The sequence below is a fragment of the Ranitomeya imitator genome, chromosome 2, assembly GCF_032444005.1.
Source record: "Ranitomeya imitator isolate aRanImi1 chromosome 2, aRanImi1.pri, whole genome shotgun sequence".
Lineage (NCBI taxonomy): Eukaryota > Metazoa > Chordata > Amphibia > Anura > Dendrobatidae > Ranitomeya > Ranitomeya imitator.
Window position 1 is genome coordinate 157,609,572 of NC_091283.1, and position 64,638 is coordinate 157,674,209.

At 48.1% G+C, this 64,638-nt stretch overlaps 1 protein-coding gene across 1 annotated transcript; it reads right to left on the minus strand.

Annotated features, from left to right (window-relative positions):
- Window positions 1–6,605: 6,605 nt before the first annotated feature.
- On the minus strand, window positions 6,606–46,116 carry TSC1 (TSC complex subunit 1). The gene is made up of 22 exons (XM_069747590.1): window positions 46,015–46,116; window positions 37,957–38,145; window positions 37,729–37,832; window positions 34,265–34,417; window positions 23,616–23,760; window positions 22,362–22,516; window positions 22,153–22,226; window positions 21,878–22,044; window positions 21,660–21,766; window positions 21,312–21,435; window positions 20,330–20,442; window positions 20,173–20,233; window positions 19,971–20,063; window positions 16,909–17,467; window positions 16,642–16,685; window positions 16,369–16,535; window positions 16,008–16,190; window positions 15,760–15,870; window positions 10,464–10,586; window positions 10,184–10,371; window positions 9,938–10,099; window positions 6,606–8,827 (listed from the first exon to the last, which is right to left on the minus strand). Exons 2-22 carry the CDS (start codon window positions 38,060–38,062, stop codon window positions 8,386–8,388), a joined length of 3,381 nt encoding a protein of 1,126 aa, XP_069603691.1. The 5' UTR covers window positions 38,063–38,145; window positions 46,015–46,116; the 3' UTR covers window positions 6,606–8,385.
- Window positions 46,117–64,638: the final 18,522 nt, after the last annotated feature.

A 64,638-nucleotide genomic window follows, 5' to 3' on the forward strand; every position in this document is an offset into this window, starting at 1 on the left:
TCATTCCCCACTTCTCAACACTGGTAGCTCCCTTGGTGGCCCTCACCAAGAAGGGAGCGAATCCCAAATTGTGGTCGGAAGAGGTCTCCAAGGCCTTCACTTCTGTTAAGTCTCATTTTGCTAGCGCTCCCATCTTACATCGCCCCGATGTGGATAAGCCATTCCTAATGGAGGTGGATGCCTCATCCGTTGGTGCTGGAGCAGTCCTCTATCAAAAGGACGCTCAAGGTCGGAAGCATCCATGCTTCTTCTTCTCTAAGACCTTCACATCAGCGGAGAGAAATTACTCCATCGGGGATAGGGAGTTGCTAGCAATGAAGTTGGCCTTTTCTGAGTGGAGACATCTTCTGGAAGGTGCACGGTTTCCCTTCCAGGTTTTCACGGACCACAAAAATTTGGTGTATTTACACACAGCCCAGCGGCTGAATTCTCGTCAGGCCAGATGGTCCTTATTTTTCTCCCGATTCCATTTTACTCTGCATTATCTCGCCGGGGAGAAGAATGTTCGTGCCGACGCTCTCTTTCGCTCCCTTATGTCAACTGAGGAGGAGGAGGAGGAAGAGGAGCCTCGGCTTATTGTCCCTTCTGAGAGCCTGAGAACCATCGCGCCGGTTTCGCTAGAGACTGTGCCTCCGGGCAAGACTTTTGTGCCCATTAATTTGCGACCGGAGGTTCTCTCTTGGGCTCATTCGTCCAGGGTGGGTGGACACTTTGGGACAAAAAGGACATCTGAGCTACTGGCGAGGACGTACTGGTGGCCGCATATGGTCCGGGATGTCAGGGATTATATTCTGGCGTGTGTCTCCTGCGCCAAAAATAAATCTCCGCGTCAAAGGCCAGCTGGGTTGCTCTATCCCTTGCCGGTGGCAGATAGGCCCTGGGAGATGGTCGGGATGAACTTTGTCGTGGGTTTACCCAAATCTCACGGCTGTACCATCATTTGGGTCATCACCGATCATTTCTCAAAAATGGTGCATTTGGTGCCGCTACCACGGTTACCTTCTGCACGGGCCTTGGCAGCGTTGTTCATTAAACACATCTTCCGCCTACATGGTATGACTGACAAAATTGTCAGTGACCGGGGTCCCCAGTTTGCATCTCGGTTCTGGAGAGAGCTTTGTCGTCTTCTCAGTATCGAGTTGAATCTCTCTTCCGCTTATCATCCCGAGACGAATGGGTTGGTAGAGAGGGCCAACCAGACCTTGGTCACATACCTGCGACATTTTGTTTCAGCCAGGCAGGATGACTGGGCATCCTTGCTATCATGGGCAGAGTTTGCGCTGAACAACGCTGTAGCCGACTCCACTGGACAAACCCCATTCCTTCTCAACTATGGTCAGCATCCACGGGTACCTGTGCCTATGCCCGTGTCTTCCGCAGACTCCAGGGTGGCAGACTGGGCTGTGGAGGCACGGGATATTTGGGACCGCACTCAGGATGCCATTCGGGCCTCTAAGGAGAGAATGAGGTCCTCCGCCGATGCTCATCGGCGCCCCGCTCCGACCTTTGCTCCTGGCGACTTGGTGTGGCTCTCCGCCCGTAACATCAGGCTGCGAGTTGAGTCCACTAAGTTTGCTCCTCGCTACTTGGGCCCCTTCAAGGTCCTCAAACAGGTTAATCCTGTGGTCTACCGTCTGGCTCTTCCTCCACGCCTTGGTATCACCGACACCTTTCATGTGTCCCTCCTTAAGCCCGTATACATGTCCCGCTTTTCTGAGTCATCTGCCGAGACATTGGGTTCGTCTACGGACGATTTCGAGGTGAACGCTATTTTGGGGTGCAAGGTGGTACGTGGCAAAAAATTTTTTTTGGGTGGACTGGAAGGGTTACGGTCCTGAGGATAGGTCCTGGGAGCCTGCTGAGCACATTCGGGCTCCGCAGCTTATTGCTGCCTTCGAGCGTAGCGGGGCCCAAGGAGGGGGGGCCCTAGGAGGGGGGGTAATGTTAGGAGTCGAGTTTCCTCTGCTGCACAGGGGGAATCTCGATCCGTGTCTGCTGCGGTCTCCCATTCTGCTTCGGCCGCAGTGGGCTCTGCTCAGCGGAGGCGTCGCTCCCAGCGTCTTGCTGGGACTGATTCTGTGCAAAGGGTTACTGCTGCCTTTTCTGGCTCTCCTGTTGTACCCTGCACTGATCTGCGGCGAGCGGGCTTCTCTGGGACTAAGTCCTTATTTGCACACACTGAGCATGCCCAGGGCAAGATCTCCCGTTGGAGATCGAGGGTCACATGCTCAGGTACTGCAGCACATCCCATTGGTCCTTTTGGCAGGTCCTGAAAGGGCAAAACTTCTGTAGCTGTTTCCTGTGCTGCAGCTATATAAACTGCGCATGACCGCACGGCCATGCGCTAGTATTGTCTTGATATTATGTGTGTGTGTAGATGGATGTATGTCGATGGATGAAAGCTCCTAAGTATCCCTCCCTAGAGTTGTTGTCTGCTCGCGGATTATGGTAGCTATCTAGCGCCCGACTAGCCATCTGCACGTAACACACATCACAGCGTCCTGTTGCTGTGCCCGCCAGTACGGCGCCGTGCGCTTCCTCTGCGCTTTCCTTACCCAAGCCTGGGTGGTTAGTGGCGTCCGTCAGTGCGGCACCGCACGCACTCTCGTGCCTATAGATTCTATTTTATAAGTTTCCTTACACACCCAGTTGTGGTGTTGTGCCAGCAAGTGTCTAATCAGACTTCAATCCTGTGTAGGGGTTGAGTTCGCTGACTTCTTGCTCGCGCTCTATGTGCGGTACTGCGGTCCTGTGACGCAACAGGATCGCTTCCTTCACGCAGGGTGAAGTTAAAGGGAACCTGTCACCTGAATTTGGCGGGACTGGTTTTGGGTCATATGGGCGGAGTTTTCGGGTGTTTGATTCACCCTTTCCTTACCCGCTGGCTGCATGCTGGCCGCAATATTGGACTGAAGTTCATTCTCTGTCCTCCGTAGTACATGCCTGCACAGTGTAATCTTGCCTTGTGCAGGCGTGTACTATGGAGGACAGAGAATGAACTTCAATCCAATATTGCAGCCAGCATGCAGTCAGCGGGTAAGGAAAGGGTGAATCAAACACCCGAAAACTCCGCCCATATGACCCAAAACCAGTCCCGCCAAATTCAGGTGACAGGTTCCCTTTAACCCATGTGTGTATACTTAGTACCGCCATATAGTCCGTCTTACTAGCAGCAGGGTCTTTTACCTGCACGGTGGACCTCGGATTGCGAACGCACCTAGTTTCATATCTATACTTGGTGCGTTCCGCCGGTCCTTAACAGTCTCCTATCAAGTCTATACATTTAGTCCATCTCTTTTCTAAACTTAGAATTCCCTTAGAAAAAAATTCTTGATCTTGACCCTCAAAAAAAATCCTCAACAGCGGTTATCACGTCGCTATTGTCATCAAATTTCTTGCCCCGGAGGTGTTCCTTGAGTCGAGGAAAGAGAAAGAAGTCACTGGGGGCTAGATCTGGCCAATGGGGGGGGGGGGTGTTCCACCAGTTCAAAGCCCGCCTCTTGAATGGTAGCCATGGCAACTGCAGCTTTGTGAGCCGGCGCGTTATCTTGGTGAAACAGCACTCCAGCCCGCAGTTTGCCATGCCTTTTCTCCTTGATAGCATCCCACAATCTTCTTATTTGTTCTGCATAGTAGGAGCCCGTAATAGTGGCTCCCTTCTCCAAATAGTCCACCATAATAATTCCTTCATCGTCCCAAAAAACGGACGCCATAACCTTCCCTGCTGAGCTTGACACTTTGAATTTCTTCGGCGTTGGTTCGTCGGCTCGTTTCCACGTCATCGATTGTTGTTTAGTTTCGGGATCAAAGTGGTGGATCCAGGTCTTGGCCATGGTCAAAAAACGTGAAAAAAATTTTTCCTTGTCTGCTTGGAACTTTGAGATTTGATATTGAAATGTCAACTCGTTTCTTCTTTTGCTCGTCGGTTAACATTTTTGGCACCCAACACGCGGAGACCTTTCTCATATGCAATTCTTTTGCAAGGATTCTTTGAATACTGCCATATGAGATCCCTGGGACCTCAGCTACATGCCTGATAGTCACTCTTCGATCTGCCAATACTTCTTCAACTTTTTTCACGTTTTCTTCATTGAGGGATGTGGATGGGCGTCCTTGACGATGTTCATCTTCCGTCGATGTTCTTCCCAGCTTAAATTCCTTGGCCCAGCATGCAACTGTGGAATATGGAGAAGAGTCCCCCAATGTTTCCACCAAGTCGCTGTGTATGTCTTTGGTAGTCATTTTTTTCAAGCAGAGGTATTTGATGACAGCTCTGAGCTCGTTTTTTTCCATTTTGATGTTCACTCCTCGGCAGTTCATATTCAAATGAATGTAGCTCCCGGGAATCGTGGTCTATTTAAGTGATTTTTTTTTCCTGGACTAGTGGGTACCTAAGAGAGAAGAAAACATTTTATTTTAATTTCTGTGTGCAATAGAAATAACCGATCATCATTACTTTTGGATCGCCCCTCGTATTAAATGGCCGTCTCCTAAACGCTCTCCTATAAGAAGGAAGAAACTGTTTAGGGAATCCCTTCCTCCTTTCTCCTGCTTTATTAAGGAGGTCATCAAGAACCTTCCCAAATAGGAACTCACCCTGGCATGGGATTGTACATAATCTTGCTTTAGATTGTGCATCGCCTTTCCATCCCTTTAACCAAAGGGCACGCCGGGCTGCATTGACAAGGCCTGCTGATCTTGCTGCCAGCCGCAAGGAGTCCACTGAAGCATCTGTTAAGAATGCTGTAGCGCTCTTAAAGGAATTTTTTGCAAGATCTTTTCTCTTGCCACTTTACCCTTAATTTGCTGCTCCAGCTGGTCAATCCATACCAATAGTGACCTAGCTGTGCAAGTACCCGATATGGCGGGTTTAAAGGCCCCTGTGTTTGTCTCCCATGATCTTTTAAGAAGAGCTTCAGTCTTGAGGTCCAATGGGTCGAGTAAGATTCCTGCATCCTCCACAGGGAGGGACAATTGTTTTAAGGTGGATGCCACTGCTGCGTCCACTTTTGGCACCTTGGACCAGATCTCTAACTCTTCGTCACTGAAGGGGTAACGCCTTTTTGAAGAGGAGGGAAGGAACCCTTTCCCCTGCTTGTCCCATTCTCTTTTTACAAGATCTTTCACGGCGGAGACCACTGGGAAAGTTCGGCGTTTTTTGTGACCTAGGTCTGCGAACATAATCTCCTGGGCCGATTTAACCTCCTTAGTGCCTGGACAACCCATGGTATTCCTTACTGATTTAATAAGGTTATTTATGCTGTCCAGCGGAAAACATGCTCCGCTCTCATCCTCAGAAGAACCAGATGATGATTCCGAGGTGTTAGAGGACTGGATTAACCCCTCTTCTGACTCTGAACTAGAAGGAAGGGGACAGCTTTTACTCCCATGTTTTTTCTGGGATTTCGAACCTAGAGATTGAATCTCTTGACTAATTATGGCCCTGATGTTAGTGGTGGTTACTGCAGCCTCATCCTTTAGGGTTTGCTGTATGCAATCTTGACACAACCTCTTTGGATATGAATCCGGCAAGGGTTGTATACACAGGGAACATTCTTTATGTTTTGTTTTACTTGTCCTTTTAGCCTATGGGGAGAGGGTAGAGAAGGAAGGGATCAGCTTATAGGTAGAGGATTAAATACACTCACCCAGTGAAGCATTCATTGTACCGGTCTTGGAGGAGGGGACGCTGTGCGGCTTCTAAGTAGATCTGATTCTCTACTCCTTCTTACATGAGTGTCAGACTCCATAACAGGGCGACCACTCTTCTTTCCAGCTGTGAACTTTGCAGTTTTAGCGCTGCTGTCTCTTCCAGCGCTCACCTGCTCCACCGCTGGTGGATGCTCCTCATGCGTTGGGGACGACATTCTGAGCACAATCGCTCTGTGTCCCGGCTCCATTTTAAAAAGGGCGGTGATCTCCGCGCTCTAGGCCGCGAACCGGAAGTGCTTTCACTACTTCCGGTTCAAGCAGGGCCGAGCGCGCTTACCCGGAGACGCTGCCGCCGCCGGCCTCTACAAGTACCGCTCCTGCGTCCTCCTCTCCATAGGCCGGGCTTAGCACCCGGAACGTAATCAGACGAGGGGGGAGGCTGGATACAGTGGCTCCCCGACGCTGCTACTGACGCCGCAGCCCCTGCCACTCACCAGGAGACCGAACAGGCGGGTGCATGGGTCAGGTAAGATGGAGGTGCTCCAACCACCTCGTGCTGCAGGTTATCCAGGGATTTCCGATAGGAGAAGAGGGGGACCACCCTTTTATCTCTGTAGGTTCCCTGTTCCTATGGGCGGATCCCTCTCTCATTGTGGGTGCTGTCGTGGCGAAGGGTAAAAATAAAGTTATGGCTCTAGGAAAAAGGGGAGCAAAAAAAAAAAAAAAAAAAAAAAAAATACTTCCAGGGGCTAAAACCTGCAACTTAATGGAAGTTGCAGAACTACAACTCCCAGCAGACCTTGACCTCTTGAGAGCTACAGGTTGGAGACCACCACTGCACGAGTATGTAAAATAAAATGTCCGTGACCCCTAGAAGATCCTTTATTCCCATTACCTCATCCTGTCCACATCACAGAAAATCTCATTAAAGCCATAAAATGACAAGACAGAAATAGTGCAAAAAGAATAATCTGTTTATTTGTTCACAGTTATACACAAGCAAATCGTCTGACAGTCCTGGACATCCTGGGGTATAGTCTGCTCAGGACTAATGCTCTTTCTGCAGCCTGTCTGTACCTCTGCTTGCAGGATGGGAACCGTAGTCCGCAGGTCAAAATAAAGTAAAAGTAAAAAAAAAAAAAAAAAAAAAAAAAAAAGTGGCAAGAACATGACATGGATTAGACTGAGCAGGGGAGGGGAAAGAAAAAAAATTCATTACTCTTTGCTGGGTCACAGTCTTTGACCACAAAGGATTTTATGGCTTTATAGGAAAGAATGGCAAATGTTTCCCTTCCAGCCACCAAAATCAACACCACTCTGGCTGAACAGGCCAGGTCTGGAATTGCAGTACCTAAATGTGTCAGAGCTGCAAAATCAGACGCCACCTACTGGATAGGGGTGCAGGAAACAATATAGCAATTTAATATAACCCCTTTTCAAATATTTATTATCCATTTTAACAGGAGGCTACATTATTTACTAGTAATGATTACGAGTTCACAACCAATATGGGGCAAGCCTACAAAATTGCAGCCAAACGGGCACTTGCCAATATCTGGCCAATATAAGGAGAATTCATATTTTGCTCCCATATTAGGAGAAATCAGGTAATTGTTTGCATTTTACGACACGCTGCAATTACCCACAATGTAAACTTTATGATCTTACCATTACAAGGAACAAAAGTTCAGATTTGCCCAAAATTTAAAAAAGGTAAAAAAAATAATATTCCAGCAATGATTTGTAGTCAGATTTGGGAGCCAATTTTTCTCTGGGGTTTTCAAGCTATAAACTAGGAACTAGGGTGTAATACAAAGAGTGAAGGCGAGTTAATGCTTAAAAGCAGTTCTCTGCGACCTGTGCACTTCCAATTGCAACTCCCATCATGCTGGGAGTAGTTTTCCAGTAACTGGCACGTTACAGGTCAAGGAGGACTGTCATGAAAGGGTGACTTAGGTGGTCTGATCCGCCAACGTACTGGTGCAACATGTAGTGTATAATTTGAGGTCAGGGTTTTCCCTGTTGTTAAAGTGCAATTATTTATAGACTTATAAAAAAAAAAAAAAAACTGCGAAATTCGTGTTTAGGCCAAAATACAGATTTGTACATGGATGATTATGGCTGTCCCAATGGATGGCAGACTGAAATGATGAAGGAACTGGCGGTGAGCTCTGTATTGGGGCTGTGCAGAAAATTGGGGGACAGATCAGATGAGCCCAGGTAAATGATTGGTCCCTTACGTCATTTGGCATCCAACTAACATATAAGGCCACTTCTAGAAAGCAATGTACTGGACTGAGCTGCCGTATTCCAGCGCCATGTGGGAACAAGACGCTGACGATATGTCCTAAGTTATCAGTTACAGGATGGCTTACGGGCTTCAGGCTGAACCTACTTGGGGGGAGGTCAATACTTAAACAAAAAAAAAGTTTATTTCCAGTATTTAAATGCTCAGGGTGCACCAATGATAAATTTGTTAATCGCTTCAGACTCAGCAAGTACGAATAGTGCCAGTGATCAGAAGGGTTGATGGTCTTTCTGAACCATGTAATGGCTTACATGAAGGGGTTAAATAAAGCAGGAGATGACGTACAGATTCCTTGATCCCCACCAGTTCCAGTGGTTGGCTACTAATGCACTGCAGGAGTAGCACAACAACAAGGAGTGAAGCCAGGAGCCAGAAGGAAGTAACACTGATTGCTCGCCTCCCAACTGTGTTTGTGATGTGTCTGGTTAATCGTAATCCATGATTTGAAGATCCGGCACACGCTGGCTTCCCACGTTACTCGCTGATGAGACCCCGGCCTCAGAGCCCTCTCCCTGGCAGAGCTCGTTTTTCAGGATCTCAGAGAGGCTGCTTATTCCTTCCTCGTCACAATGGCTCTCGCTCTTGTTACGGAACAGCTCGCGGGCACGGATACCAAGAAAACTCTTAGCATTCGGGTACGAGCCAATAGTCAGACGGCCGCTGGGAGGCAACTCCAGCACTTCTCTAATGGCATGGGGCAAGTTAGTAGCTTTCTCTGGAGTGGAGTCTCCGCTACTACTACTGCTGCTGCTTCCACTACTAGACTGAGGGCTTGTGTGCACGATTGCTTTGCTACTGTTACCAACATTCAGTTCTTCCTTATTGAAGTCATCCGGACTGGAAACCTCCGCGTCATCGCTACCAAACCTGCAAAATAAAAGAATGTAAGAACTTAGAGCACCAGTGCAATCCTCCTTCCCAGTCAGCGGAGTTGAAAATATTTTCATAATCTGGGAAAGTTATGAACTGTCCTTGAAATGTCTGTTCCTGATCTAAGGATCTCAGCTTTTAGCCGAGATGAATCTGTGCTGCACTTTATGCACATGCTCAGTAGTGACCTGGGCTGTGGAGTCAGTAAATGAGAAGTCAGCGGTTTGGCTTACCGACATCACGGCTGGAATGGCACACAGTAGAGGAGCCAGTGCAACAGTCAGTTTAATTGCTGTGGGTTCAACACTGAGACCCCCCACCCACAAGCCATGAAAAGTACACATATTCCTTGCACTGGCCGTGTAGAGTAAGGGTGAGTAACCAGACTGATGAAGCTACCTGTCGGAGCATGCTGGGAGTTGTAGGATCACAGCAGCTGATGTAGAGGTAGCCGGACCGAGCACACGAGGTTTGCGTCTCTCCACCTGTGAGGCCCTAATAAGTCATATTGACAGGGTTTGCATTGCTGAATTACTGCAAGCCCTTTAATGTACCCATTATGTTATCTCACCAAGTACCGAAATCCTCCTACAATTTTTTGGACGACGTCTACAGATCACAATCGAGAGTGGCAAACCCAAAGAAGGGGTTCATCTTTGCAGACCCTTTCTCCTTTTTTTTCCTATAAAGGCATCTAATTGGGGCTAGAATAATTTTTGTAATTGGATTTGATTCAAAATTTTGTGCCGTTTGCCTTCTACAGTTTTGGAGATACTTTGGCCACTGTTGACTGGAGAATGAGACAACAGAGAATCTGTCACTATGATGAAGAGTTGCTTACGTGTCTTTCTGTGTGACAACAAATCACATCATAAAATGTGCAGGGAAACGTGCTATTACGATCACTGTCCAACTCTAGCGGCTCACTGACAGATTCTCAGCTTAATCATTCGGCATCCAGTAATGGCCAGTGCAACATGGGCTATAGAAGAGATTGAAGTTTTTTCTTTTTTCTTTATAAAATCCAATTACAACAATGAATTTAAAGTATTAAAAGAGTAAAGCTTGCTCATCTTTGGGAAAAATCAATCTTTTTAACCATCTCACCTCTCCTCCGCAACCTCTGCAGTTTCAGCTTTTTCTTCCTTTCGGTTCTTTAACAAGCCCTCCTTCTCGAGCTGGCTATACAGGCTGAGGATCTCCACTTCGAAGACCTGACTTATCCTTTTCTGAGCGTTGTACTTGCTCTGTGCCGCCTTGAGCTGCGCACTTAATACACAGACAGGACATTAATAAAAGGCCTTGGAGTTTCCTTTCCACAGGAAGACTTGTATGATGTCACTTGGTGAATACCTCTGCTTCTGTTTCACATCTTCAAGGAATCTCTTCTGCTCCTGGAACAGCAGCTCCTTTTTGGCCAGCTGCGCCTCCAGCTCCGCGATCTTCTTCTGGATGCTCTCTAGTCTCTGACTCTGCTGCACCCCCAGACAGCGGGCTTTCTCCAGATCCTTTTTAAAAGACCCCTGCAGCATCTCCACTTCCTAAAGAAACAAAAAGCAACATCTGAGTAAAATCAATAGTCATTGCTGCAAAAGTATTGCACTGCAGCATCCAGACTCGCATCTGCTCGCACCTTATCAGCATTGGTGTTTTTGTGCTGAAGTTGCTCCACATAAAGCTCATTCACCTCCCCGAGAATCAACAGCTGCCGGTTCAGAAACTCCATCTGATGCTGTAAGGACTCACTATTTGAAAGCTGCAGATAAAAGTAAAAAAACTAGTAAATTTTGATTTTAGCAAAACTATGCCACACTCCCTCACTACGTGGCTGGACCAAGACTCACTGACCCCATGGGCCTGTAGAAGGGGCTATCCCCAGACGACCCCAGCCACCTAATGGGACCTTACACTTACCTGCCTAGGACTCATACCTATACCCAGGAGGTTTCTCCTGCCTTCCAGCCAATCCATTTATCCATATACCACAGCTTGGTCATTGTGCTCTGTTTGTAGAGCCGAGCTCCAATTGTGGTGGTTTTACCCCTTAAATGCCACGTTCAATCTCTGACAGTGGGATTCGTAACGCATCGTCTGGAAAGCACAGTGTCATACAACAGGGTTGCAGGGTACCAGTAGGATGACATGGGAAGCTGGGGTCTGTTGTGGTCCTCTATGACTGCCGTGCTTGCACACAAGCTGGGTTTTACTGGAGACAATCAAATCCCCTATATTGCAATATCGGGGAATATAAAGCAAGCGATCAGACAACTGCAGGAATAAAAAATAAAAATGTTCCCCTTTTTACTTTTTGTTGCCAGAATCAGTTGTCACCGCACTATTACCCCAGGAGCAACAGCGTAGGTATATCTGTAATTTTCTGCAATATTCAATTAAGAGATTCATGCAAATTTGGTCTTCCTACTGAACTCACTTAGAAAAATTTGCAACAAACAGAGTCCAGACAAATTGAACAAGCCGCGGATTTAACCATCACCACAGCTAGTCAATTTCCATAGATTTGTATAACTCATCCACTTTTCTACTCCTGTCTTTCATTAAGTATTTTGAGTCTGGACAGAGAACCGGCAGCATTTCTGTACTGAGAAAATCACAGCCTAGGAGTTTACGGTCTATGGGCTCGCTCTCACTTGAAATTAAATTGAATGAATGCAATCCGATTAAAAATTGGATTGCATTTAGACCAATTTAACCCTATGATTCTCCATGAACAGAAAAAATAGAAGTGCACTCACCAGTCCTTATAAGTTTTGAGCCTTTATTGAAAATGCATGCAGGTAAATTTAACCCCTTTACCCCCAAGGGTGGTTTGCACGTCAATGACCAGGCCAATTTTTACAACTCTGACCACTGTCCCTTTATGAGGTTATAACTCTGAAACGCTTCAACGGATCCTGGTGATTCTGACATTGTTTTCTCGTGACATATTGTACTTCATGATAGTGGTAAAATTTCTTTGATAGTACCTGCGTTTATTTGTGAAAAAAACGGAAATTTGGCGAAAATTTTGAAAATTTCGCAATTTTCAAACTTTGAATTTTTATGCAATTAAATCACAGATATGTCACACAAAATACTTAATAAGTAACATTTCCCACATGTCTCCTTTACATCAGCATAATTTTGGAACCAATTTTTTTTTTGTTAGGGAGTTAAGGGTTAAAAGTTGACCAGCAATTTCTCATTTTTACAACACCATTTTTTTTTAGGGACCACGTCTCATTTGAAGTCATTTTGAGGGGTCTATATGATAGAAAATGCCCAAGTGTGACACCATTCTAAAAACTGCACCCCTCAAGGTGCTCAAAACCACATTCAAGAAGTTTATTAACCCTTCAGGTGTTTAATAGGAATTTTTGGAATGTTTAAATAAAAATGAACATTTAACTTTTTTTACACAAAAAAATTTACTTCAGCTCCAATTTGTTTTATTTTACCAAGGGTAACAGGAGAAATTGGACCCAAAAAGTTGTTGTCCAATTTGTCCTGAGTACGCTGATACCCCATATGTGGCAGTAAACCACTGTTTGGGCGCATGGGAGAGCTCGGAAGGGAAGGAGCGCTATTTGACTTTTCAATGCAAAATTGACAGGAATTGAGATGGGACGCCATGTTGCGTTTGGAGAGCCACTGATGTGCCTAAACATTGAAACCCCCCACAAGTGACACCATTTTGGAAAGTAGACCCCCTAAGGAACTTATCTGGATGTGTGGTGAGCACTTTGACCCACCAAGGGCTTCACAGAAGTTTATAATGCAGAGCCATAAAAATAAAACAATTTTTTTCCCACAAAAATTATTTTTTAGCCCCCAGTTTTGTATTTTCCCTAGGGTAACAGGAGAAATTGGACCCCAAAAGTTGTTGTCCAATTTGTCCTGAGTACGCTGATACCCCATATGTGGGGGGGAACCACCGTTTGGGCGCATGGGAGGGCTCGGAAGGGAAGGAGCGCCATTTGGAATGCAGACTTAGATGGAATGGTCTGCAGGCGTCACATTGCGTTTGCAGAGCCCCTAATGTACCTAAACAGTAGAAACCCCCCACAAGTGACACCATTTTGGAAAGTAGACCCCCTAAGGAACTCATCTTGATGTGTTGTGAGAGCTTTGAACCCCCAAGTATTTCACTACAGTTTATAACGCAGAGCCATGCAAATAAAAAATATTTTTTTTTTCCCACAAAAATTATTTTTTAGCCCCCAGTTTTGTATTTTCCCAAGGGTAACAGGAGAAATTGGTCCACAAAAGTTGTTGTCCAATTTGTCCTGAGTACGCTGATACCCCATATGTTGGGGTAAACCCCTGTTTGGGCACACAGGAGAGCTCGGAAGGGAAGGAGCACTGTTTTACTTTTTCAACGCAGAATTGGCTGGAATGGAGATCGGACGCCATGTCGTGTTTGGAGAGCCCCTGATGTGCCGAAACAGTGGAAACCCCCCAATTATAACTGAAACCCTAATCTAAACACACCCCTAACCCTAATTCCAACGGTAACCCTAACCACACCTCTAACCCTGACACACCCCTAACCCTAATCCCAACCCTATTCCCAACTGTAAATGTAATCTAAACCCTAACCCTAACTTTAGCCCCAACCCTAACTTTAGCCCCAACCCTAACTTTAGCCCCAACCCTAACTTTAGCCCCAACCCTAACTTTAGCCCCAACCCTAACTTTAGCCCCAACCCTAACTTTAGCCCCAACCCTAACCCTAGCCCTAACCCTAACCCTAGCCCTAACCCTAGCGGGAAAATGGAAATAAATACATTTTTTTTTATTTTTCCATAACTAAGGGGGTGATGAAGGGGGGTTTGATTTACTTTTATAGCGAGTTTTTTAGCGGATTTTTATGATTGGCAGCCGTCACACACTGAAAGACCCTTTTTATTGCAAAAAATATTTTTTGCAATACCACATTTTGAGAGCTATAATTTTTCCATATTTTGGTCCACAGAGTCATGTGAGGTCTTGTTTTTTGCGGGACGAGTTGACGTTTTTATTGAAAACATTTTTGGGCACGTGACATTTTTTGATCGCTTTTTATTCCGATTTTTGTGAGGAAGAATGACCAAAAGCCAGCTATTCATGAATTTCTATTGGGGGAGGCGTTTATACCGTTCCGCGTTTGGTAAAATTGATAAATCAGTTTTATTCTTCGGGTCAGTACGATTACAGCGATACCTCATTTATATCATTTTTTTATGGTTTGGCGCTTTTATACGATAAAAACTATTTTACAGAAAAAATAATTATTTTTGCATCGCTTTATTCTCAGGACTATAACTTTTTTATTTTTTTGCTGATTATGCTCTATGGCGGCTCTTTTTTTGCGGGACAATATGACGCTTTCAGCGGTACCATGGTTATTTATATCTGTCCTTTTGATCGCGTGTTATTCCACTTTTTGTTCGGCGGTATGATAAAGCGTTGTTTTTTGCCTCTTTTTTTTTCTTACGGTGTTTACTGAAGGGGTTAACTAGTGGGACAGTTTTATAGGTCGGGTCGTTACGGACGCGGCGATACTAAATATGTGTACTTTTGTTTTTTTTTTTTTTATTTAGATGAAGAAATGTATTTATGGGAATAATATTTTTTTTTTTTTTTCATTATTTTGGAATATTTTTTTTTATTTTTTTTACACATTTGGAAATTTTTTTTTTTTACTTTTTTACTTTGTCCCAGGGGGGGACATCACAGATCAGTGATCTGACAGTTTGCACAGCACTCTGTCAGATCACTGATCTGACATGCAGCGCTGCAGGCTTCACAGTGCCTGCTCTGAGCAGGCTCTGTGAAGCCACCTCCCTCCCTGCAGGACCCGGATCCGCGGCCATCTTGGATCCGGGGCTGGAGGGAGGTGAGACCCTCGCAGCAACGCGATCACATCGCGTTGCTCCGGGGGTCTCAGGGAAGCCCGCAGGGAGCCCCCTCCCTGCGCGGTGCTTCCCTGCACCGCCGGCACATCGCGATCATCTTTGATCGCGGTGTGCCAGGGGTTAATGTGCCGGGGGCGGTCCGTGACCGCTCCTGGCACATAGTGCCGGATGTCAGCAGCGATAAGCAGCTGACACCCGGCCGCGCTCCCCCCGTGAGCGCGGCCGATCGGCTATGACGTACTATCCCGTCCAGGGTCAGATAAGCCCAGGGCACCTCGACGGGATAGTACGTCTAAGGTCACAGAGGGGTTAAGGGAGAACGTGGAATGGACGGCCGTTTCATGCTGCTGCACTTCTACGGGTCCGAATTTGGACCCGTAGAAGTGCAGCAGCACGAAACGGCCGTCGTCCGTCCATTCCACGTTCTCCCTTAAAATTTACCTGCATGCATTTTCAATAAAGGCTCATAACTTATAAGGACTGGTGAGTGCACTTCTGTTTTTTCTGTTCATGGATGTTCGTATTTGAATCTTTATGGTGCACCCGAATGTCCGTTTTGGTGTCTCACGGACTCTGCAGCGGCACATAGCAGTAGGCATTCCGGGGAAGTACAGGCAGCGGTGCCGTGTTATTTTTTCTTGCTACACTAACCCTATGATTATGTTCACAATTGCATTTTCCTTTTCTGCTTTGATTGGACAGGGGAATTAAAAAACAAAAACGGAACATGATGAATTCAGATCACACGCACCCATACAAGTCTATCACACTTAACTCCGCTATAACCTGAGTGCAGTGCGATTCCCACCGACGCCAACAGCAGAGGAGATGGACAAATTACTTACCCCATCTCCTCTGCAGCTGTGCTGTGCTCCTCTCACGCGAGGCAATCTGAGCACATAGCACTGACATTCGGCTCCGGCTCACAGCAGAGCTTGAGCTAAGTAATTCGCATAGCTCATCGGATGCAATTTGCTAGTGGGACCCCAGCCTGCAGATGGGCACACAAGCATTTTAAAAGAAATGGATCCTCACCTTCTGAGACACCTGGCTGAGCCTCAGCTCCGTGTTGCACACCTTGTTGTTGGATAGCTTCAGCTCAGACCGCAGGTTCGCTATCGTACTGCGGCTATCCTCCAGCTTAGTCTAAAAACGCAGAGGCAACAATTAGTAAATGAGGCAAATGCAAGTGAAGGCTAACTGGAAGCTGGTCACTTATCGCAGGCAGCCAAGACATCAAGATGGCATATGCCAACTTGAAAGTCTCTCTTTTGGGGTCTGACCTGCAGCTCCTGACTCTGATTGTAAAACTCCTCCCGGTCGTGTTGGAGTTGTCGGATCTGGCTGTGAAGCTGAGTGAGCACAGTGTCCTTCTCGTCCTGCAGCCTGTTGTAACGCACCTGCTCTTGGATAAGGCTTTGCCTTGCAGTCTGTATGTCTGCGTCTTGCATCTTTAACTGGGTTTTCTAGAAAAAGAAAAATTGAAGATGCACAGTAGTAGAATGATTACAATTATTGAGAGCAAGGAATGCGCAGGCTGCCCGTGGTGGTACTGAGCAAGGGGCGTGCTCAGCATGGAAAATGCCTATTACGCTACACTATCTTTTCAGCCCCTTTCCATCAGACTAAATGATGTCCACTCACCATAGCAGCATTCTGTTCCTCAAGGGCGGTCACTTTGATCACCTTGCGCAGCAGCCGTCTATTGCGCAGGGCGTGTTGCTGTCTCTTAAATCGCTCGTACAAAAGCTGGTTATGAAGAAGCACCAACTGGTTCCTCAAGATGTGGATCTCATCAGTGGGGGGTGAACCTGACAGATCAAAACAATCACATCTGAGACTGCAGGTTTGCAGAGTGGTGGAATTTATGGGGCAACAGCTTTGGAAGTCCTTTGGTGACTAATAAGTGTAGCGTACCTCCAAAGTGGGTCCAGTCAGCTGATTTGCTGGGTAAAGGCAATCTACAGAATAAAGCAAAGGAGAGTGGATCAGCCAACATTTAGTTACAGCAGCACAGGGTTCAGAGAGGCTTGGAGGCCTAGATGTCAGGATCAGGAATAATACACTTAGGAAGTGTTCGTGTAATGGCTGTACAGATGCATTAGGAGGATATGTACCCAAGTGGGTATTCTTATCATAAGGATACGCCACAATACTGCAGGACTTATGCAAGTCAGTACTTACTTGTTCAGCTCTTTGGTGTGTGCGTCAGCCCCTAAATGTATAAGCCTGTCGAGCACCTCTGCCGGAGACACTGAAGGGCTGTTTTCTTCTACTTCTTCGTTGCTCCCTTTCAATTTTTTGTACAGTTCCTCTGTCTTTTTGGAGATGAAGAAGCTCGCCGTTTTAGGAAAAGCCAGCTCGAAAAGGTGCTCGTAAGGGGCAGGATTGAAGCAGTATCTACAGCGGGCCTGAGTTTTGCAAGGGCTGGGGGTAAGGATGTTCCTGGATTCGGGCAAAGAGTTAGTAGTCTGTGTCTTCCCTGAGTTGTCATTCTCCGCTCCACTGGGGGGCTCAATGGGGGTGAATGCCTGTTTTAAAGAGTCTTGGGAGCCAGTGAAGGGCGGCTTGTTAGCGGCTGAGTTATCGGGGGTCTGGGGGACGTTACCAGTGTTGTTCCTCCTCTGAGAGTTGGGCTGGCTTTCAGACTGAGGACAGAACGGTGAATCAAAGCCCCCGCGGCGAACACTTGGCTCATGATCAGAATGGGTGGCGATCTGCGACAGCTCCTGGGATATAGCAGCTGGTGTACAAAGAGTTAAAGGTGATAAATCAGTCATACATTCAATAAATAGGCATTTAAAGCTGCACCCAATGAGCACAGCACACTTGTGGCATTTTCTTAAGTGTTGAATACTAATGGTAGAGACCCCCCCAAAGAAGCATGCACATGTAAACCAGTGTGTAACTGAACTACCGAAAATGAACACTAGTACCGTACATCCAGTGCTGTATTTACCGCATTCGGTCACACATTTTGGGACACACCACACGTGTTACCCAAATATCTGGAGACACCAATATGTGCCAAAGTTCATTAAAAAAAAACAAAAAAAAAAACACCAAAAGCCCCCCACAATAGTTGGCCGTCACCGTGCTTGCTTTGTAAAGTTACCTGATTAACACAACCTACCTTGTTTCTGTGGTCCTGAGAGATGAAACATTTACATAGACAAAGTATTAATATGAAGGCCGCAAACATGGAGCACAAAACTGTTACAGACGCAACGGACCAGGGAGACTAGCAAAGCAACATGGCCACACAACTGCGAGAATAGAAACACATGCCTGCACCAATTCTGGCATATCTCAGTGAAAGGCAACCAAGCCTAAAGTGACAGCCAGCTTATCACATTGCTCCCGCACTGGCCATTATGGAAGTCTCCGAGTTGTGAGACCTCCCCTCCTATCTTTACAGAGGAGATTCGCTTGACCCCTTCTTTACCCCCTCTTTGGTGCATCTTTTCCAGCACATGATAGCGGATTTGATCAGGGAATCACAATCCACCCATCGGCTCCCTTGTTACGTGACCACAGGGCACAGATGTGTTAGCACGATAGCACGACAACCAGGGGTCTGCAAGAGACCCTCACGCTTTTCACTGCAGATCTGCTGTGAGTGCTGTCCCGGGCTGGAGTTCATAGCAGATCATTTCTGCTACACATAGAAGGAAGCCCTGCTATGTGTAGCACAAGCGATCAGAAGATCACAGCTTCAAGTCTCATAAGGTGACTGTTTAAGCTAGTAAAAAGCAAAATAAATAAATAAAATTATATATATTTATTGAAGTTCAAATCACCCCCACTTTTGCTCCATTCAAAATCAAACATGTACATATTTGGTATTGCTGAGCTCAGAAGCGCCAGATCAAGATATAAAAAGAATTAATCCGATCAGTAAATGGCATAGCAAAAAAAAAAAATTTAAACAAAAAAAAAAAAAAACACCTGAATGGCTTTTTTTTTTTTTTTGGTGGCTGCAGCATTCCAATAAAATGCAAAAACAGGAGATCAACACATTGCATCTACCCCGAAATGGTATCAATAAAAAGGTCAGCTCATTGTGCACAAAGTAATCCCTTACCCCGCCTCAGATCCCCAAAAAACAGAGGAGTTACTTGTCACGGAAAATGGAGCTTTTTCCTCTTACAAACTTTGGAATTTTTCACCAAGTATAAAAAAAAAGAACCTAGACATGTTTGGTGTCTGCGAAGTCCTAATGACCTGGAGAATCATAACGGCAGGTCAGTTTTAGCATTTAGTGAACTTTTTTTATGAAAAAAAAAAAGAAACAAAACACATGTGAAAATGTACTTTTGTGCAATTTGACAGTACTTGGGCAGCACGGCGGCTCAGTGGTTGACATTGCAGCGCTGGAGTCTTGGGTTCAAGTCCCACATCTGCAAGGAGTTTGTATGTTCTCCCCGTGTTTGCGCGGGTTTTCTCCCACATTCCAAAGAAATACTGATAGGGAATTTAGATTGTGAGCCCCATTGGGGACAGCGATGATAATGTGTGCAAACTGTAAAGCGCTGCGGAATATGTTAGCGCTATATAAAAAGATTATTACTTGGATTTCCCCCCCCCCCCCCCCCAATTTTCCAGTACATGATATGGTAAAACCAATGGTGTTTAATGCGGGACGAGTTTTACTTTTGAATAAGTCCTCACATGGTCATAATGATGGAAAAATAAAGTTATGGCTCTGGGAAGAAGGGAGCAAAAAACAAAAACGCAAAAACTAAGAATCACAAGGTTGTGAAGGGGTTAAGGATATGCAATACAGTACGTTTGAACATGACCACCTATCTATGGATGGAAGAGGGTGAAAAGCTCCCAACAGCTGATGCCCCCCCCCCATTGATCCCAAAAGCACCCCGGCTGAATTGAGTAAAGGCCGAGCATGCACACCTCCAGTGATCCCAGCGAGAATGTAGGACACCTTTGAGATTCAATCTGACGGGGCTCTCAGGATTGGTGGAAGTCCCAGAGATCAGCAGCTTATCCCTTCTCCTCTGGATAGGAGGTAACTTCAGAATCTGGCACAACCTCTTTACTCTTTATATATTATAAGCTCATGAGCAGGGCACTCACTCCTTCAGCAACTGGTGAAATGTGCTATATTGTATTGTTTTTGTCTGTTCATGTCCCTGCTTAGTTGGAAAGTGCTGCGGGTAAATGTTAGCGCTATATATAGTATAATTTAATCTCCAGGTCACCAAGCAGCTCTAACCACACGTACTCACCTTCCTCTGCGTTACTCTGGTCTGCTGTAAACTCTTCTATCACCTCAGGGAGGTCGCTCAGTGACACAAACTTCTGAACTTTGGACGTTTTATCTATATATAAATAAAAAAATAATATTGCAGCTTAGAAACAAGACCATAGCACCCTCAAGTGCACAAAGTCAGGGTAACCCCCTAACACATGCTCCCTCCAGCACCTTACCGGAGCCCATTTCTCCCATGCCGATCTGTTGCTTGAGCTTCTCCTGACTGGGCGATTCGTTCTGTTAGGGGGTAAAAAAAATAAAAAAAAAATAAAAAAAAATTATATATATATGGGAGGCAGAGAACACATCAAGGCCTGTCTTTATACAACTTGCCTTTCTGGGGGTCAATATGGTGTATGAGACATTCATGGCCTGCATGGGGTCATCAGAGCGGAGACTGGGTGGAGGGGAGGTTGCTGGTGTACCCATAGGGGTTCCTTTACCGCCTACAAAAGTGACCATAGCAAAGTACAAATTAATTTATCCAACATTTCTCCGGTATCTGATAGTCCAGAAAAGCATCAGCCCAAACACAGAACTCCAAGTCTGGTAGAGGGAATCCTTCCTAGTAATGATTTATGGTTCCTGGTTGCCCAACCACACTATCGATAAGATCTGGGAAGGCCTGGCTAATATCCGACTGGTGGGAATAACTTATTGATCTGTGGAGGTCCGTCCTCTGCAGCACTAGGCTGAATGGGGCACTTATCCTGGTAAGTTCGGCGCAGCAGTACAGAATCTGGACCACCATGCCACTCATTCTCAACTGAACTAGATGCCTTATATATTTTTTTTTTTTTTCAACATTTTTCATTAATCCCTTTAAGGAACTGAACCTGCTGTCACTTGGTTTAATGAAATATTAAACTACAGCAGTTTATCATATAATTGATGACCTATGAAATACCACCATAGGCTGTTCCTCTGAGGTGGACTAACACGGCTGACAAGGTTCCCGGAAGCCATGATCGCATTGCAAATAGGGCTATTGCTGTCAGGACAGCTGCCATATTTGTTACCATCCAAATACTGACATTATGCTTTACAGAGGCATTTAAAAGGTTAAACCATCTCCATCTGAGCCAGCTCTGATCATGCTGTGTAATGCAGTCCTATCCAGACAATTGCCAGCCTTCACACCTCAGAGTGCAAATCTGCCCCAAGTGTTTGGTGTAAGTCGCTAAGGGGTAAGCTAATAGGTGAACGAATCTAGGAGACAAAGCAATTGGCCGAGGAGGATATTCACTGGGTCAAGAGGTCTTCATCCTGAAAAACCACCAGACACTACAATGCCTAGGACGTGTCCATCACTTACTCTGTGTGCTCACGGCTTTGCCAGGAGGACGGGAAGCAAATAGAGAGACGTCTGGCTGCGCACTGACTGGAGAGCTGGGGGGAGTAGTCATCCCACACAGGGTGGAAGGGCTCCATAAAGAGTCCTAGAAAAAAAGAAACATAATATATAAAACTATTGAATGTGGACGTAAGCAATAGCATCGTGCAATACTGTAATTGTTTATGACATGGGGGGGGGGGGAAGTACAATAAACAAAACAAACCCCAAAACCTGGAAAGGCAAGATCGAACTACAAGATAATTTGATCAAAGAACAGTGATCCTACCTGTACTCCGACAACATCATGGTTTGCCTGGTATAACCTACCTGTGCCATCTCTGCTGGCAGGCGGAAAGCCTGGGTTCCAATGTGCTGCATTAAGGGCTCCTGTGTGCAAAGCCGAGGAGTGGAAAAGGGTGTGGAGGAGTTGCTTCCTAGCCAGGAGGAGATTTAGCATAAATCAGTCACAATATAGCAGTTACACTGCCCACAGCTTGGAGGTGTCCACGCCGCCCCACCTTACTGAACGTATACCAGTTACCCACCAAGGTTACTGCAGGTGTCAGGGTGGGGGCTGGAGACTCTGTCATGTTGCCTATATCGAAGCCGCGCAGAAAGGGGAGAATATCCTTCTTCATAGGAAGCTTCGTTAGGGTCCAGAGAAATTTTGGCACATTCAACAACTATGTCGTGAGTTTCCAATCTTTTCCACCTGCAAAACAAAAGCAAGTAAAATGGAAGGAATAGTTAATGCGCTGGACAAAGGCCCAGGTGACATGGCATCGAGGGAGATTTTAAGAGGTCAGTGAGTGCTGTGTACCTGCCAGGGTCCAATTCATGGTCTTTGGAGCCTGTGACCAGCTCTGGATGAATTCGCACATGTTCCATCATCGGCTGAGGAGAAACAGACATACATTAAACAAAATGGCATGAAGAAATCAGAGCCGCTACGTGCAGGGAGAAATTGAGGTCGTTTTACCAACCATTACTAACTCTAAAAGGCTGTAATCCACATCGTGCACCTTTTACCTTCACTATCTCTTCGAACGTCTCGAGGTTCTCCTTCATACTGTAATGTGAGCGCAGGAAGGACACAAAATTACATGGATACATCCCGTAGAGGCGGTGGAAGAGTGCATACACGCTGGCATGTAGATGGACGAGGCAAGTCTCCGCTACATGACCTGGCATGAGCAGAAATAGCAGATGTGTCATTAATCGACATGTATGTCCCTGGAAATCCAAGCTGGAGGTCCAGCCCAGAACAGCATGTAACCAATATTGTATTTTGACCAAAATAGAAACTAGCTCATTTTAGTATTTTGCAGGATACTGCCTGGCCTGGCGGTGCAGGGGGACTAGGTGGTGTTAATGCTTCGTGTTCCACGTGGCCCTCCTTATAAGATGGGAGTCACTAACTAGTTGCAAGCTGGTGTGGCGCACTACACACACCAGACTGCACCCTATAGATACAATATCCATTAGCATTTCTAATGCTACGCACCAACTGTCCCATTAAAAAGGGATTGTTCACTACATGATAACCCATTTCTTAAATGATGTCCTTCATCTAAAATTAACAAAAAGACCCAAATAAACTCACCTGGTGGACCGGCACCATTCCAGGAATTTCTGTGCCATGTCTGGCGGTGTTCCCATGAACGCTTCAGCACATAAGTGGCCACTGATTGGCAGCAGATTGTGCACTTCTTGAAGGAAATTGTGTGAAGGCTGCAGCCCATCAATAGCTGCTCAGACTGCAGGTTGACACTCAGTGACAGTGTCACACGAGGTCCTGGCATACAACACCAATATTTCTTAAACAGCGCCGGGATGGGAGGCAAGAATGCATTTTTCTTTTTTTACATGGGGGAATATAGAATGTAAGAAGAGGTTGTCCAAGTTGTGGACCACCCTCGCAAGGATAGGTGGGCAAGTTTTTACTAAGAATTAGCAGGGGACCAACGTTCCCCCTCATGCCTTGTTACAGGCCACTTGTTGCTCATGCTGATATGCTTTCACAGCAGAAGGGCCGGCATCCCGCAGTCTGCCACTGGCCACACACAGGACACAAATGGCACATCCTTCTGCTGTTCACTCATTTACTACAGGAGCCAAAGCTACGGATACCAATTGTTTGTCAGATGCCAAACCCCAGTGTACATATAGCACCAGAATGCATCCTTCGTGCTGGGCATGTTAAAACCTGGAGAACAAAGATGTACCCTAGTGTATACACAGTGGCAACCTGGGGAAAGAAGAAAGCGTCTTTACACTCCTCACCTGGGTTCTTCAAGCACCAGGCTGACAGGCGGCCAAAAATGTCAAAGAACTCATGCAGATACTGTTTCCCAGACTGCGGGATCATTGGCAGCACTGTGATTAACACTAGGACAGCGGTGGTGAGAATGACGACATCTGTGTCCGTCTGTAAAACACAACGAGTTGTTGTTAGCACAGGGATCACCACGAACTCCCAGCAGCATAATGGGGTCACTGCTGCCTACAGCCTGGGCAGACACCAGAACCGATCAAGTTCAAGACAGGGCTGGCAGCTGCAGTTACAGGATATAGTCATCATCTTGGGCTGATCTGGGTCTACTAAAGGTCAACTAGAAAGAAATATATAGGGAGAAAGGGTACAATTAGATTTACCTACAACACAAAAACACCTTTAAAAATAACTTATTAAATATACTTTAAGAGCCAAAAGGACACCAAGTCTACTACTTGAGGGGTGCCCGTCAGGCGGGACGAAAAAAAAAAAAAGTAAGGACCACAAAGATCAGGACAATTTGTTCATTTACCCTAAGCATCCCTAGGTTGTCCCTACCTACTAGCGATGCAAAAGCATTAAGCTACTTACTGGTAGCGGCATTTTTCGGAGGCCCATGACAGCACTACGAGAGAGGATCCGCCCTTCAGGAACAGGAAACCTACAGATACAAAAGGGCGGCACCTCTCCCCATGCATCAGTTGTATTTCAGAGCTTGAGAGGACTACCGCGGTTAGTGGTACACAAATATACATTATATACAGTTTATATACAAAACAATCCATTGTATCGAACTAGATACCACTCGTGAGATCTATCATTATATACACTATAGGAAGTGCTACCCCCACGTGAATAGGGAGGGAACTAAGGGTGCTGTCATGGGCCTCCGAAAAATGCCGCTACCAGTAAGTAGCTTAATGCTTTATTCGGACTCCCATGACAGCACTACGAGAGATTTACAGAGATGTAAGCTACCTTAGGGAGGGACTATAGTCTGTAGCACCCTTAACCCAAAGGAGAGATCAGAGGAGGACCCCAAATCCAACCGATAGTGTTTAAAGAAAGTGGAAGGAGATGACCAAGTGGCCGCCTTACATATTTGCTCCACTGACACTCCAGATCTCTCTGCCCAGGATGACGCCATGGCCCGGGTGGAATGTGCCTTTAGATTCTGCGGAGCTGGCCCTCCGCCTGCTGTATAAGCTAGAGAGATAGTTTCCCTAATCCATTTGGCTAGTGAATATTTTGACACTCTAAATCCTTTCCTTGGACCTTGGAAGGAAAGAAACAGTGCTCCATCTTTCTTCCAATTATCAGTAGCTGAGATATACTGAAGGAGAGATCTCCTAACGTCTAACGTATGAAGCTCCTGCTCTTTAGGATTAGAGGGATTAGGAATAAAGGATGGCAAAACTATCTCCTGTGATCTATGGAAACGTGTCGCTACCTTCGGCAGATATGCCGGGTCTGGTCTAAGGACTACTCTGTCAGAAATCTTATCAGTGTATGGAGGAGCTCTGGAAAGCGCCTGGATATCCCCTATCCTGCGAGCTGAGGTTATGGCAATCAGGAAGGCTGTCTTAAGTGTCAACATTTTGATCGAGGCCTCTTGCAGAGGTTCAAAGGGGGGTTTTGTTAGAGAGGACAGAACTAAATTTAAATCCCATGGAACTGTTCTATCCTTATATACCGGTCTAGATCTACTAACTGCCTTCATAAACCTCGCTATCCAATAATTGTTAGCTATATTGCATGAAAACAGGGCACCCAGAGCTGAGACCTGTACTCTAAGGGTACTAGTAGAGTTTTAACTCGAAACCCCTCTGTAGGAACTCTAAGATTTGTTGTATTGGTACCCCGTCTCGGATGTCAAATCTTGAACAAGACAAGAACTTCCTTCAAGTTCTAGAGTAGATTTTTGTAGTTATTTGCTGTCTACTCTTTAGGAGCGTCTCGACTAAATTTGGAGAGAAGCCTTTCCCCACTAATAGTGACCGTTCAAACTCCACGCCGTTAAATGGAGCGCTGCCACTTGTGGATGGGAGATTGGTCCCTGAGAAAGCAGGTTCGGGATCTCTGGTAGCACCCAGGGAACTGATACAGACATTGTCTTGAGCCAGGCAAACCAGGTTCTTCTGGGCCAAAAGGGGGCGATAAGGATGACTTTCGCTCGATCCTCCCTGATTTTCCTCACCACTAGAGGTATCCGGTTCAGTGGTGGGAAAGCATAGGCCAGTGGAAAATCCCATTTTAATCAGAAACGCGTCCACCGCCAAGGGATTCTCCCTGGGATTTAGCGAGCAAAAAAGTTTTACTTTTCTGTTTCTGGTGGCGAACAGGTCTACCACTGGTTGACCCCATCTGCAGACGATCAGATTGAAAATTTCTTCATTGAGAGACCACTCCTTGTCTTAACACGTTTCGGCTGAGGAAATCTGCTGCCACATTTTCCTTTCCTTTGATGTGGAGAGCCGTCAAAGATAGAAAATTGTGCTCTGCCACCTGGAACAATCGATCCGTGATTTGCATCAATGTCTCGGAACGAGTTCCCCCTTGCCGGTTTATGTAAGCGACTGCAACTCTGTTGTCCGACAGAATTCTGACGTGCTGGCCCTGCAGATATATGAGGAATTTTTTAACAGCCAATTCAACCGCCAACAACTCCCTTTGGTTGGATGAGAATGTTGTGAAGGGTTCCCATTGTCCCTGGACCACCATGTCCCCCATGTAGGCTCCCCACCCTGAAGAGCTGGCATCTGTGGTTATCACCTGGGACACATTTACTATCCAGGGAACCCCCGCTGATAAATTTTTTATCTGACCACCACCTAAGGGAATCTAGCGTGGTTGGCCCTAACGTTATTTTCCCATTTAACGCGCCTCCCAAGGCTCTGTCATGGAACAAGACTTCTCTCTGTAGGGATCTGGTGTGGAACTAAGCCCACTTAACTGCTGGAATGCAAGATGTGAGTGACCCAAGTAGAGACATTGCTTGCCTAAGTGTCATGGAAGGTGTATTGATTGTTTTTAACACATAAATTTGAATTAGATCTATTTTTTCTATAGGGAGGAGACACTGTTGTGTCACTGAATCCAACATTAGACCCAGGAACTTTTGAATATTTAGGGGCTGTAACTTTGATTTTTCCAAGTTTATGATCCAACCCAGGTGTTCTAGCTTGGCTTTAGTAACCTCCCATTGTGACAGACAGTGATCTACCGAGTTCCCTACAATGAGGAAATCATCCAAGTAGGGAATTATAAGGACATTTGATTCTCTTAAATGTGCCATGACTTCAGCGATTATTTTAGTGAACACTCTAGGAGCAGAAGTTATCCCGAAGGGGAGTGCCCTGAACTGAAAATGTTGAATCCTACCCCCCATTAGTACTGCTACCCTTAGGTATCGTTGGAAATCAGCGTGAATGGGTACATGATAGTAGGCATCTTTCAAATCCAGTACTACCATAAAAATTGTTGAAAAGCATTTTTATTGTCGAATTGATGGACTCCATTTTGAAGGTATGTTTCACCAAAAACTTATTGAGACCCTTAAGGTTTATAATGGTCCTGTAAGACATATCCGGCTTTTGAATTAGGAAAAGGGGAGAGAAGAACCCTTTCCCTGCCTGAGAATACGGCACTTCAATCAAAACATTTTTGGAGCAAAGAGTCCTCACTTCCTCTTCTAAGGCAAATTGTTCAGTGGGAGATGAGCGCCAGGGTGTTAACTGGAATTTGTCCCGTGGGGTATGGACAAACTCAAGTCTGAGACCATGGGAAACAGTGTCTTTTATCCAAACACTGTTTGTGATTTTTCACCACTCTGCCGAGAAATGCAACAGTCTCCCTCCCACCGGGATTGCCAGTCATTGGTCTTGTTTTTTTGTTTTCCGTCGGGTTACGGCGAAACATGAGACCTGTGCCTCTTTTTCGCTTATCATCCCATCTGGAACGATCCCTACCCGGTGAGAAGGTGCGCCTTCCTCCCCGATTGAACCTTCTTTTGTTGAAGGGACGGCGATATGGAGTGAAAAGATTGGGAAACTTTTTCTTATCATCCCCTGCCTTCTCCAGGAGCTCATCCAGGGTAGGCCCAAATAGATACTCGCCTTTACAAGAGATAGCGCAGAGCTTTGCTTTCGCCTGCATATCCCCTGGCCAGCATTTCAACCATAGGGCTCTCCTTGCAGCATTAGCAAGTCCTGCTGCCCTAGCTGCCAACTTAACAGTCAATAGAGGCGCCCGATAAAAAAGCCGCCCCCTCCTGGATTATTGGTATCGCTGAGAGCAGGGCCGTATTTGCCACTAGGCACTTGAGGGCACGTGCCTAGGGCGGCGGGATGCGGGGGGGCGCCCTTGAGCTAGGTTTTTTCCTTTTTTTTTTTTTTTATTTTTATAAAACTCCGGGGTCAAGTTTCCGCCCCCCCTCCTCCCTCCCCCCTTCCCGCCCCCCCCTCCTCCCTCCCTGAAGACGTAATACTCACCTTCCTCCAGCGGTGGCTGCAACTGCGTCTCAGCGCCGTCCTGTCTTCAGCGGTCACATGGTACCGATCATTAAGGGTGATGAATATGCGCATATTCACCACCCTTAATTAGCGCTACCATGTGACCGCTGAAGACAGGAAGGAAGACGCTGAGATGCCAGGAAGTTCTGTGCTGCGCGCCGGTGAGAGGTAAGTATGACAGGGAAAAAAGTGGGGTGCCGTGCACACAGGGGAGGAGGATGGGGAGCCATGCATACAGGGGAGAAGGATGGGGAGCCGTGCATACAGGGGAGAAGGATGGGGAGTCGTGCACACAGGGGAGAATGATGGGGAGCCGTGCACACAGGGGAGAAGGATGGGGAGCCGTGCATACAGGGGAGAAGGATGGGGAGCCGTGCATACAGGGGAGAAGGATGGGGAGCCGTGCATACAGGGGAGGATGGGGAGTCGTGCATACAGGGGAGAAGGATGGGGAGCCGTGCACACAGGGGAGAAGGATGGGGAGCCATGTACACAGGGGAGAAGGATGGGGAGCCGTGCACACAGGGGAGAAGGTTGGGGAGCCGTGCACACAGGGGAGAAGGATGGGGAGCCGTGCACACAGGGGAGAAGGATGGGGAGCCATGTACACAGGGGAGAAGGATGGGGAGCCGTGCACACAGGGGAGAAGGATGGGGAGCCGTGCACACAGGGGAGAAGGATGGGGAGCCGTGCACACAGGGGAGAAGGATGGGGAGCCGTGCATACAGGGGAGAAGGATGGGGAGCCGTGCATACAGGGGAGAAGGATGGGGAGCCGTGCATACAGGGGAGAAGGATGGGGAGCCATGAACGCAGGGGAGAAGGATGGGGAGCCATGAACGCAGAGTGGGAGGATGGGGGAGCCATGAACGCAGAGTGGGAGGATGGGGGAGCCATGAACGCAGAGTGGGAGGATGGGGGAGCCATGAACGCAGGGGAGAAGGATGGGGGAGCCATGAACGCAGGGGAGAAGGATGGGGAGCCATGAACGCAGAGTGGGAGGATGGGGGAGCCATGCTTGCAGGGGAGAAGGATGGGGGAGCCATGAACGCAGGGTGGGAGGATGGGGGAGGCATGAACGCAGTGTGGGAGGATGGAGTATAAATATGGAGTATAAATACTGGGCCCTATAAGGGGGACACAGTGTGAGAGGACAGTGTGAAGAGGGGACTGGTATAGAAAGGAGAGGACAGTGTGAAGAGCATGTACCATAAGAGGGACAGTGTGGGGGTCATACTTTGTGCAGACAATATAGTGAGGGGCAATTTTTTATTTAGGAGCATTATAATGACACTTGTATCTTTAAGGGCGTCATGTGGAGACTTTCTGCAAAAGAGCGGCGAAGATGGAAGTCTGCAGAGACGGCTGTGGATGAGAAAACTCATCATGGGATCTGGACAAGATGAAGAAAAGGAGAACGGCTCCAGAGGCGACGTCATCTATCAGGTACCTGGATGTAAATGTTATTTGTGATGCTAACTCTCATGTTTTTATATATGTTAGGAGATTTAAAGGGACACTGTCACCTGAATTTGGAGGGAACAATTTTCAGCCATAGGGGTGGGGTTTTCGGGTGTTTGATTCACCCTTTCCATACCCGCTGGCTGCATGCTGGCTGCAATATTGGATTGAAGCTCATTCTCTGTCCTCCGTAGTACATACTGTACCTGCACAATCTGCAATCTTGCCTTGCGCAGGCGTGTACTATGGAGGACAGAGAATGAGCTTCAATCCAATATTGCAGCCAGCATGCAGCCAGCGGGTAAGGAAAGGGTGAATCAAACACCCGAAAGCCCCGCCCCTATGGCTGAAAATTGTTCCCTCCAAATTCAGGTGACAGAGTCCCTTTTAAAGGGGATGTCCAGGCTTGTGATGAGTCTGCAGTCATTCTTTGTGACTGCAGACTTCTGAATTCTCACAGTGCACACTGCACGCTGTCAGGATTCTCTCATGCTGGGGATTTACATTAATGCGATCACGTGCTGACTAGACATGCGTGACCTCCGTCAATGAAAATGAACTGAGCGAGGCCGGGCACATCTAGTCAGAATGTGGTCAGAAGTCTACAAATCACATACTTGTGCTGACATGACCGTCCACCGGCAAGGGAGAATCCTAAAAGTGCAGTGCATGCGTTGTGAGAATTCAGAAGCTGCGATGTCAGGATTCAGCTCTGCAAGTTCCAGTAGTCGTCACATGGACACGTCACTCATATGCGATTTTTCAGACTTAGGGTGTGTGTCCACGTTCAGGATTGCATCAGGATTTGGTCAGTATTTTACATCAGTATTTGTAGCCAAAACCAGGAGTGGGTGATAAATACAGAAGTGGAGCATATGGTTCTATTATAGTTTTCCTCTAATTGTTCCACTCCTGGTTTTGGCTACAAATACTGATGAAAAATCCTGACCAAATCCTGATGCAATCCTGAACGTGGACACATACTCTTATGGTCCTGTGACATCGAGCTTCTCTTCTGCTTCTCTTAGTTTTTCACTGAACATTGAGAGCATTAGGGAGAGGAGCTCGTGGGCACATGACTGAGTGTGCAAATCACATATGTCCTTGGCGGAGGGGGGGCACCAAAATGAATTCTTTCCCCGGGTGCCAGAAACCCTAGATACACCTCTGCTGGTATGCTACTGCGAGCGGTGATTACCGGGTGCGGTGGAGGGAGGTCTGTGCACAGGCAGTGAGGCAGGGACTGAGGGTGTGCACAGAGAGGATGGAGACCCGGAGACTGCCCGTCCCAGTCTACGCCGTAGCCTAGAGCCCTCATTATCATAGGAATATGGCAGTTAATAAATTGCTTTTCTGAAGCTTTATAGTGTAGTTATAGGTCAGGGAGGGTTGGATAGGGATGAGCTAGCAAGGTGCAGGGACAGGTAATGATGGCTACTTGCGAACATGTGCGGCAATTGCGGTTTTGCACTTACGATGATACATAAAACACTGCTAGTAGTGTTTTTTCTCATTGCTGCAAGTACCGCATTTGCCGGATGGCGGCAAAACCGCAAGAGCCGCACATGTCTGTAAGTCCCATAGGGAATGAATGAGGCCGAACGCAGTGTTGCCCTAAGTGATCCATTACGCGGCAGATGCGGAAAAACTGTCGGATCTGCTGCAAAAGGCGACTTTCACATCAGCGATTTTTGCCAAAGTCACTGCCGATAGTGTCATACTCACCAAAGGGGGAGGCAGCACTAAAAGTGCCTAGGGCAGCAGAAACTCTAAATACGGCCCTGGCTGAGAGTATGGAATCTCTAGAGGCCCCCTGTTTTAATTGGGTCTCCAACTGGTCCAGCCAGACCATCATTGACCTTGCCGTGCACGTTGACGCCACCGCAGGTCTTAAGGAGCCGGCTGCCATTTCCCAGGTCCCCTTTAGGAAGGTATCCACTTTCCTATCCAGGGGGGTCTTTAAGCGTCCCCATATCCTCAAACGGGAGAGAGGATCGCTTCGCTACCTTGGCAATTGCTGCATCCAGCTTTGGGGCCTTCTCCCAGCTACCCACTGCTGGGTCATCAAAAGGGTACCGACGTTTCTGCGCAGGTGGTAAGGCCTGTTGATAAGTTCCTGTATTTTCTCATTCAAAGGAAGGACTCTGCGCTTTTTCTGTTCTAACCCGCTGAACATCATTTGTTCTTTAGATAGTTGAGGCTTGGGTTCTGTTATACCCATTGTGCCTCTGACCGCCTTTATCAATTTGTCTATCCTCTCTATGGGTAGGCAAAACCGAGCAGCGTCTTCTTCCGAAGAGGAGGATGAAGCTGCTGAATCGTCCGATTCCTCGCTCCTGTCCTTATCCACAGACGAATCAGATGCCCACTGAGTTTTTTTGCTTAGAGCCTCCTGTCTGTGAAAGGTTCTTAATGGACTGCTTGACCTCCATTCTAACCATTTCCTTTAGACTGGCCGCAATAGAAGAGGACTCTTCTGCTACCTAAGGGGATAAGTAAGGTAGACTAGAATGTAAGATCTACATGCTATACCCCCTCCCCTCCTTCCAGGACCTCACCGTCTGCTGGATACAGGGGTCACAGTTTTTTAGGGTGTGAGTCAGGCAAGGGGACCCCGCAGATGGCACACTCCCTATGCTTCGCCTTACTGACGCTTTTCCTTCCCTGCACAAAACATATGAGGGGACACTAGTCACTAAGTGAACTTTCTCGAAGGTCACTTACCAGTGGCTGCTCACACCCAGAAGATACCGAAGTACGAGGGGGATCTTTTCTGGCTGACGCTCCAGACCCCTGTCTGGAGGAGCTTCTGCGGCCAGACCCATCGCTTTTTCTCACGATCCTTCTCCATGGATTTCTGAGGCACTTCATCAAGCAGCAGAGGCTGCTGATCCTGATCAGACTCCATCTTCAGTTTGGAGACCAGGAGCAAGGATCGCGCACCTGGAGCCGATATATAGCCCCTCCTTCGGCCAGCGTAATTATGCCGCGCTTGTAGCCACTTTCCACCCTCCCCCCCCCCCCGCAGCTGCAGGGGATCAGCCGACACCTGAGGGTGATCGGCGCACATTTACCGGTGGGCGCCGCCATCTTGGAGCCCCTGCGCATGCGCAGAAGCTCCGCGACCCGGAAGTCACCGCCGGCTCCGCCGTCAACCCTAGTCCACAGCGCTTCCTATCAGCGCTGTGAACAGCGTGGGACGCCGAGACCATGCCGGGAGACTCCGAGGGCGCCCCCACAATGCCACCGACCCCCCAGAGCCTCAAGGGAGGAGGACCTTTATACATACCACGCGCCGGCTTCCGGAGACAGGACACCCCCTGGCGACCGCTCCACACTGATCAGACAGTGTCGTGCAGCCCTGCCAGAGCCACCGTGTCTGCTTCAGGTACCCCGCATCGGCCGAGGTAGGAGACCCCCTCGCTACCCGAATCGGTCCGGCCGGCCTGGAATCCCTGCTAGCAATCTTCTTGTAGGATCCAGTCCCTCCAGGAACAGGAAACCAACTAATGCATGGGGAGAGGTGCCGCCCTTTTGTATCTGTAGGTTTCCTGTTCCTGAAGGGCGGATCCTCTCTCGTAGTGCTGTCATGGGAGTCCGAATAAATCTAGCTTCTATCGCATCGCTGGTACTTCTCTCGTGTTTGGCTCCATGATGGAGTTAGTCTTCTGATGACCCCCGAGAATCAGTGGGGGAAAACGAGTCGGGACATGGAATTAGAATTATGCATCCTGATAAGTAAGAATGGCGTTTACAGCGCAATTTCACGTTTATTTTTGTTTATGTGTCCATGTAAGTATCCATTGGATCGCTTAAAAGGAAGATCTCAATATTTACTTTGGCTATTGATGTATTTCTTTACTATATTCCTAGGGGGAAGAAAAAAAAAAAAAAAGTCAGCGCTGGCGTCACTGTGCCCACCTTTGTACGAATTGAACATGAAGTCAGATCAGCTGCAGCCTGGACTTTATGTTCAATTCGTACAAAGGCGGGGACAGTGGCGTCAGTGCTGATTGGGCACCACGTCTCAACCGCCGGCGAGCCCCAGGACTGCGAATGATGACACCATGGGAATAGCGCCGGTACAGGAGACGAGTATAAGCTTTATTTTATCGGGGTCAAACATTTAGATCAAGAAGTGGGGAATGTTCTAGTAGTGGACAACCCCTTTAAGGTTTTTTTTGTTTTTTTCTTTCTTCTGTCTACTAAAGACCCGTCAGCTCCTGCCCCCTCCCAGCACCTGGCAGTCACAATTGCTGGGACGGGAGGAAAAAAAGCTCTTCTTATACTCGTTAACTACTATGCATAGAGTGATCAAAAAGCAGAGAGGGTCATAAACCTCTTCTATGGGGGATCCGACTGCCATGTAATGCTTGGCTTTCCCCTGCAGTGGCGGCTCACCGTAGGTCGGCTCCTCTAACCTCCTGCGATCAGCTGATCTCCCAGAAACACTCAATAACCATTTCTGTGTCCAGGAAAGTTGTGTGAGGACCCCCAATGATTGAGGCGGTCATCTCCCAGCATTGCTAGTCTTGGAGACTGCAGATCTGTTCACATCGGCAGATCTGCCATTAATGTATCTTGTAGCAGCCATAGTGGTGGTGGTCGCTAAGCTTTTTCCCACCCAAGTATCACTAATAACCCAGGGGTTAATTAAACTCCTCCTATCAATGGATATTACTTTACCTTAAGACACTTTAATAAGGACTGTAGGACGGCGGCTTGTGACAACTTGTGCTTCCAAGATGGCTGACGGCGGATCACATGGCCCAGTAGTGTCAGGGTTGGCAGACGGGTGACGGCTTTACCCAAATATTCATTTATCTTATCCAATAAGTGCTGCAAAAGAGAAGACAGTAATCTGCAAGAACCTGTAACACTTAGAAATTGTGGTGGATCAGACAACTGAGACCACTATTGATCCTGATAATAAAGGGTACACAGCCCTGATGTAGTATTCACTCAACTTTACCTTTCTCCCCCTGCATAGCAGGGCTCTGGACCACCCGGGGTGTTAAGGGAACTACAGCTGGCCCAATTCGATCAATTAAGGTACAGCACTGACCTGGGAATAAACTTTTAAAAGGTGCTATCCGCTCGTTTAACAGAGGGAAACCATCCTTTCAAAAGTAGCCACGCTTGCCAATAGAAACCCCTTCCCCTGCAAAACGGAAAAGACCTTGGTCCATTTCTTGGCTCACAACTTCATGGAAGGGGAACAACTGAACATTGCGGGGTATCAGGACAAAACAGGGAAAAAACTAAGTGGAAATTTGCATTATCAGCTTTAGAAGCTAGACCCTCTAGAGAAAATGACCCAACTTGCCCACCTTAAATATGACATACAAAGTTGGGGATAGAGGTAAAAATATTTTGATCTCAGGACATACATTATTCTCCTCTGTAGCATAACCCCAAATTATCTGACTCCACGAATTAGAAGGTTTTAACAAGCGGGAAGACAAAGGGATTCCCTTAGGGTACCGTCACACAGTGCCATTTTGATCGCTATGACGGTACGATTCGTGACGTTCCAGCGATATCTACACGATATCGCTGTGTCTGACACGCAGCAGCGATCAGGGATCCTGCTGAGAATCGTACATCGTATCAGATCGTTTGGAACATTCTTTCGTCGCTGGATCTCCCGCTGTCATCGCTAGATCGGTGTGTGTGACACCGATCTAGCAATGCGTTCGCTTGTAACCAGGGTAAACATCGGGTTACTAAGCGCGGGGCCGCGCTTAGTAACCCGATGTTTACCCTGGTTACCAGCGTAAATGTAAAAAAAACAAACAGTACATACTTACATTCCGGTGTCCGTCAGGTCCCTTGCCGTCTGCTTCCCGCACTCACTGACTGCCGGCCGTAAAGTGAAAGCAGAGCACAGCGCGCTGTGCTGTGCTTTCACTTTACGGCCGGCAGTCAGTGAGTGCGGGAAGCAGATGGCAAGGGACAGACACCGGAATGTAACTATGTACTGTTTGTTTTTGTTTTTTTTACGCTGGTAACCAGGGTAAACATCGGGTTACTAAGCGCGGCCCTGCGCTTTAGTAACCCGATGTTTACCCTGGTTACCTGGGGACCTCGGCATCGTTGGTCGCTGGAGAGCTGTCTGTGTGACAGCTCTCCAGCGACCACACTACGACTTACCAACGATCACGGCCAGGTCGTATCGCTGGTCGTGATCGTTGGTAAATCGTATAGTGTGACGGTACCCTTATTGTCAAGTGTTGCGTAATGGATCATTCAAACAAATTCCTTCTGCGTTCAATCTTCCACGTGAAACTTTATCAATATCTGCAACTTTGTCATGCATTTAACCCCTTAACCACTGGAGGTATCGGTTTTGCGTTTTCATTTTTTTGCTCCCTTTCTTCTCAAGAGCCAGAACTTTTTTTTATTTTTCTGTCAATATGGCCATGTTAGGGCTTGTTTTTTTGCGGGATGAGTTGTACTTTTGAACGACATCATTGGTTTTACCATGTGCACTAGAAAACGGGAAAAAAAAATTCCAAGTGAGGTGAAATTGCAAATAAAGTGCAATTCCGCACTTGTTTTTTGTTTGGCTTTTTTGCTAGGTTCACTAAATGCTAAAACTGACATTATGATTCTCCAGGTCATTACAAGTTCATGGACACCAAACATATCTAGGTTCTTTTTTATCTAAGTGGTGAAAAAAAAAAAATAAATTGCACCATTTTCCGATACTGGTAGCATCTCCATTTTTCGTGATCTCGGGTTAGGTGAGGGCTTATTATCTGGCGTGGCGAGCTGATGTTTTTATTGAACCCATTTTGTTTCAGAGATGACCTTTTGATAGCCGGTTACTGCATTTTAATCAAATGTCACGGCGACCAAAAAAACGTAATTCTGGCGTTTTTACTTTTTTTCCTCACTGCGCCGTTTAGCAATCAGGTTAATTTTTTCTTCGTTATTGATAGATCGGGCAATTCTGAACTCAGCGATACCAAATATCTGTACATTTGATTTTTTTTCCTTTTTTGAATGGGGAGAAAGGAGGGTGATTTGAAATATATATATTTTGGGGGTGGCAGGTTCCCTTTAAGATTAATACCATTAACATTGATAAACACTACATAAGGGCTCTTTCACACGTCCCTGGCTCTGGTACGTGTGGTGACAGTTTTCACACGTACCAGAGACAATGGCACACGGTAAACCCATTCAAGTGAATGGGTCTGTGCACATAGTGTGTTTCCACGGTCCATGTGTAAAACACGCTGACATGTCCGTTTTTTTTTTTACAGTCACCATGTGACACAATGTCTTGCACACAGAACCATGTGACACCAGCGCCAAGGAAAAAGCCCCACAGTAATTGCTGACACTCAGTCTCCCCTGCTCTGCCGGCAATCAGCGCGAGCAGGGGAGAATGATGAGAGTTATATTCAATTGATAACAGGGGCAGCTGAAGGACTCTTACTCCCCATCAGCCTACGCCTGCTGCCGCTAATAACAGTGACAGCAGGAGCGGACGATGGGAGTATTCATCAGCTGGCTCCTGCGCTATAATAATAAAAAAAAAAATCCGGCTTTAGTTCCCCTCTATTTTCAAAACCAGCCAGGCAAAACGGACAGCTGGCAGTTATGGCCCTCAGCTGTCAGCAAGGCTGGTTATCAAGAATAGAGGTACCCATGCTGTTTTTTTTTTCTTTTAAACGGCGTGGGGTACCACCCCATTTTTTGACAACCAGCCTTGGTAAAGCAGACAGCTGGGAGCTGTTGAAGGGCCATTGATATAGGGCCCTCCCAGCCTGAAAATAGCAGCCCGCAGCTGCCCAGAAAAGGCACAGTTGCCACTTCTCATCTCAGCCAAAAACATTGGAGCTGATGGACATTCAAATGGAGTTTTTTTTTCAAGAAAATGAAATGCCCCTTTAAGTCAGCATGACATATCTATGCATGGGCAATTAAAGGGGCAGTCTGGGAAGAGTAATATATTGTGCTTTCTTCTGCAGTGCCACACCTATCCACAGGTTGTGTCTGGTCTTGTAGTTTGGCTCCACTTAGATGAATACGCTGAGATGCAATACCACATGGTGCCTGATGGGCGGTGCAGCTGGAAAAAGCAACCCACTTTTCTAATCTAGGGCTGCGACATCATGCAAAATGGATTCATCCCTCACCTTGTCATGAGGCTCTTGTACCATGGAGAGGATCAGCATCGCTTGTTCAGAATTACTTTCCAGATAATGATCTACCAGATTGTTCACAAGGACCGGTGAGCGATCTGCAGGACACAAGATAAGGAGGGTCACATGCACTATATGGCGGCACACGGAGCACACAGTGGTCAGTAACACAGGCTCCGGACATCTCAATAAGGGGTCACTATGGATTGTACTCCCCAGTACCTGAGCTGAGCTGCTCCCGAATCTGCTTGTGTATGTCGTCCAGTTGCTGCAGATCAGTGGACTCCAGCAGGCTGAGGTTCTCCCACACGGTCATTGGGTGGGCCATGCTGCTGTCCAGGTGGGTGTGCTGGTGTTAGGACACGGGAGGTTCTAGGTCACAGCAGGGTCCTCATCTGTGCCTCCTCCAAACTGCAGAGACATTACAGGATGAATGGCTGTTCCTCAGGTGACAGCCAACTGCATAGATAATATGGAATTATCGAAGAGACCACTGGGTTCTCCGGCTATTAGCCCACCATGATGGCCCAACATGAGGGCATCAAAGGGAGGCCTGGCAATACCACCTCCATAATAACAGCTGCCTGGAGGGACCCCAGTCACAGGGGGACGACCCAAAAGCTTGGGCTTTGTCAGCCATAGAGGAGTGCCGTGAAAAATGAGTGGACGCTCCTCGGTCTCTGAGAACCCATGACAACACTGCCTGTCTGTGCTTGAACCTTCTACTTAAAAATGATATCCAGGACATTAGGAAAAAAAAAAAAAGCCATATAGTGGCCAGAAGCAACTGCTGCCAGAAATTCAGCTGCTCCCTGTCAACTGAGCTGCAGTTTCTCTTCCTGTTGACAGGGCAGGACTACTGGTGTCATGGGGGAAGATAGCTGTCAATCATCAACTGTGCAGCACAAGTCACCTGTCAGTCAGCAACTTATCACCAATCCTGTGGAGCTGGGAAAGTTTGCAGTGTCAGGAACCGCCCTTTAAAGTAGCTCACCCTTAACCCTCCGTCACATACAACTGATCTGACAGGCGCTTCTCTTTTACTTTCATTTCTCCTTCCTCACCAGATTGTGAGGAAACCCCCTCCCTCCAGGTAGTCTCCTGTCTCTTGAAGGTCTGTGAAACCTGATATCACAGTTGGATTTCAGAGCTTCAGGGGAGAGGATATAGCTGCATAGATCTCTCAGGCTCATTGTATGTGAATACGTCACATTCAGTAAGGTTGGTATTTTATGTTTTTATTCATCACAATAGTTTATTTAGCTTGTTTTATGAATGTATAGCACAAAATGTGAGGATATTTCAAAGAAATAAGGGAGATTTTATAAAAGAAAGTGTGCTGCTCAGGCGGCATATACAGTAGTTCCCTAACATATTCCTTCTCTTGCTTCAGATTATCTGCTGAAATGGAGAGGAAAATGTACAATTTATCCAAACAACTTGATGTTGAGGAAGTAACAAACATGCTGTTAGATGATAGAGACCTCACACTGAATGAGGATTTAGGGGAGGAAAGTGAGATTGATTCTCATGATGAGGTGGAAGAATGTGTCCTGGATTCTGAAACAGAGCAAGATGGTGACAGTGGTGAGGATGAAGAAGTTGGATCATATTATATTGGAAAAGATAAAAATACTAAATGGAACAAGAAGCCATTCCAGAAAAAATGTAGGGAACCTTTAAACATTATTACTCACCTTCCTGCAGTAATAGGAACTGCACGTAATGCAAAAACTGCAGTTGAATGCTGGAACAGTATATTTACAGATGACATTCTGGACTCTATTGTCACATATACCAACCAATATATAGACATTATAAAGGACAAGTACATCTGCAACAGAACCATCAAGCCCACAGATGAAATAGAACTGCGTGCTTTTTTTGGATTACTGTACCTTGCAGGATCTTATAGGGCAAATAGACAAAGTTTGGAGGAACTTTGGGGTAAAGATGGGGATGGAGTTGAAAAATTTAGCCTTGTTATGTCCATAAACAGATTCAAGATTCTAATTCGTTGCCTTCGGTTTGACGACAGAACTACCCGAACCGAACGCAAAACACATGACCGACTTGCTCCAATTCGTGATATATTTCAAAGATTTGTTGTAAACTGTAAACAAAGTTATTACCCTGGAGAGAATCTCACTATTGACGAAATGCTCCCTGGTTTTCGTGGTAGATGTGCCTTTCGTCAATATATTCCATCAAAGCCAAACAAATATGGAATAAAAATGTATGCCCTTGTTGATGCCAGTAAGACCTACACTTACAACCTGGAAGTTTATGCAGGAAAACAACCAGAAGGTCCTTACTGTGTGAGCAACAAACCCATTGATGTTGTAAAAAGACTGGCTGAACCCTTATTTGGATCAGGTCGCAATATTACAGCTGACAATTGGTTTACAAGTTGTGATCTAATTGATTATCTGAAAATTCAGAAGCTGTCATATGTGGGAACTGTAAGAAAAAGCAAAAGGGAATTGCCGCCACAGTTTGTAAGTGTGAAAGAGAGACAACAGTACAGCAGTATGTTTGCATTCCATAATGGAAAGGCTTTAGTTTCCTATGTACCACATGCCAAAAAAATCGTACTTCTTCTATCAACACTTCATGATGATGCTGCCATCCATCCTGGGACTGGGGCAGAAAAAAAACCGGAGATAATTACATTTTACAATGCCACCAAAGGGGGTGTGGATACAGCAGATCAGATGTGCTCCACTTTCAACGTCAGCAGAAACATCAAATGCTGGCCAATGGTCATATTTTTTGCTATGTTGAATTTGGGTGGTATAAATTCACAAGTAATTTATCTTGAAAACAAGCTTGAACCACTCCGTAGATGATTGTATCTGAAAAAATTGGCCCATGAACTAGTACTTGGAGAGCTACGCAGGAGAAGCGTGAAAACAATCGGTATCCCCTCTCGCCTTCAAGTTCAGCTCAAAAGGTTCCGCCCAGAAGATGATGGTGAAAAGTCACCATCTGCACCACCTCACAAAAGAAGGAGATGCACCACCTGCCAAACGGAAAGCGGAACCAGAAGGCTTTCAAATTATGAATGTCTCAAATGTCATAAAGCAATTTGCCTGACACATGCAAAAATGGTGTGTAATTCTTGCTATTTGCTCTGCAAGTGTGACTTTTCTGGGGAAACCTCAGCATCTACTTCTGATTGAATATGTTTTTAATAGTACTTAAGGTACCTTAAAATTAAGTTTGTGTTCAAAAATTTTCTTTGTACATTTTTTTGAGAGAGTCGAACTGGGGACTATTTGGCGGGAGTTTTGAAAAGTTTGTATTTCATAGTTATTAGTTTTATGTTAAGTAAATGTTTTTTTTTGCAACTGATTATGTGTAGTCTCTTTTATTACATCCCTATGAAGGTCACTGATCACTTTTAGAGCACTGAAATTGCAAACATTAGATATTATAGGTATTTTTCCAGCAGGCGCCTGACAGGCACATTGTATGTGAACTCGTTAGTCCGAATATTGTATGTGACGGAGGGTTAAAAAAGATCATTACCACAACACCGCCTATCTGCAACAAACAGATCCATACGTGCACTTATATAAAGCATTTAAAGGGGAAGATCACTTCCTGGCAAGGTTTTAACAATGGCCAATATTAAAGACCCCCATGGCTACCCCTGAGTCAGGTGTAAACAATAGCTGCGTCCATACCAATCAAGGTGACAGTGGTTACAAGAGCAAATTGAGTTCCCGAAGGCAAGGACAACTGGCAACTGCACAGAAGAGGATGGAGCTAGGGAGGCGATCACACAATTACCTATATGACTTGACTGCCGCCATCATTATTGCTGTGGATGTAGCGTTATCACCTGCTAAGGCTACACTCACATTTGCGTTGATGGGCGCAGCGTCGTCGACGCATGTGTCATGCGCCCCTATCCTTAACATGGGGGGCGCATGGACATGCGCCGGTATGCATTGTATTGCGTTTTACGACGCATGCGTCATTGACGCATAGACAGGGCGCAGAGGACGCTACTTGTAGCGTTTTCCCTGCGCCGAAATTCCTGCTCTGTACGATCTTATGACAACGCATGCGTTGCAAAACGCTGCGTTGTGTACATGCGTTGTTGGTTGCGTCGCCGACGCTGCGCCCAACAACGCAAATGTGAACGTAGCCTAACACTGTGGGGGTAAAGGGTCTTCACTGCTGATGTGTAGCAACAAAATTAGTTTAAAAATTGGAAATTGGCATTGATTTAAACTAGAAGGGGGGGGGGGGGGGTCTCCCATTAGTAATAAGGTATGGGTAGGTATAGTCTGTGGGTGTCTGAACGATGGGCCCGCAGTGCTGTGTCACCTTACTGGCACCAAACCAACTGCTGTGTAGGGATTTTAAGTGTAAATATTGCCAACTTTTATTCCCTGCACAGCCAGGTGGTCGGGGGGCGCCACATCGCAGGAGAAAATAGGGAAGACATTTTAAAACCATCCCTGTGTTCACTACATTATTGGGAACAGGTAGCATTGTTAAAGGGAATTATTCTATGACCGATTGTTGGTTATGTGCCGCATCAGTGACAAAAATGGAGGGGGTCTCATAGCACACAGTCACCCTGCCGGGCTCAGGCATCGTCTGTAGTCACAGGAGCACATCAGATCCACTATCTATAGGTTTCCTGGAATCAGACAGCTAAAATAGAGCAAGAGATGAGATCAGGGCCTGTCCACATACTACAGAGCCCCTGCTGCCAAGGAGGGATGGGGCCAGAACAAATGCCTGCAGACCACCACAATCACAGCCTCTCCCAACGGCAGGAGGTCCTGCTGCAAATGGACAAAGCTCATCAATCTCCTACAACAACTACCTCAGCCTGCTGTCAATGAATGGAAGCGCCCACCCATCACGTCTGACAGCCAAGAGCTTACAATAATAAAACATCATTAGCCCCAACATCTTCAGGGCTGAAGGCTTGTGACAATGTATCAGAGCAGGCAACGAGCCGATCAGCTACTTCACAGGCGATAAATGCAACATCCTCAGATGACACCGAGAGCAAGAAACAAAGAAGGGTACAAAGGAAAGATCCAAAAAGGTGAAGATTCAGAAGTCTTCTACCAGAAGACAGAACGTGAGCGAAAAAGATACAAATTATGCACATAACAGGACATCAGCTATTCCTAGCCTGTGCTGCTAATCCCAGCCTGCACGGCACCTACCGCCGAGAAGCTAAACTAATCCCAACCTGCACGGTACCAACTGAGCCAATCCCAACCTGCACGGCCACAACTGAGCCGCGGAGCTAATCCCAGCCTGCACGGCCACAACTGAGCCGCGGAGCTAATCCCAGCCTGCACGGCCACAACTGAGCCGCGGAGCTAATCCCAGCCTGCACGGCCACAACTGAGCCGCGGAGCTAATCCCAACCTGCACGGCCACAACTGAGCCGCGGAGCTAATCCCAACCTGCACGGTACCAACTGAGCCGCGGAGCTAATCCCAGCCTGCACGGCCACAACTGAGCCGCGGAGCTAATCCCAGCCTGCATGGCCACAACTGAGCCGCGGAGCTAATCCCAGCCTGCACGGTACCAACTGAGCCGCGGAACTAATCCCAACCTGCACGGTACCAACTGAGCCGCGGAGCTAATCCCAACCTGCGCGGTACCAACTGAGCCGCGGGACTAATCCCAGCCTGCGCGGTACCAACTGAGCCGCAGAACTAATCCCAACCTGCACGGTCCCAACTAAGCCGCGCAGCTAATCCCAACCTGCACGGTCCCAACTGAGCCGCGGAGCTAATCCCAACCTCCACGGTACCAACTGAGCCGCGGAGCTAATCCCAACCTCCACGGTACCAACTGAGCCGCGGAGCTAATCCCAACCTCCACGGTACCAACTGAGCCGCGGAGCTAATCCCAACCTCCACGGTCCCAACTGAGCCGCGCAGCTAATCCCAACCTGCACGGCCACAACTGAGCCGCGGAGCTAATCCCAGCCTGCACGGCCACAACTGAGCCGCGGAGCTAATCCCAGCCTGCACGGTACCAACTGAGCCGCGGAACTAATCCCAACCTGCACGGTACCAACTGAGCCGCGGAGCTAATCCCAACCTGCGCGGTACCAACTGAGCCGCGGGACTAATCCCAGCCTGCGCGGTACCAACTGAGCCGCAGAACTAATCCCAACCTGCACGGTCCCAACTGAGCCGCGCAGCTAATCCCAACCTGCACGGTCCCAACTGAGCCGCGGAGCTAATCCCAACCTCCACGGTACCAACTGAGCCGCGGAGCTAATCCCAACCTCCACGGTACCAACTGAGCCGCGGAGCTAATCCCAACCTCCACGGTACCAACTGAGCCGCGGAGCTAATCCCAACCTCCACGGTACCAACTGAGCCGCGGAGCTAATCCCAACCTCCACGGTACCAACTGAGCCGCGGAGCTAATCCCAACCTCCACGGTACCAACTGAGCCGCGGAGCTAATCCCAACCTCCACGGTACCAACTGAGCCGCGGAGCTAATCCCAACCTCCACGGTACCAACTGAGCCGCGGAGCTAATCCCAACCTGCACGGTACCAACTGAGCCGCGGGACTAATCCCAGCCTGCGCGGTACCAACTGAGCCGCAGAACTAATCCCAACCTGCACGGTACCAACTGAGCTGCGGCGCTAATCCCAGCCTGCACGGTACTAACTGAGCTGCGGAGCTAATCCCTGCCTGCACAGCACTGACTGCTGAGACGGAGCTAATCTCTCTCCCCCCACCCCACTGCGCGGCACCAAGTGCTGAAACGCATGTCTAATCCCAACCTGCGCGGTACCAACTGAGCCGCGGAGCTAATCCCAGCCTGCGAGGTACCAACTGAGCCGCGGAGCTAATCCCAGCCTGCGCGGTACCAACTGAGCCGCGGAGCTAATCCCAGCCTGCGCGGTACCAACTGAGCCGCGGAGCTAATCCCAGCCTGCGCGGTACCAACTGAGCCGCGGAGCTAATCCCAGCCTGCGCGGTACCAACTGAGCCACGGAGCTAATCCCAGCCTGCGCGGTACCAACTGAGCCGCGGAGCTAATCCCAGCCTGCGCGGTACCAACTGAGCCGCGGAGCTAATCCCAGCCTGCGCAGTACCAACTGAGCTGCAGAGCTAATCCAACCCTGCGCAGTACCGACCGCCGAGAAGCAAAACTAATCCCACCCTGCGATGGAACCGACTGCCGAGAAGCAAAGCTAATCCCACCATGCGCGGTACAGACCGCCATGAAGCAAAGCTAATCCCACCCTGCGCGGTACCGACCGCCGAGAAGCAAAGCTAATCCCACCCTGCATGGTACAGACCGCCATGAAGCAAAGCTAATCCCACCCTGCGCGGTACCGACCGCCGAGAAGCGAAGCTAATCCCACCCTGCATGGTACAGACCGCCGAGAAACAAAGCTAATCCCACCCCGCGCGGTACAGACCGCCGAGAAACAAAGCTAATCCCACCCCGCGCGGTACAGACCGCCGAGAAACAAAGCTAATCCCACCCCGCGCGGTACAGACCGCCGAGAAACAAAGCTAATCCCACCCCGCGCGGTACAGACCGCCGAGAAACAAAGCTAATCCCACCCTGCGCGGCACCAACTGAGCGGTAGCCAATGCTGATCTGCATAACTAATCCCATCCTGTGTGATACTGCCTGCTAAACCATGTACCTAGCCCCACCTCCACTTACCAGCCGGGTATCTAATTAAGTGATACTCCTGCTGCGGTACACAACCGGGCTCTTAGATCACAAACGTTGTTAGACCTCTGCTTGCTGTGGAGTAGGAGCCTCTAGATCGGCCACGATCGTTCCCACGGCTGAGGGTTCGTGACAGTTGCAGCCATTCCTGTGACCTGGGGAGCAGCACATTTTCTTCTGGTGCTGATCCTTCGTTACAATGTGTCAGTGCAGGTTACATTGTGCAGACCGGGTACAGCTGTAACAAAGCCTCAGCTCTGAGAAAGATCAGGTCAGGACGTGACCTCAGTCCCTAGAAGACAAGAATGTTTCAATTCACGGACAGCAATCACAGATTGTGACAAGGGGCAGACATGAGCCCGGGCCATACCACTGTGCTGTGCAGGGGGGGAAAGTAACGGTGCAGGTAACTAATAACAGACCCGAACCACCTCCCCGGCTGAGGAGAAGGCGAGCGGAGCCCCGCAGACACTGCCGCCGCCATCCCCGGCCCGCCTGCCGGGTCCTCACCGCGAGTCTCCGGTCAGCACCGACACCACAACTCCTCCGTGCTCGTCCCCCTCACACAGACAGCCTGTTTACCTCACAGCTCCTCAGGGCGCCGCCATCTTGTGTCGCAGTGCCGCCCCCTTCCGTCTGTTTCCTTCCACCAATGAGAAGAATAAAATAGTCCAATCTCTCCTGCCGCTCTTCCCTTCCGGCCTTGTTTTGCTGAACATTTGGACCAAAATAGTTATATTCAGCGCGGCTGTGCTTTTTTTCGAGCCATTAGGAAGCCAATGGGTAAAACAAATTCAAAATTTGAGGCGCGGATGGATATAGAAGAGGACGCAGAATAACTCGTGATTTACAGCGCCGGAACTACATTGCTGCGGTGACGTCATTAAAAGGCTATAAAAGGCTGCTGAGGGGGCGGGGCTATAGTGAGGAGCACGTGATCTGCTGCGTGTCCGGTTACTGCAAGTCGTGCACCTCAGAGGAGGGAGCCTTAAAGGGGCGCTCCACAGGGAGCCAAACGTTATCTTCGGGGGTTAGGGTGGAAGTAGGAAGAATTTAGGGAATATTTATAGTGAGCGTGGGGGGTGTAGGCAAAAGGTGTGCTAGAAATGAGTCAGTACACGCAGAGCATGGCGGCAATGATAGGGGTCAGACTCAGGACACGCAGAGCATCGCAGCTATGATAGAGAGGGGTCAGGACACACAGAGGATGGCGGCAATGATAGGGGTCAGGACATGCAGCGCATCGCAGCTATGATAGAGGGGTCAGGACACGCAGAGCATAGCAGCAATGATAGGGGTCAGGACACGCAGAGCATCACAGCTATGATATAGAGGGATCAGGACATGCAGAGCATCGTAGCTATGATAGAGGGGCCAGGACATGCAGAGCATTGCAGCTATGATAGGGGTCAGGACACGCAGAGCATCGCCGCTATGATAGAGAGGCCAGGACATGCAGAGCATTGCAGCTATGATAGGGGTCAGGACACGCAGAGCATTACAGCTATGATAGAGTGGGGTCAGGACACGCAGAGCATCGCAGCTATGATAGAGGGGCCAGGACACTCAGCATGGTGGCAGTGATAAAGAGGTCAGGACACGCAGAGCATCACAGCTATGATAGTGTCAGGAGCATGGCGGCTATGATAGGGGTCAGGACACTCAGAGCATGGTGGCAGTGATAGAGAGGGGTCAGGACACAGAGCATGGTAGCTTTGATGGGGGCCAGGACACGCAGAGCATCGCAGCTATGATAGAGGGGTCACGACACGCAGAGCTTCGCTGCTATGATATAGAGGGGTCAGGACACACAGAGCATTGCGGCTATGATAGAGGTGGTCAGGACACGCAAAGCATCGCAGCTATGATAGAAAGGAGTCAGGATGCACAGCATCGCCGCTATGGTAGAAAGGAGTTGGTACGCAGAGCATCACAGCTATGATGATGTCAGTACACGCAAAGCATCCGTGGCTATGATAGAAAGGAGTCAGGGCACAAAGTGCATCGCAGGTATGATTAAAAGATGTCAGGGCACACCACATTGCGGCTATGATTGAAAGGTGTCCGGGCCTGCAGAGTATCACGGCTATGATAGAAGGGTGTCAGGGCGCGCAGAGCATCACGGCTTTGATAGGTCTCAGAGCAAGGTGATATTATGTCGCTAAATGCCCAAATCTCAATCTAATTGATCATCGGTGGTACCCTCGGAGGCTACACCGAGCAACGCCAGATACCACAGGACACCATATGAAGTATATGGTTATAATACTATGGCTGAGCCTGGTATGAGCAGGTAACAAAACCACCTCTCTTGTATCTGATCTTATCCTGTATGTACTGCAAATTTCTTAGGTAAGGAGCTAATTCCTGTACATTACATGATAGGCCAGCATACGGCCCCTGTATAAATCTGTATGTAGGGAGCGCCCTCTAGTGTTAACTGTATAAATCTGCATGTAGTGAGCTCCATCTAGTGGTGACTATAAATCTATTTAGAGAGCTCCCTCTAGTGGTGACTGTATAGATCTGTATAGTGAGCTCCCTCTACTGGTGGCTGTATAAATCTGTATGTAGGGAGCGCCCTCTAGTGGTGACTGTATAAATCTGTATGTAGTGAGCGCCCTCTACTGGTGGCTGTATAAATCTGTATGGAGTGAGCTCCCTCTACTGGTGGCTGTATAAATCTGTATGTAGGGAGCTCCCTCTAGTGGTGACTGTATAAATCTGCATGTAGAGAGCGCCCTCTATTGGTGGCTGTATAAATCTATGTAGTGAGCTCCTTCTAGTGGCGACTGTATAAATCTGTATGTAGTGAGCTCCCTCTAGTGGTGGCTGTATAAATCTGTATGTAGTGAGCTCCCTCTAGTGACTATAAATCTGTATGTAGTGAGCTGCCTCTAGTGGTCACTGTATAAATCTGTATGTAGTGAGCTGCCTCTAGTGGTCACTGTATAAATCTGTATGTAGTGAGCTGCCTCTGGTGGTGACTATATAAATCTGTATGTAGTGAGCTGCCTCTAGTGGTGACAGTATAAATCTGTATGTAGTGAGCTCCCTCTAGTGGTGACAGTATAAATCTGTATGTAGTGAGCTCCCTCTAGTGGTGGCTGTATAAATCTGCATGTAGAGAGATCCTACTAGTGGGAATGCCCTTCCTACAGATTATGATTGCAGCATAATCACCCTAGGGAATTACAGAGATCACCGTTAACCCTTTCACTACTCCAGGTATCCAGAGAAAGTAGCCCCCACTGACTATAATAGCGGCATTTTGTAGCCTTGCCTGTAGGGTCTGACTGGCACTTTAGACAAGTGTTGCCTCTTAGGCTACGTTCACACTAGCGTTCGGCTAGTGTGCGTCACGCTAGCGTCGGGCGACGCAGCGGCGATGCACGCGTCATGCGCCCCTATGTTTAACATGGGGGACGCATGGTTTTTGCTTGTTGCGTTTTCCGACACGTGCGTCTTTTTTGACGCTAGCGTCGGACCAAGAAAACGCAACAAGTTGCATTTTTCTTGCGTCCGATTTTCGTCAAAAAACGACGCACGCGTCGAAAAACGCAGCGTTTTTGCGTGCGTTTGCACGCGTTTTTCGGTGCGTTGTGCGTCGCCGACGCAGCGGCGCACAACGCTAGTGTGAACGTAGCCTTACAGGCCCTTCAGTGGTGGCACAGTGGATTGCAGGCTTCTTTTGCAAAGATTTTTCTCCAGTCTGGTAACATTTAGTCTCATGGTAACTGGACAATGATTCTCCAGTGTAAAGAAGTGTAGAGTCATGTGAATCCCATGCCAGGGACAAGCTGCAGGCTGCAGAGCTGCAGTAAACAACTACATTTCCCTGCTGTGCTACAACTTTGTCTGCCCTCTGGTGGACATTCTACAAACTGCACTTTGTTTTTCTGCGAAAGCCAGTACAGTGGCTGCATTCTCTGAGCGATTCCTCTCTGGGGCGCCCTCCATGGCTGCTTTGTCTCCTCTATTCTTCTGCAATCTGCAGCACATCACAACTTCCATGTAGGGTTAAGCGAAATGGATGGGACAAATTAAAAAATCGACGACTTTCGGCAAAGTCGAGTTTCGTGAAACCCGACCTGATCCTAGTGTGGGATCGGCCATGAGGTCGGCGATCTTCGCGCCAAAGTTGTATGACGTTTTCAGCGCCATTTCTCATCCAATGAAGGAGGACGCAGAGTGTGGGCAGCGTGATGACATAGTTCTCAGTCCCCACCATCTTAGAGAAGGGCATGACAGTGATTGGCTTGCTTTATGCAGCGTCACAGGTACTATAAAGGGGCGTGCATGCCGACCGCCATCTTACTTCTGCCGATCTTAGCATAGGGAGAGGTTGCTGCAGCTTCATCAGAAGAAGGGATATAGTTAGGGAGGGAAGATTAACCCCCAAACTGCTGTGCTGTAGCGATTTCCACTGCCCACCACCACCTTTTCTTTGCAGGGACAGTGGAGTCTATTTTTTTGTGCATCAGCTCTGTAGCTTATTAGGCTGCCTTATAAGGCTCCCTGATAGCTGCATTGCTGTTTGCACGCCGCTGTGCAAACCAACTGCTTTTATAAAAGCAAAAATCCTGTTGCTCCTTTCTGCACAGTTCTCTTGTTTCTTTGTCCACACTTTTGTGTGCAGCAGTCCTTTTTATTGCTGCCATACTTGTCCTGAGATCATTGTAGGGAGATTGCAATTGTACTACAGTCCTTGTATTTTTTCATATATCTTCTAGCCACGTTCTGCCACTTACATTGTGTAGTGTAATACACTACGCCTGAGTTTTTTTGCAGTCCCCCCCCCCCCAAAAAAAAGGGAGATTTAAATTCTCCACAAGTTTATATACACCTTCTGCCTTGTTTCACAGTACCATATAACTGTTGTTATTTTGGTTAGATTTTTCCAAAAATGAGGAAGTCTGGTGGAAGAGGCCGTGGGCGGTCGTTGCCGGCTGGTACTGATGGTGGTGGTGGTGGAGCATCTGGTGGTAGTGGGAAAAGCAAAATAGCACCAAAGGCTCGAGGTGTTGAGCCAGCGTCATCGTCTGGCTACACAAGGCCTCGAAGGCTCCCTTATCTGGGAGTAGGAAAACAACTTTTAAAGTCGGAGCAGCGGGAAAAAGTTTTGGCTTTCCTTGCTGACTCAGCCTCTAGCTCTTTCGCCTCCTCTTCAGAAGGTTCGAAATCTAAAAGCAGCGAGTCGTCAGTGGATGCTCCCGGTCAGGAACAAGTCGCTTCCTTGTGTCCTTCACCCAAACCAAAAGTGAAGGATGCGTCAGGCGACACTACAGGTTACTCCATGAAGCTCTTTACACATACCATGCCTAGGTTAGTGAGGGAAATTGTTAAAAGCCCATTACAAGATGAATCGGACATGGAGTGCACTGATGCACAGCCACAGCTAGATTATAATGCTGTTCCATTGACTCAGATCACTACATTGCCCTCGCAGTGTACTGAGCCAGAATCTGACCCTGATGAGACTATGGTGCCCGATCCCGAATGCTATAGCACCTTACACGGTGACACAGAGGAAGGTGCACAGGACATAGAAGAGGAGGTGATAGATGACCCAGTTGTTGACCCAGATTGGCAGCCATTGGGGAAGAGGGTGCCGCTGCCAGTAGCTCTGAAGCGGAGGAGGATGATCCGCAGCAGCCATCTACATTGCAACAGCTTTCATCTGGCAGGCCCGTATCTGGCCAAAAACGTTTGTCAAAACCAAAAACAGTTTTAGGACAGCGTGGCCATCCGGTGAAAGTAGCACAGCGTGCAATGCCTGAAAAGGTATTCCATAGTAGGAAGAGTGCAGTGTGGCAATTTTTTAACCAAGATCCGAATGATCAGTGCAAAGTTATTTGTAAGAAATGCTCAAAGACCTCTAGTAGAGGGAAGAATCTCCTAAATTTAAATACAACGTGCATGCTTTGACATTTAACCAGCATGCACTTGCAAGCCTGGACTAACTACCAAATGTCCCGTACCGTTGGTGCACCTGCTCAGAATGAAGGTAGTCAGCAACACTACATTGCTTCCCTCACTGTAAGCCCACCGGTTAGGACACCACCAGCAGCAAATGTGGAGGTATCGTCGCAAGGCCAAAGCAGTCAGGGAATCACAAGGTTATTGGTAGAAAACACTGTATGTAGGCAAACATCAAGAATACCATCACCAAGCCTCTCTCAATCCGCCATGTCCACCACCACCCCCACTAGTTCCACCATATGCAGCTCTCCAGTCCAGCTCACCTGTTGTGAATTCTGTGGCAGAGCTCCCTCCTGTGGTCACAAGTGGTACTTCGGCTGATTCTCTCTGTGAGCTTCCGTTGGTGGAGGAAAGTGGTACTGCGGCTTCTGAGTTTCCTTCCTCAGGTGATGTGGTGAAGTCGTTAGGTGCTTCTCTATTTAACTCCACCTAGTGCTTTGATCCTGGCCTCCAGTCAATGTTCTAGTATTGGACCTGTTTCCTCCTGGATCGTTCCTGTGGCCTGCTGCTCTGCATAGCTAAGTTCCGCTTTGCTATTTTGTTTGCTGTTTTTTTCTGTCCAGCTTGTCTATTTGTTTTTTCCTGCTTGCTGGAAGCTCTGGGACGCAGAGGGTGTACCTCCGTGCCGTTAGTTCGGTACGGAGGGTCTTTTTGCCCCCTTTGCGTGGTTTTTGTAGGGTTTTGTGTTGACCGCAAAGTTACCTTTCCTATCCTCGCTCTGTTCAGAAAGTCGGGCCTCACTTTGCTAAATCTATTTCATCTCTACGTTTGTCTTTTCATCTTACCTCAGTCATTATATGTGGGGGCTGCCTTTTCCTTTGGGGTATTTCTCTGAGGCAAGGTAGGCTTATTTTCTATCTTCAGGCTAGCTAGTTTCTCAGGCTGTGCCGAGTTGCATAGGGAGCGTTAGGCGCAATCCACGGCTGCCTCTAGTGTGGTTGGAGAGGATTAGGGATTGCGGTCAGCAGAGTTTCCACGTCTCAGAGCTCGTTCTATGTTTTTGGGATATTGTCAGGTCACTGTATGTGCTCTGACCTCTATGTCCATTGTGGTACTGAATTACCTTATCATAACACTCACCCTACAAGAGACTCTCGTTAGGAAAAGGAAGTACTCATCCTGTCATCCGTGTACACCGGGTTTGAACGCCCACATTGCTAGACTAATCTCATTAGAGATAATGCCCTACCGGTTGGTTGAAAGCGAAGCTTTCGAATCCCTGATGGCCTACGCAGTACCACGCTATGATCTACCCAGTCGACACTTCTTTGCGATAAAAGCCATCCCAGCCCTCCACCAGCATGTCAAAAAACGCATTGTCCATGCACTGAGGCAATCAGTCAGTAGAAAGGTGCACCTCACAACAGATGCATGGACCAGTAGGCATGGCCAGGGACGTTACGTGTCCATCATGGAGCACTGGGTTTATGTGGTGGATGCAGGGTCCACAGGGGACAGCCATAGTGGGACAGTTCTGCCTAGCCCACGGTCTAGGAAACAGTTGGCTGTAGGCGTTCGCCACCCCTCCTCCTCATCCTCCTCCTCCTCCAGAAGCGAAAGCTCATCCACAGACCACAGTCGCACAACCACTCCATCCGCAGCTGCCACTGTTGCACACGAGGTGTCCTAGTATGGAACAGCTAGTGTTAAGCGTCAGCAAGCTGTGTTAGAAATGAAGTGTTTGGGCAACAACAGGCACACCGCGGAAGTTCTGTCCGAGTTCTTGCACAAAAAAACTCAGTCATGGCTGGGCACTGTACATCTTGAGGCAGGCAAGGTAGTCAGTGATAACGGAAGGAATTTTATGGCTGCCATAGCCCTTTCAGAACTGAAACACATGCCTTGCCTGGCTCACACCTTGAACCTGGTGGTGCAGTGCTTCCTGAAAAATTATCCGGAGTTACCAGCCCTGCTCCTGAAGGTACGAAGACTTTGCTCGCACATCCGCCGGTCGCCCGTACGCTCCAGCCGTATACTGAACCATCAGCGATCGCTGAATCTTCCCCAGCACCGCCTAATAATCAATGTTGCAACAAGGTGGAACTCCACACTGCACATGCTTCAGAGACTGTGCGAACAGAAGCGTGCGGTTATGTATTTGTGGGAGGATACACATACACGGGCAGTTACTTGGATGGCAGACATGGAGTTGTCAGGTGTGCAGTGGTCGAAGCTCCAAGATCTCTGTCAAGTCCTCCAGTGTTTTCAGGAATGCACACGGCTGGTAAGTGCAGACGACGCCATCATAAGCATGAGCATCCACTAATGCGTCTGCTAATGCAAAGTTTGACGCACATCAAGGAGCTGGCGTCTGCAGCCGAGGAGGAGGGAAGCCTTGATGACAGTCAGCCATTGTCTGCTCAGGGAAGTCTCCTGGACGAGGTGGCGGACGAAGAGGAGGAGGAGGATGACAGGGATGAATATTTATGGAAGGAGGATGCTTCTCAGGGGGCAATAGAAACTGGTGGCGTTGCAAGGTCAGGTGCAGGGTTTTTGCGGGACACAAGTGATGTTGATTTGCAAGAAAATGCTCCTCAACCCAGCACAAGCAGCGAATTGACACCTGGAACATTGGCTCACATGGCAGATTATGCCTTGCGTACCCTAAAAAGGGACCCCCGCATTATCAAAATGATGACCGATGACGATTACTGGTTGGCCTGCCTCCTGGATCCACGATATAAAGGAAAATTACAAAATATCACGCCACATGAGAACCTTGAGCAAATATTGGCTACCAAACAAGCAACTCTTGTAGACCGTTTGGTTCAGGAATTCCCAGCACACAGCGGTGGTGATGGTTCTCACACGAGCTGTAGGGGGCAACATGGCAGAGGTGTTAGAGGTGCACAAATCCGAAGTGGCTTGGGACAGAGGGGTTTTCTGACCAGCTTGTGAAGTGATTTCGCAATGACCGCAGACAGGACAGGTACTGCAGCATCAATTCAAAGTGACAGGAGACAACATTTGTCCAGTATGGTTACCTCCTATTTTTCCTCCCTTATCAATGTTCTCCCTCACAGGTCATTCCCCTTTGATTACTGGGCATCTAAAATAGACACCTGTCCTGAATTGGCAGAATATGCATTACAGGAGCTCGCTTGCCCAGCTGCTAGTGTGCTATCAGAAAGAGTCTTCAGTGCTGCTGGTTCAATACTGACCGAAAAAAGGACACGTCTGGCTACCAGAAAAGTTGATGATCTATCCTTCATTAAAATGAACCAATCATGGATTTCAAATTATTTTGCCCCACCTTCCCCTGCTGACACGTAGCTTGCCTGAAAAATGTCTTGCTTTTGGCCTCCTCTTACTGACTGCTCCAATTCCTCCATTTGCAGCTGCTGAATGTCCACCATAGGCCATTTTTATACCTCCCTAAATGGGCTGACTCCCCCCACAGGGCCATGGTCACCACTTGGCGCAAGCACCCGTGCGAGTGCCGTTTGCCTGGACAGGTGGGTGCGCCCACTCTTGGGCGACCGCACTGGCACAGGGTCCCTCATAGTACAATGAAGTGTCCCTGATGGTGGTGGTGCACACCCAACGTCAGACACATCGTCGTAATAATATGAGGGGCCCTGTGCCAGGACCGCCGCCCACGAGAGAGTGTTCCCCCCCCCCCCCCCCAGCTCGAACAGTGCTCTACCACTTGCAATACTTACCTCTCCCTGCTCTCCACCACTGTGTAGTCTGTGCTGTTAAATCCTTCAATGGCACTGCCAATACAAATTTGTTGAAATTATAGATGATAGTAAAAATACAGGGGCCCTGGCCTCCATTTAGACCAGTTAATAATTTGCACCAACTACCACTGTCTGCAACTCTGCAGAGGAGCCCACCCCTGTACCTAGCTATGCCACCTGTTTATTTATGAACATTTTTTTGGCTGACATTTAGCCCACTTTATTATTTTGGCCTACTAACTGTGTCAGCCACTTATTACAGTTGTCCTCCACTGAACAAAGCAATGCCACCTGTGTACTCCTCTTACCAATTTTGAACTGCATTTAGCCTACTTACTTACTTGGGCCTAGTAACTGTGTGAGCCTCTCATTAAAGTTGTCCTTCTCCGCTGAACAAAGCTATGCCACCTGTGTACTCCTCTTACCAATTTTGAACTGCATTTAGCCTTCTTTTTTATTTTGGGCCTACTAACTGTGTCTGCGCCACTCATTACAGTTGTCCTCCACTGAACAAAGCTACGCCGCCTGTTTAGTCCTGTTACCAATTTTGAACTGCATTTAGCCTACTTTATTATTTGGGCCTATATCTGTGTTTCCTCCTCATCCTGCCCATTGCCCAGCCACTGCTAGATGAGTCTGCTGATACATTGACCCAGACCACTACATACCCCTTGCACGCTACACAGCCAGAATCTGACCCTGCTGAAAGTCAGGATCCCCTTCCCGCATACTATACCACCTTACACGGGGACAAAGAGGAAGATTCAGATGAAAGTGCAGGTTCCTTCATCAGGTGGGGGGGGGGCATACTCGTTGGCACTTTCACAGGACCCCTCATAGTACGCAAAAGTGTCTCTGGCAGTGAGAGGTGCCGCCCGCCGTCAAACACACCGCCGTACTATGAGGGGCCCTGTGCCAGTGCCAACTAGTGGGCCCTCCCTGCTTGCTCAGGATTACAGCACTTGCAAAGTTGAAATACTTACCTCTCCCTGCTCCACCGCCGTGACGTATTCCGCGTTTCCTGTGCCCACGAAAATCTTGAGCCAGCCCTACCCCCCCAACTTTAGCCAAATGAGCCCGTTTTCAATGCCTAACTATAATTTTGCCATTAAAATGGGCACTGTAGGTGTTTTCCTGTCCTCCACTCACTGCCGACTTTGAGTCCCCATTGACTTGCATTGGGTTTCATGTTTCAGTCGGCCCCCGACTTTTCGCAATAATCGTCCGATTTCACCCAACCTGACTTTTGAGAAAGTCGGGTTTCGCGAAACCCGACTCGATCCTAAAAAAGTAAAAGTCGCTCAACTCTACTTCCATGTATTACCATAGCACAGGTGGTGTCTGCAGGGTGATCTGTACAAGGAGCACAATTTTCTATTGCATGAATCTAGGGTTAAAAGTACATATTCTACAGTCCGCAATCAATCAATAGGGCAGATGGCGAGTAACTTTGGCCACACTCTGCGGTGACGATATTTATATGTATTTGGTAAATAGTAATTTACTCGCAAAAGTGCACTTCCGATAACAGGAAAACGTGGTGGGTGCGGTGACCGCTACATATGCCTGTACTCCGTGTGCCGCACACATGTCCAATTCTCCCTCCCATGGGAAGACATTTTTGCTGTGCTCAGTGCTGCCCCCTATGGAATAACGTATGAGCTGTGGAGAGATTCGGGGAGGGGAAAGTGACAACTGCTCAGGCTACATTACTGATTCACAATAATGGTTGTCACTACCGCTCTTCAGTTTACTGGTCTGATGTCTTTTGTTCTCCTCTGATACAATTGGGGATCACCCAGTTGATGGGATGTTACCTCCCACTTGTCCCGATACACTTGGATAGTTGGTCAGGTGGGCTGCTGTCCCTGGCTATTGAGGGTATGCCCTGGTGTCAGTTAGATCTGCTTCCTTAGGATGCAGATGGAGATGAACACGATAGTGGAGCAGGGAGCCGTCAGATCCCTGCTCCACCGTCCAGCCTGTGTGTGCCCTCTGCTCAGCACAGGGGGCGCAAGGCTGCACCAAACCGCACACAGAAGTCAGACAAGTCCGCCCCACATCATGTGAATGGGGCTATGTGCGTACTTGAGGGTTTTATTAGCCAATTGTGGATTAAATGGAATTTTGGAGGCATCATAACGTATGAAGGGCACTGTAAGGCCTCTTACTGTGTGATGGGCACTGTGGGGGCATCATACTGTGTAAGGTGTACTGGGTAAGTCGTACTGTGGGGGGCCTCATATTGCGTTAGGGACACTGTGGTGGCCTCATACTGTGTGACTCACTAAGGGGCATTTTTCAGTGTGGGTGGCTGTGGGGGCATAATACCTTGTGGAGTGCTCTGGGGCATCATAATATGTGGGGGGCACTGTGTAGGAACATCATACTGAGTAGCACTGTGGGGGGGCATCATGCTTTGGGCTCCATGATGGGGGTGCCATACTATTTAGGGGCATTATGGGGCCATCATGCTGTGGGGACCATTAAAGGGGAATTGTATTGGGTGGGAATACTTTTGGGCTTCTCCAGCGGCACTATTTTTGTGTGGTTGCATAAGCGCGTCACTCATACATGCCACTCTTTTCCATTTATTGAAGTTGGGAGTTTTTTTTCATGGCGGGAGTCCAAAACAGGAGCAGACTTTTGCTTCCGTGCTTCATTAATAGAAGTTCCCCACACTCAGGGGTGTAGTTGTAGGGTCCCTATTGCTGGAAGGGACATGTTATGGCACCTGATAATCAAGGGGGGTGTTAGCAATTTTGCATGGGGCACAGAAGCAGCAAATTCTGCCTCGGTCTTCACTGACACATTATAACAAATGTATTGAATTAGATTAATTTTCAGGAAGATTTTCTGTTCGTTGACAGCAAGCAGTGATCTCGAAAACTGACTCCTAGTAGAGTTGTGTCCTCCTTGTAGTTCCTCCAATGACTGGCCATCGGCAGTAGGCTTCACCGGTCGGGGCGCTGTGTGTGTGCGTCATGGTGCTGCTCACGCTCATTTTCCGTGGGAAACATCCAGCACCATCCACGCCCCGTAAATAAGTTTGGGATTTTAGCATATTTATAGAAGCAGCAAAGCATGAAGGCAAATAGAGCAGAGAATGAAACATATGGGAACAGGTGCGATGCCAGAGCTGGCGAGGGCGCGGTGCCAGACCACCATACCAGGGTAAACAAAGCTCCGACCAGAGAGTTCTGTGGAAGGAAACAGCCGCCCCCTAATTAGAGATGGATTCCAGGCTGTGTAGAAACTTAGAGGGCACCTCCATTCAGAGTAAATCTCCGGGCAGCACAGCACTTCCTGTATCAGTGACTACTTCTCTGGGTGAAAGAAGTTGGACACCACCATTAGGATTTACAAATGCGGAGGATTCACTAGAGGACCATCCCAAGCACCACCGAACCATCTTAGATATTGGGAGCATTAGTCCCCCAGCAGAGGACATGATTAGTTATAGAGTCACTAGTTTGGTGTTATTTGGGCATAGGAAGTTTCATCACAATACCATCAGATACCAGAAGTGTTAACACAAGAGCGTGCAAGATGGCCGGTCCCAGATGATAGACCATTTCAGAAAGTGCAGCTCTCAACTTATGATAAAATTAGACCCCGGAGACCTCCTCATTGGACCTTTTAAGATGCTGGACACCTTTCCTTATGACCACCTAGGGTGCTGGAGACCTCGCCCTAGGGCCCTCCTAGGGTGCTGGAGACCTCGCCCTAGGGCCCTCCTAGGGTGCTGGAGACCTCGCCCTAGGGCCCTCCTAGGGTGCTGGAGACCTCGCCCTAGGGCCCTCCTAGGGTGCTGGAGACCTCGCCCTAGGGCCCTCCTAGGGTGCTGGAGACCTCGCCCTAGGGCCCTCCTAGGGTGCTGGAGACCTCGCCCTAGGGCCCTCCTAGGGTGCTGGAGACCTCGCCCTAGGGCCCTCCTAGGGTGCTGGAGACCTCGCCCTAGGGCCCTCCTAGGGTGCTGGAGACCTCGCCCCAGGGCCCTCCCCCCAGGGCCCTCCCAGGGTGCTGGAGACCTCGCCCCAGGGCCCTCCCAGGGTGCTGGAGACCTCGCCCCAGGGCCCTCCCAGGGTGCTGGAGACCTCGCCCCAGGGCCCTCCCAGGGTGCTGGAGACCTCGCCCCAGGGCCCTCCCAGGGTGCTGGAGACCTCGCCCCAGGGCCCTCCCAGGGTGCTGGAGACCTCGCCCCAGGGCCCTCCCAGGGTGCTGGAGACCTCGCCCCAGGGCCCTCCCAGGGTGCTGGAGACCTCGCCCCAGGGCCCTCCCAGGGTGCTGGAGACCTCGCCCCAGGGCCCTCCCAGGGTGCTGGAGACCACTTAATAAGACTTTTAGACACTAGAGTCCTCTCCACCATCTTATACACTGTAATTTCATCATTGGAAAATCTTAGAAACTGGAAGGCCTCACTATGGGACCATGTTATATACCATAGCACTGATTATGGGACCATATTAGATATTGGAACGCTCACCATGGAACCATCTTCACATTCCCGACTTCTGACGACGGGAGCATCTTAACTTACAAGACCTCTGACAACGGGGACCATCTTAACACGCATGACCTCTGATTATGAGACCATCTTAACCTACAGGACCTCTGACGATGGGAACATCTTAACCTACACGACCTCTGATGAAGGGAGCATCTTACCTTATAAGACATCTGACAATGGGAGCATCCTAACATGCATGACCTCTGATTGTGGGACCATCTTAACATACAGAACCTCTGACGACGGGACCATCTTAACATACAGAACCTCTGACGACGGGACCATCTTAACATACAGAACCTCTGACGACGGGACCATCTTAACATACAGGACCTCTGACGGGACCATCTTAACATATAGGACCTCGGATGATGGGATCATCTTAATCTACAGGACCTCTGACAACGGGACCATCTTAACTTACAGGATCACTGACGACGGGAGCATCTTGGCAACTGAAAGCTGTGGACCACTTAATAAAGACGCTGTCCCTTTAAAAAGTCACAATCTTGGCTGCTGACCTTCCCTTATTTGCAAAGCTGAATCTGACTTAAGAATACTGTAATTAGGAATGAAATTCAATCACTACAGTGAGGAGAACAATGGGGCGCGCAGCATGAGAAAGCCAGAGGTGTCCACAAATGGCGAAACCAAATAAATAGAAAGTAAATTGGAAGGATTTATTGAGTGCGGTGCCAACGTAAACTCCATCAGCAATGATGGCCGCCACTGCAGAATTCACACGCTACCAGGTACTAAGAATTATGCAAAGGAGTAAAACCTCGTCCCCGACTGTGTCATTGGTAAACAATGCACAAGGTACCTGTTGCCTATGCAAAGCAGGAGCCACCATTTTGGAAAATGGAGATCACCTGGGCAAACTCCACAAATGTTAAATTAAAACTCCATATAATAATGTTTAAGGCGAATGGTAGTACTGCTCTGCCTGTGAAAGTCAGTTCTCACTGACGTTCTGGAATTGTATTCATGAACCATGAGGCCCTGGATGAACAAAGATTACTATATATATTCCCAGCTGATGATGGTGGTTGTCTCTCACCTTGCAGGTGACAAGGCACGCTTTGTGCCAGCTGCACCCGCAAGGTGTCATTAACAATGGAGGTTTTGTATCGGCTGGAGCTGAAGATTCATTTATGCAAAGTGGCCTAAAAGCTGATAATTCTCCATTTCTTCCATGCAAAGCAGCCCTGTGCAAAGACAACAGCCTCTAAAGGCCTGAGCCCGGCTGTCGGCAGCCTCCAAAAGGCTGAGCCGGTTGTCGGCAGCCTCCAAAAGGCTGAGCTTGGCTGTCGGCAGCCTCCAAAAGGCTGAGCCCGGCTGTCGGCAGCCTCCAAAAGGCTGAGCCCGGCTGTCGGCAGCCTCCAAAAGGCTGAGCCCGGCTGTCGGCAGCCTCCAAAAGGCTGAGCCCGGCTGTCGGCAGCCTCCAAAAGGCTGAGCCCGGCTGTCGGCAGCCTCCAAAAGGCTGAGCCCGGCTGTCGGCAGCCTCCAAAAGGCTGAGCCCGGCTGTCGGCAGCCTCCAAAAGGCTGAGCCCGGCTGTCGGCAGCCTCTGCTGGAGCCTTTTCAGGTCATCGCCCGAGAAGTAAGCAGCGGAGGCTACAAGACGGCCATCAGATCACATTGTGGGCCCCTATATCCTCTACTATGTCTACAAAGCCATCACTGTCACCACATGTGCATTCAGCTCTAATTAATGATTGACATGTCTGCAGATTTCAGAGCTGAAATCTCCCAGCATTCCCTGCAACAACTGGTGGTTTGCATTCTGGGTAGTGTCATCTATGCAGCAGGGCTTGTATATCCTAATTCAGCACTGCATCACAAAAGATTAGCGCGGTTGCTGGGAAGGTGTCTACTAACAAGCCTGCTGATGGTTTCCACTGATGCTCAGCAGAATTATGAATGCAGCTCTGAGGTTCACTTAACCCATAGAAGCTGCTGTGCAAACATAGTGGGGGATATTTTGTTTATATATTTTACCCTTCTTTCTGTTGTAAAAAAAAAAAAAAAAGTTGTACTGCCCCAGACCACCAGGGATGATACCATAAACCTTTTTCTTTTCCTGATCATCAGGGAGGTAATTATTAATCCACTTCACTGCCGTAGGGAAATTAACATTAACCTCTTCATTGCATTTGGGGTGTCTTTCATTGCTCTAGACCACCAAGGATGTTACCATGAACACATTCTCTGCTCCAGACCACCAGGGATGTTTCCATGAACCCATTCTCTGCATCAGACCACCAGGGATGTTAAGATGAACACATTCTCTGCATTGGACCACTAGGGATGTTGTTATGAACCCATTATCTGCACCAGACCACCAGGGATGTGACCATGAACTCATTCTCTGCACCAGACCACCAGGGATGTTATCATGAACCTATTCTCTGCACCAGACCACCAGGGATGTTGCCATAAACCCATTCTGTGCTCCAGACCACCAGGAATTTTACCATGAACATTTTCTGCACCAGACCACAAGGGATGTTACCATGAACCCATTCTCTGCATCAGGCCAATAGGGATGTTACTATGAACATTCTCTGCACCAGACCACCAGGGATGTTACCATGAACCCATTCTCTGCATTAGACCACCAGAGATGTTACCACGTACCCATTCTTTGCACCGGACCACCAGGGATGCAGGGATGTTTCCATTACCCCTTTTTCTGTTCCAGACCTCTAGAAATGTTATTAACTCTTTTGTCTCTTTCATTGCACCAGACCACCAAGGATTTTACCATGAACCCATTCTCTGCACCAGACCACCAGGGATGCAGGGATGTTTCCATTAACCCCTTTTCTGTTCCAGACCTCTAGAAATGTTATTAACTCATTGTCTCTTTCATTTCTCCAGACCACCAGGGATTTTACCATGAACCCATTCTCTGCACCAGACCACCAGGGATGTTAGTATTGACTATTTCATTGCTTTACACCACCAGAGATATTCTGACTATCCATTTGCTGGGCTAAGAAAATCACTCTATCGAAATATGAGGCAATGTAAGTTGTAGCCACTCTGAAGGAAGGGGTCACATAAACTTCGACCCTCGGTTCTCCATGTCAGCCTTGGACATGATCCGTACATTGGATTGCATGCAGGCAGCATGCACATAGAAGCATTTATCTTTGTGGCTAATTGTGGCCATTGTTGCTATTGCTAAACTATGTTTGCTTGAAGGCTGATACAACAAATGATCTTGTGCGATAGTAAACTGCCATTGAGCTCTGTACTGCCATGCATTTACCACCAGAGGGCGCTGCACTCTCATGTTGGAGCACAGGCACTGCTGTATGTCACTCCTCTGCATTGTGTGGAGTTTCCCACCATAAGAATGAAGGAGATATTAAGTCTATCAATGTCTGGACAGAAACTGGAAGTTATCTGAGAGCAGACTGGATGAGTTAGGTCGGGGTCACACTTGTGAGTTCAATGCAAGAAACTCGCACATCAATACCCGGCACTGCCGCTGGCACTCGGGACCGGAGCGTTCAGCTGCATAGAAATACATGTGTGACCCCGGCCTTACAAGGAGTTTGAAGGGGCTCTGTGTGTTATACCGTATAGGTACTGTGGTTGGCATTGTCATGGGGGCACTTAGAGACGTCACCGATGTGAGGGCACTTGTATTTGGCACTGCCATACAGCACTCTCGCTGTTTATGCTATGGGAGCACTTTGGCTATACCCATTGGGGGCTGGCACAGGTGTAGGGGCACTGTGGTAGGCATTGCTATGGAGGTACTGTGTACTCTTTTGGTGAGTTTCACTTCCACTTTGGTAGGGGCTGTGGCTGTCACTGTTAAGGATGTTGTGGCCAGAATTGGTACCTGGGTGCTTTGGCTGGTCCTGTTATGGAGGCAGTGGCTGGCATTGTTATATAGGCACTGTCTGGTCCTGTTATGGAGGCAGTGGCTGGCATTGTTATATAGGCACTGTGCCTGGTCCTGTTATGGAGGCAGTGGCTGGCATTGTTATATAGGCACTGTGCCTGGTCCTGTTATGGAGGCAGTGGCTGGGAATGTTATATAGGCACTGTGCCTGGTACTGTTATGGAGGCAGTGGCTGGCATTGTTATAGAGGCATTGTGCCTGGTACTGTTATGGAGGCAGTGGCTGGCATTGTTATATAGGCACTGTGCCTGGTCCTGTTATGGAGGCAGTGGCTGGCATTGTTATAGAGGCACTGTGTCTGGTCCTGTTATGGAGGCAGTGGCTGGCATTGTTATATAGGCACTGTCTGGTCCTGTTATGGAGGCAGTGGCTGGCATTGTTATATAGGCACTGTGCCTGGTCCTGTTATGGAGGCAGTGGCTGGCATTGTTATATAGGCACTGTGCCTGGTCCTGTTATGGAGGCAGTGGCTGGGAATGTTATATAGGCATTGTGCCTGGTACTGTTATGGAGGCAGTGGCTGGCATTGTTATATAGGCACTGTGCCTGGTCCTGTTATGGAGGCAGTGGCTGGCATTGTTATAGAGGCACTGTGCCTGGTCCAGTTATGGAGGCAGTGGCTAGAATTGTTATATAGGCACTGTGTATGGTCCTGTTATGGAGGCAGTGGCTGGCATTGTTATATAGGCACTGTGCCTGGTCCTGTTATGGAGGCAGTGGCTGGCATTGTTATAGAGGCACTGTGCCTGGTCCAGTTATGGAGGCAGTGGCTAGAATTGTTATATAGGCACTGTGTATGGTCCTGTTATGGAGGCAGTGGCTGGGAATGTTATATAGGCACTGTGCCTGGTACTGTTATGGAGGCAGTGGCTGGCATTGTTATATAGGCACTGTGCCTGGTACTATTATGGAGGCAGTGGCTGGCATTGTTATATAGGCACTGTCTGGTCCTGTTATGGAGGCAGTGGCTGGGAATGTTATATAGGTGCTGTGCCTGGTACTGTTATGGAGGCAGTGGCTGGCATTGTTATATAGGCACTGTGCCTGGTCCTGTTATGGAGGCAGTGGCTGGCATTGTTGTAGAGGCACTGTGCCTGGTCCTGTTATGGAG

Coding starts and splice junctions, on each gene's coding strand:
- TSC1 (XM_069747590.1), bottom strand. CDS start 38,062: ATGGCCCACCCAATGACCGTGTGGGAGAACCTCAGCCTGCTGGAGTCC. Junction 22,227..22,361: donor CGTTCGAAGAGATAGTGAAG/GTAAAAGGTGCA, acceptor GTTTCTCCTCAG/CCGATGATGGAACATGTGCG. Junction 17,468..19,970: donor CCAGAGTAACGCAGAGGAAG/GTGAGTACGTGT, acceptor TTTGTACACCAG/CTGCTATATCCCAGGAGCTG.